This window comes from Somniosus microcephalus, chromosome 17 (assembly GCF_052327205.1).
Source record: "Somniosus microcephalus isolate GS21.2 chromosome 17, FLI_Smic_1.0, whole genome shotgun sequence".
NCBI lineage: Eukaryota > Metazoa > Chordata > Chondrichthyes > Squaliformes > Somniosidae > Somniosus > Somniosus microcephalus.
In genome coordinates, this window is record NC_141003.1 from 23,465,157 (window position 1) to 23,536,742 (window position 71,586).

The following is a 71,586-nucleotide window of genomic DNA, read 5'->3' on the forward strand; positions in this document are numbered from 1 at the left end:
CCTCCTCACTGTTCACTATACTTCCAAGTTTTGTCTCATCTGCAAATTTTGAAATTGTGCCCTGTACACCCATGTCCAAGTCATTAATATGTATCAAGAAAAGCAGTGGTCCTAGAACCGACCCCTTAGGAACACCACTGTATACCTTCCTCCAGTCCAAAAAACAACCGTTCACCACTACTCTCTGTTCCCTGTCACTCAGCCAATTCCGTATCCATGTCCACTGTCCCTTTAATTCCATGGGCTTCAACTTTGCTGGCAAACATATTATGTGGCACTTTTTCGAACGACTTTTTGAAATCCATGTTCACTACGTCAACTGCATTATCCTCATCAATCCTGCCTGTTACCTCATCAAAAAACTCAAACAAGTTAGTTAAACATGATTTGCCTTTAACAAATCCATGCTGGCTTTCCTTAATTAAACCACACTTTCCAAGCGACTGTTAATTTTGTCCCTGATTACTGTTTCTAAAAGCTTCCCCACTACCGAGGTCAAACTGAATGGGCTGTAGTTGCTGGGTTTATCTTTGCACACTTTTTTGAACAAGGGAATAATATTTGCAGTTCTCCAGTCCTCTGGCACCGCCCCCGTATCTAAGGAGGATTGGAAGATTATGGCCAGTATCACCGCGATTTCTTCCCTAAATTCCCGCAGCATCCTAGGATGCATCCCATCCGCTCCTGGTGATTTATCTACTTTAAATACAGCCAGCCTTTCTAATGCCACTTTTTATCAATTTATATCCTATCAAGTATCTCCACTGCCTCCTCCTTTACAATGTCTATGGCAGCATCCTCTTCCTTGGTGAAGACTGATGCATAGTACTCATTTAAGAACATAAGAACATAAGAAATAGGAGCAGGAGTAGGCCAATTGGCCCCTCGAGCCTGCTCCGCCATTCAATAAGATCATGGCTGATCTGATCCTAACCGCCAATCCACTATGACAGGACTATCTCCTGAATCTAACAGCATTAGACACATGAAAACAGGAGCAGGATCAGGCTACACGGCCCCTGGGCCCACTCCGCTACCCACAGGGCCATGACCTATCCGAACCTAGACTCATGTCCAAATTCCTGCCCGCTCCCCGTAACCCTTAATTCCCTTTTCTACTCGGAAACTGTCTATTTCTGTTTTAAATTTATGTAATGATGTAGCTTCGACAGCTTTTTGGGGCAGCATATTCCATGGACCTACCACCCTCTGAGTGAAGTAGTTCCTCCTCATCTCAGTTTTGAAAGAGCAGCCCCTTATTCTAAGACTATGCCCCCTAGTTCTAGTTTCACCCATCATCTGGAACATCCTCCCTGCATCCACCCGATCCAACCCCTTCATAATCTTATATGTTTCAATAAGATCGCCTCTCATTCTTCTGAACTCCAATGAGTAGAGTCCCAATCTACTCAACCTCTCCTCATATGTCCATCCCCTCATCCCCGGGATTAATCGAGTGAACCTTCTTTGTACTGACTCGAGAGCAAGTATGTCCTTTCTTAAGTATGGACACCAAAACTGTATGCAGTATTCCAGGTGCGGTCTCACCAATACCTTGTACAACTGAAGCAATACCTCCCTATTTTTATATTCCATCCCCCTAGCAATGAAAGCCAACATTCCATTGGCCTTCTTAATCACTTGCTGCACCTGCATACTAACCTTTTGAGTTTCGTGCACCAGGACCCCCAGATCCCTTTGTACTTCAGTACTTTCAAGTTTCTTGCCATTAAGATAATAACTTGCTCTACGATTTTTCCTGCCAAAGTGCATAACCTCACACTTTCCAGTATTGTATTCCATCTGCCAAATCTCTGCCCACTTACTTAGCCTGTCTATGTCCCCTTGCAGGTTTTTTATGTCCTCCTCACTCACTACTTTCCCTCCCATCTTAGTATCATCTGCAAACTTTGACGTGTTACACTCGGTCCCCTCCTCCAAATCGTTAATATAGATTGTAAAGAGTTGGGGACCCAGCACTGACCCCTGCGGAACACCACTGTTTACTGATTGCCAGTCTGAATATGAACCATTTATCCCAACTCTCTGCCTTCTGTTAGATAGCCAATCCTCTATCCATGCCAGAATATTACCTCCAATCCCGTGATTTTTTATCTTAAGCAATAATCTTTTGTGTGGCACCTTGTCAAATGCCTTTTGGAAGTCTAAATACACTACGTCCACTGGTTCACCTTTATCCACCCTATATGTTACTTCCTCAAAGAACTCCAGCAAATTTGTCAAACATGACTTCCCCTTCATAAAACCATGCTGACTTTGTCTTATTAAATTATGATTATCCAAATGTCCTGTTACTGTCTCCTTAATAATGGACTCCAAAATTTTACCTACCACAGATGTTAGGCTAACCGGTCTATAGTTTCCAGCCTTCTGTCTACTGCCCTTTTTAAATAAGGGTGTTACATTAGCAGTTTTCCAGTCTGCCGGGACCTTTGCTGAGTCCAGGGAGTTTTGGAAGATTATTACTAATGCATCCACAATCCCTACAGCCACTTCCCTCAAAACCCTGGGATGTAAGCCATCAGGTCCAGGTGATTTATCCGCCTTGAGTCCCATTATTTTACCAAGTACTACTTCCTTAGTGATTTTAATCGTATTTAGCTCCTCCCCCCCTATAGCCCCCTGCTTGTCAAGTGTTGGGATATTCTTGGTGTCCTCTACTGTAAAGACTGATGTAAAATATTCATTCAGTGTTTTTGCCATCTCCATATTTCCCACCATTAATTTCCCGGTCTCATCCTCTAAGGGACCAACATTTACTTTAGCCACCCTTTTTCTTTTTATATAACTATAAAAACTCTTACTATCTGTCTTTATATTTTTGCTAATTTACTTTCATAATGTATCTTCCCTTTCTTAATCAATCTTTTTGTTATTTTTTGCTGTCTTTTAAAGTTTTCCCAATCCTCTATCCTACCACTAGATTTGGCTACCTTATATGCCCTTGTTTTTAGTCGAATACTATCCTTAATTTCTTTACTTAGCCGCGGATGGCTGTCTTTTCTTTTACACCCTTTTTTTCTCAGTGGTATATACTTTTTTTGGAATTTGTAAAATAACTCCTTAAATGTACACCACTGATCATGTATCGTCTTATCCTTTAACCTATTTTCCCAATCCACTTTACTCAATTCTGCTCTCATACCTTCATAGTCTCCTTTATTCAAGCTTAGCACGCTTGTTTGAGATACAGCCTCCTCACCCTCTAACTGAATATGGAATTCAACCATGTTATGGTCACTCATTCCAAGGGGATCCTTTACTAGGACATTTTTAATTAATCCTGTCTCGTTACACAGGACCAGATCTAAGGTTGCTTGCCCCCTGGTTGGTTCAGTTACATACTGCTCAAGAAACCCATCCCTAATACACTTAGTACCTCAACCATACCCTCTGCCTCCATGAATAGGTCTCCTTTTTGGTCCCTAATCATCCCCATCCCTCCTCTTACTACCCTTTTACTATTTATATGCCTATAGAAGACTTTTGGATTACCTTTTATGTTGGCTGCAATTCTATTCTCATACCCTCTCTTTGCCCGTCTTATTTGATTTTTCACTTCTCCTCTGAACTTTCTATATAGAGCCTGATTCTCAGATGCATTTGCAACTTGACATCTGTCATATTCGCTCTTTTTCTGCTTCATCATATTCTCTATCTCTTTCATCATCCAGCGAGCCCTGACTTTAGTTGTCCTGCCTTTCCCCCTCGTTGGAAAGTACCTCAACTGCACCTGAACTATTTCCTCTTTAAAGGCAGCCTATTGTTTATTACAGTTTTGCCTGCCAATCTTTGATTCCAGTTTACCCGGGCCAGATCCGTTCTCATCCCACTGAAATTGCATTTCCCCCTGTTAAACATTTTTACTCTAGATTGCTCCCTGTCCTTTTTCATAGCTAACCAAAACCTTCTGATACTGTGATTACTGTTCCCTAAATGTTCACCTATTGAAACTTGCTCCACCTGACCAACCTCATTCCCCAGTCTGGAGTACAGTTATGTTGAAAGACTGAAGAAGCTGGCGTTGTTCTCCTTGGAGCAGAGAAAATTGAGAGGAGATTTGATAGAGGTGTTCAAATCCATGAGGGGTGTGGACAGAGTAGATAGAGAGAAACTGTTCCCATTGGCAGAAGGGTGGAGAACCAGAGGACAGAGATTTAAGGTGATTGGCAAAAGAACCAAAGGCCACGTAAGAAAGACTTTTATACGCAGCGAGCGGTTAAGATTTGGAATGTTCTCCCTGAAAGGGCGGTGGAGGCAGATTCAATCACAGCTTTGAAAAGGGAGTTGGATAAGTATCTGAAGGGAAGAAATGTGCAGGGCTACGGGGAAAGGGCGGGGGAGTGGGACTGGCTGAAGTGCTCTTGCAGAGAGCCGGCACGGGCTCGACGGGCCGAATGGCCTCCTTTCCTGCTGTAACCATTCTATGATTCGATGATTCTATGACCATGCGCTGTAACTTTAAAAAAGGTTAAAAGGAAATTGAACAAATTAAATTAAAGTACTGTTCCTTATGGTGATGCAGCACTCCAGTGCCTGCGGTGCCCACCGGTCTCGGAAGGCCTCGAGCGTGCCGGCAGACACCGCGTGCTCCATCTCCAGGGCCACCCAGGGGTGAACGTGGCCGCGGAAGAGAGGTGGGCCGAATGACCCCCTGGACCGCCTGCTGCCTGGACCAGTTAATGGCCACTTTGGCCAGGCCCAGGAGCAGTCCCACGAGGAGGTCCCTGACCCGCCCGCTCCCCTCCGCACTGGGTGGCCGTAGATCAGGAGAGTGGGACTGAAGTGCAGCCAAAAATCGAGGATCAGCCCCTTCAAATAATGGAAGAGGGACTGCAACCTCTCACACTCCGTATAAACATGGACAATCTGGGTCTATGGGAACGAGACAAGTTCAGCCTTTCTTTATTGATGAACTGAAACAGAATATAAGGAAAGAAACAGACATTGTATTCAACCGATGTAAATTTAATCATACTTTACAACTTCAAATAAAGACACATCTATATTTTGTTAAAAAACACAGTTCCCTCTACTCAAGGAGCAGAAAACACAAGGCCCCAATATCTCCGTGTGCCCCGTGGGAATGCGGGTTCACATGGGGAGCCCGTGGGCCAATGAGACCATTCATTTACTGCGGGTTAAACAGGGGATAAAAAGGGGGAGTCGGGTCTACAGCCTCACTTATCTGGGAGCCTTGCTTGTTAGAATGGAGGGGCTGCGGGTTCTGGGCTTGTTCTTTGTTACAATCTGTTCATCTCAGCCGCCCTCTCTCCTCCTCCCCGCCGATCAATGTTGGCTGTCTCCCAAATTCCGCCAAGACTGCGGGTTTGGGGGAATTGAAGGCAGTGAGTGTGTGCGGAGAGGCTGCTGCTTTGATGCCGGGAGCCGGGATGTGCCGCCGTGTTTCTATTCACTCCACAATCTGCCAGGTGGGTGTATTCTCGGCTCGCCTATATTCTGGGCCAGGGCTTCCCAGGACCAGCCGCAATCCAACTGCACTGGGGATTCCCTGGACAGTATCCTCTCTCCTCCTGTCCTGAAACATCAGCTGGAGTCTCCAACCTCTCCAGTCCGGGAGCTGGCGGGGTTAGGAACCGTGTTCAGTTCTACAGTTTGAAAGTCTGATCATTGAGATCCTGACCCAGGATCTCTCCTTCCTTCTCTATGCGACTTGGGACTTCTGATGGTTGAATTGCGCCCCAGGATAGGAGGGCAGAGTGAAGATCAGTCCCTGGCTGGCACTGACCGGACAGGGTGTGGATTTGATGCCGGTCTTGTGTAACCAGTCCAGTAGGGATGGAGTTGGTGACCCGTCTCCATTAGATGGAGAATTGGGGTGTGGACGGGGAGAGAAGGAAACTAGAAGCTGGTGCTGCGCTGGGCGGAGTTTCTCCCCCTCCCGGTAACGGTTCCCTTGCCATTCCCCGTGCAGCAACTAACCGCCTTTCATTGACTCTCTCTCTTGCAGTGTGCACCAAGGATGGCCGGGTCCTGATCGCCATCTCCAAGGATTTGACGCTGCCTCCTGTAGACCTGACAACGGTCCATCTGAAGGATGGACACGGAGCGGAGTGCAGTCCGACCGTGGCCTCTGCAGACACTGTGCTCTTTCAGTTCGCAGTCACTGAGTGTGGCACTACTCAGCGGGTAGGTATTGTGGGCTGGGAGCCCCATCAATGGCTGTCAGTCGGGTGGGAAAGAGGGGGTCTAAAGGGCAATGGGGGCCCTTAAAGACACTACATGTGATAAGGCAATGGCAGACTTGCTCAATTTCTCTGTAATGATGGTCTTCTGTCTCTTGTAGCTGGACGGGGTGAACGCCGTCTATGAAACGGATGTGTTGGGTCAGTTTGAGATCTTGGATGGAGCTTTGGGATCGGTGACCCGGGACAGCCCCTTCAGGTGAGACTGGGAGCACATGGAGCGGGTAGAGAAGGTGAGGAGCTGAATTCTCCAGCCGTGTCCGTTCTCTTGCAGGCTCCATGTCCAGTGCAGTTACAAGGGGAGCCAGGAGTCTGAATTGCAGGTGAAGCCCAGAGTTTACAGCCTTTCTCCGCCACTGCCTGCCACTGAGGCCGGGATCCTGGTTCTGGAGCTGAGAATAGCGAGAGGTAGCGAGTGCTGCTGATGGTTAGTGTCCAACTTCAGGCTCTCTCTCCAAATAGTGGCCGTCCTTCATCGTCTTCTCTTTCCAGATGGTGGCTACCGGAGCTGGTACGTGGCCAGTGACTACCCGATCCTGAGTGTGCTCCGGGACCCCGTGTTTGTGGAGGTTCGAGTCCTGAACCGGAACGATCCGTCCCTTGTGCTGGTGCTCAATGACTGCTGGGCGACCCCCACCCCCGAGCCGCATTCGGGGCTCCGATGGGACCTCCTGGTGGGCAGGTAAGGCAGCGAGTGAGGGACCTTGGGGCAGGCTGGTGATTGGGGAGGGGGGCGACATGGACTGGGTGAAGGAACGGCCAATAATCAAACCAATCTGAGCTCCAGGTTGATGACTTGAATGGACTGGTTTCTTTATCTCGTCTAATCTCGGGACTTTGCTTTGATGTGCCGCTGTAACTCTGTAGTTGGGAGTTCCAGGTGCCCTCTCCATATAACCCGCTCTTTCTCTGTTCCAGGTGCCCCTTTACTGGAGACAATTACAAAACCCGCCTCCTCCCGGTAGACGCCGCTTCCCATTCGCCGTTCCCAACTCACCAGAATCGGTTTGTAGTCAGCACTTTCGCTTTCTGGGACCGAGTTTCGGGCCGGGCTCTGAGCGGGGAGGTGAGTTTCCTTCAGTCTTGGTTGAACTTGTTCCCTGGGTCTTGCTCACAGTGAGGAGGCCCCTGTTGACCCTTTGACTGTAGAAGCATGAATCTCCTGACTGGGAGCTGTGGCACTGACCAGACCGCACTGTCTCTTTCCAGGTTCACTTCCACTGCAGTGCTGAGGTTTGCTTCCCTTCCACCCGAGAGAACTGCACGGCTCCCTGCAGCCCCAGTAAGTAGCTGGGATCTGACTAGAAACTGAAGCCTGATGGGGAAGGGTGGGTGTGGGGCATCTGGACACTGGGCTCACTCAGCAAGGGCCCAACAGTGGGCACAGGAGCAGTGTCCTCAATCTGCCTGCTCAACTCTATCCCAGTTAGTCTACAGCAGAATAGCAATCTGGCTCAGGGGCTCTGAGCACATCTTGCACTGGTTCTGAATGGAATCCACCTCTGGCCTTGAACATTGATCCAGCATCCTGCTGTCGCCAGGAGTTCCAGGGTGGAACTGAACCGATATCTGGGGGCGGGGAGACCTGGGCAATGTGTGTATGTCCAGTGTAACCGCTCGTCAAACTAGTGCTTAAAACGGGTCTCTTTCCCCAGGAGACCAGCCTGGCCATTGGACCCGTCAACGACTGCAAACTTTGCTGGGTTGATGCGGGTCCTTCTGAGAATCAGGAGTGAATCTTAGTCTGACAGTGAGGGAACAATGTTTAACTACAGTCCAATCTCTCCGGTACTCTCTGCCCGAGGGTTTTTGCATTGGGCCATCGGATTGTACACCTGATTCAGCGCTTCAGACAGCTGCACATTGAATTGCCCACCTTGAACTCTTGCCTCTTGTCTCCCCCAGAGAGGCGAAGAAGCGCCGATGACCGGGCTGGGTCCTTGGTGACCGCTGATGGAGCCATCATTTTCCTGGAAGATGAGAGATTGGCTGCTGGGATCCACCAGGAAGAGAAAGGTAAAGGAGGCCCCTGCCACTGTTTAGTGATGGAGTAACTGGTGCCCATCTAACCCTCCCTTCTCCCCACAGATGCTGCTGCTGATTCCCCCTCCCGTGTTCTTCCTGGAGCAGCGGTTGGGGTAGCTCTGCTCTCCGTGGCCCTGTTGGTCGGGACTGTTGCCATGTGGAAAATGGACCATCGCCGCAGGGTGGGCTCCGAGTGCAGCTCCATGGAACTGTAGATGTCTGTTGAACAATAAAACCCTGTTATACATGAACCCTGATCTTGTGTTCATAGAATCAGAGAATGGCCTCCTTCTGTGCTGTCACCATTGAGCCCGTGCCTGCTGTTTGCAAGAGCACTTCAGCTAGTCCCACTCCTCGGCCCTTTCCCTGTAGCCCTGCAATTTTTTTTTTTATTTGTTGCTTATCCAATTCCCTTTTGAAAGCCACGATTTAATCGGCCTCCTCCAACCTTTCGGGCAGTGCATTCCAGTTATTAACCACTCCGAGTAAAAAAAACAAAATGGTTTTTCTTCATGTCCCATTTGGTTCTTTTACAACTAACGTTCAATCTGTGTCCTCTGTCTCTGGCCCGTTCTGCCAATGGCGACAGTTCCCCTCTATCTACTGTCTCGACGCCTCATGCTTTTGAAAACCTCTCCAATCTGCTCTCAACCTTCTCTGCTCTCTGAAACTCCTCTGCTCTAAGAACCCCAGCTTCTCTCGCCATCCATGTAACTGACATCCTCATCCCTGGAATCATTCTTCCATGCACCCTCTCCTAGGGCCATCACATCATTCCCAAAGAGCGGTGCCCAGAATTGACACAATACTCCAGTTGAGGCCAACTGATGTTTTATAAAGGTTCATCATAACTTCCTTGATTTTGTACTCCATGCCACTGCTTGTAAAGCCCAGTATCCCATATGCTTTTTAATTGCTTTGTCAACCTGCCCTGCCGCCTTCAATGATTTGTGCACACATACTCCCAGGTCTCTCTGTTCATGCAGCCACTTTAGGATTGTACCCTTTAGTTTATATTGCCTGTCCTCGTTCTTCCCACCAAATGTTTCACTTTGCACGTTTGTTAAATTTCATCTGTCTGCCCATTGCACCAGCCTGGCTGTCTTGAAATCTATCACACACCTTTCCCTGCCCCTGTACTTGCTTAAACTTTGTTACATCACTAACTTTTACCCATTCCCATGAAGGTCATCGACCTGAAACATTAACTCTGTTTCTCTCCACAGAGGCTGCCTGACCGGAGTATTTCCTGCTTTTATTAAACCACTAGTTGGGTTGTTTTGGGCCTCGCTAGACCAGTAGTGGAAAGCTCACTCCTGGTCTTCAACAGCTGCTGTGAACAACCTTCCAGCATCGGTTTGGAATCCAGTTCCAGTATCGATCAAAACTCCAGTCAATTCAATAAAGCAGTAGGGGAGTATCAGCACATCAATTGAGGGTGGAGACGTCGTGGCCTTTCTTATCCTTACTGATCTGGAACTGTAGGAAGCACTAATCCAGTCACCCCACTCCATGTGGGGTGTGATGCTCACAGTGCGGAGTGGAACTCCTGCACAAGAGGCTTTCCTCAATCACTGGTGTCTGCAGGAGCCTTTATTGTGGGGACAACCTCTACAGGAAGTCTGGGATTGAGGGAATAAATAGGATATTTCTCCACCTGAAGAAAGCCTGTGGCCCAGACAACATCAAAAATAAAATGCTCAAGTTCAGCAATATGGAGATGCAGGGTGCGGTACTCAAATTATTCAACATCATATTACGTTCAGGCTGTTTTCCCGATATCTGGTGCCAAGGACTAATCTCCCCCATATATAAAAGTGGAAACAAGTCAGACCCAAATAACTACCGTGGCATCTGTGTCAACAGTTGTCTAGGGAAGTTATTCTGCAGTATTCTAAATAGTAGATTACTTGATTTTCTTAACAAACATAATATCCTCAGAAAAAACCAAATAGGCTTTCTTCCAAACACCGCACCGCCGACCATATCTATACCCTTCACACCCTCATTGAAAAACATATACACCAAACAAAAAATGGGAAAATATTCGCCTGTTTCATCGACTTCAAGAAAGCCTTTGACTCTATATGGCAGGAAGGGCTCTATTATAAACTTCTTCAGTGTGGAATAGGGGGCAAAGTCTATGACCTTATTAAATCAATGTATCTGAAAAACAAATGCGGGGTCAAAATTGGAGACAAACGCACCGATTTCTTCACCCAGAGAAGAGGCGTCCGGCAGGGCTGCAATTTGAGCCCGACCCTGTTCAACATATACATAAATGAATTAGCAGACATGCTGGAGCAAAGCGAGTCACCAGGTCTCCGTCTCCTGGATGGGGAAGTGAAATCCCTGTTCTATGCGGATGACCTGGTTCTGCTGTCTCCCACAGAACAGGGATTACAGCAACAACTAGACCTACTCGACAAATACTGCCAAAATTGGGCTCTAACAGTAAATCTAAAGAAAACCAACATCATGATTTTTCAAACAAGGCCCAGATGTCAGGAAAACAAATACCAGTTTACCCTCAGTGATACCACTATAGGACACACTATGAGCTACACCTACCTTGGTCGAACTATTACAGCATCAGGGAGCTTCAGCATAGCAGTGAATGCACTAAAAGAAAAAGCCCGAAGAGCCCTATATGCAAGAAAAAGAAAATTCTACAACATCCAAATCCCAATCAAAATCTGGCTCAAAATATTTGACAGCATAATCCTGCCCATTGCACTGTACGGTAGTGAAGTATGGGGCCCGCTAAATCACCAAAGCTACACTAAATGGGAAAAACACACAATAGAAGCCCTACATGCAGAATTCTGCCGAAGCATCCTTCGCACCCAAAGAAAAACGCCAACAAATGCATGCAGAGCCGAACTAGGCAGATACCCACTGATAATAAACATCCAAAAATGAGCACTAAACTTCCTAAATCACCTCAAATCTAGCTCCCCAGACACCCTTCATTTCAAAGCCTTTCAGACCCAAGAGCTAAACCCAGAAAAGAGTCCCCTGAGTCAGCTGCTACTGAAACTAAGTACTCAGCCAGACCCTGACCAGCCCCAGACCAACACAGCCGTCCAAACACCAATCCGAGTGAACCAAATCATTAAAAAATGCAAAGAAACCTACCTGGAACATTGGAACAAAATAACTGAAAGCCAAAGCAGATTAGAATGTTACCGGGCCCTAAAAAGAGAATATAAACTGGCAGACTACCTCACGACCATCAGAGACACAAAACAGAGACAGACCCTCACCAGGTACAGACTAAGCGACCACCAACTGGAAATTGAAAAAGGCAGATACAAGAAATCCTGGCAGCCTAGAGAGAATAGAATATGCGATCAATGTCTGGCCGGCGAGGTTGAAACAGAGATGCATTTCCTCCTAAAATGTGAAAAATTCAACACATCAAGAAACATATTATTCAACAAGCTAAGCCAAACAACCCCAAATTTCAAGGAATTGGATGACCTGTCAAAATTGAGATTAGTCCTAGGAGAAGGAGACAGACCATACCTTGGGGCCAAATATGTAACAACATGTCACCACCTGAGGACTGTTTAAAATTAAGACTGTTTAAAATTAATATTGAACGTACCAAATGAAGTACAAAGACTGTTTAAAATTAATATTGTTTAAAAGTAATATTGTATGTAACCAACAAATGTCAAATCGATTGACACCCACAGAATGTTGGAAAACTGTACCTTTTTGCTATGTAAGCTTTGGCAATATGGTTCTCTGTAAACTTTCATGCCAATAAAGCATTTGAATTGGAATTGGAATTGGAATTGGATAAGGTAGGTCACTATCAATTGTCTAGTTTCAGTTGCTGAGAAACTAGTTTAGACAATACAGGATACTTTGAGTTTGACTTTGGAGAATCTGGAGTTAACAATGATCAGTCAGCAGAGATTTCCCAAAGCCAGGTGGTGCTTGAGCTGCTGCACAGAACTCTGACAGGAGTATTGATGAAAGAAATGCTCTGCTTTTCATTGATCTAGTTTCAAGATGTGACCTGAATTATGGGAAAGATGATGGTAACGGAACCAAAGCCACTGTGGCCCATGGTTAGTGGTAATGGGGCAGGGCCCATGTTTCACCCACTGACCGGTGCCGGTAGATCCATAGTGGGGACTGTGGGGCTTCTGCAAGACCCACAGCAATGATGCAGATTGAAAAATTTCAATCCAAGCCCCCCAAACTGGGACTGTGGGTAGAGGATGTTCTGGGCCATGGATTGTCCAGGATCATGGGTCAGCGGCACATTGGGTTCAATGTAGGGAAAGGTGACGTCTTGCATCTTCAATACATGGAAGGAGTGGAGAGCAGCTCCATGGGTCAGTAAATGTGGTCGAGCAAGAATCATGTTGGTGTCAAATACAAAGTTAGAATGTAATTCAGCTGCCTTGGTCCTTGGTCCCTCTTCATTGAACTCAACATGCCACTTAGAAAATAACAGGATTGTGCAGAGTCAATAGATCTGCGAAAGGGAAATCGTGTTTGACAAATCTGTTGGAGATTTTTGAGTTTGTAACGAGCAGCACAGTTAAGGGGGAATCTGTGGATGTGGTGCATTTGGTTTTTCAGCAGACATCTGATAGAGTGCCACACAAGGTTATTAAACATAAATAGGGTCCTTGGGATTGGGGGTAGTATACTAGCATGGATTGAGGATTGGTTAACACGAAACAGTAGGACTAAATGTGTCATTCTTGGGCTGGCAGGCTATAACTAGTGGGGTACCGCAGGGATCAGTGCTTGGGCCTCGGCCATTCACAATCTACATCAATGATTTGGATGAGGCGACCAAATATAATATATCCAAGTTTGCTGATCCAAAGCTTGGTGGGAATTGAAGTTGAGGGGATATAGACAGGCTAAGTGAGTGGGTGAGAACATGGCAAATGGAATATAATGTAGAGAAATGTGAAGTTAACCACTTTGGTAGGGGAAGAATAGAAAAGCAGAGCATTTTTTAAATGGTGAGAGATTGGGGAAATGTTGGTGTTCAGAGGGACCTGGGTGTCCTTTTAAACAAATCACTGAAAGTTAACATGCAGGAACAGCAAGCAATTAGGAAAGCAAATGGTATGTTGGCCTTTATTACAAGAGGATTTGAATATAAGAGTAAAGATGGCTTACTGCAATTATATAGGTCCCTGGTGAGACCACAGCTAGAGTATTGTGTACAGTTTTGGTCTCCTTTCCTAAAGAAGGATATACTTGCTATAGAGGGAGTGCAAGGAAGGTTCACCGGACTGGTTCCTGGGCTGGGGGTTGGTCATATGAGGAGAGTGAGTAGACTGGGACTATATTCCCTAGAGTTTAGAAGAATGAGGTGATCTCATTGAAACATATGAAATTCTTAGATTGACAGGCTAGATGCAGGGAGGATGTTTCCCCTGGCTGGGGCGTCTCGAACCAGTGGTCACAGTCTCGGAACAAGGGGTTGGCTATTTAGGACTGAGGAGGAGAAATGTCTTCACTCGGAGGGCGGTGAATCTTTGGCATTCTCCACCGCAGTGGGCTGTGGAGGCTCAGTCGGTGAGTGTATTCAAGACCGAGATCGCTGGATTTTTGACTAAGGGATATGGGGATAGTGCCGGAAAGTGGAGATGAGGTAGAAGATCAGCCGTGATCTTATTGAATGGCAGAGCAGGCTTGATGGGCCAAATGGCCTGCTCCTGCTACTATTATGTTCTGTTTTAAGAAAGGAAAATCGTGTTTGACAAATGTATAAGAATTCTTTGAGTATGTAACGAGCAGGCTGGATCAAGGGGATCCAGTAGATGTAGTGTATTTGGATTTCCAAAAGTCATTCAGTAAGGTGCCACATAAAAGGTTACTGCACAAGATAAGAGCTCACGGTGTTGAGGGTAATACTTTAGCATGGATAGAGGATTGGCTAACAGAAAAGGGTCAGGATAAATGGGTCATTTGCCAATTGGCAAACTAGCTAGTGGGGTGCCACACCATGAACGTGCTTTGCAAGGATAGTGGGCGGTGCAGGGCGCCATTGACTGCACGCATGTGGCACTGCGGGCACCGCAGAAGAATGCAGAGGTTTTCTGAAACCGCAAGGGGTTCTACTGCTTAATGTCCAGTTGGTGTGTGACTATAGACAGCTGGTACTTGCTGTCAATGACTGCTATCCTGGCAGCAGCCACGATGCTTCTATCCTGCGGCAGAGTGGTGTGCCAGAGCTTTTCCAGGCAGTGTAACAGCCAGGTGGTTGGCTCTGCGGAGACCAGGATTATCCACTGCACCTGGCTGATTACATCGCTCCATTACCCCAACACCCGTACTGAGCTGTGGTACAATGAGAGCCTTCTCGCCACCAGGAACATCATTGAGCAGACGATCGGCGTCCTCAAGCAACGGTTCTGCTGTCTGGACAACTCTGGAGGAGCCCTGCAGTACTCGCCTGAGCGAGTGTCTCCCTCTTCATAGTTGTTTGCTGCATTCTTCATAACCTGGCAATCCTCAGGACCCAGCCAATGCCATCAGGGATTGGTACACCACCGGAAGAGGAGGATGATCAGCAACAATGTTGAAACTGCAAGGGCCGTCCATCAACGGCTGATAACAAGACGCCGCTAGGCCCCTACTCAGGAAATGGTTTCTGGCATGGAGAACAACATGATCAAAAGCAACCCGCAATCCCTATAGCTGGCCAAGGCAGCAATGATTCCAAAGGCCAAACATGTACATTTTGAATACAACAACTTTTTGTTTTACAAACTGTGTCATTTATTCATGACAAACTAATAGAAACAAACACAACAAATCATTAATTAACATAACTGGTTCTCACAACCTGGAGGTAATGGCCAAAACACTAAACAAAAGTAATTACATGAACCTCGGCCTTTAATAAAAACATTACTAACATTTTGTCAGACCTCCTACTGTTTGCCCTTCGAGGGTGATCTCCTTCCCTTGGCCACTTGCCCCCTTCCCAACCTACTGCTCCTCCAGAATGGGGCCCCAGTGGCTGCAGCACGCTGGTGGAAGGCTGCTGCTTGTCAGATCCTGAGACTTCAGATGCCCTTGAAGGACGGCCTCGACCAGCTCTGGGCCTGGGGGGCTCGGCTGCAGACTGCACCAACTCTGCATAGGCAGCAGCAGTCTGGGCTACAGCTGGTGGCAAGTGCAATGGGGAAGTGCCAGTGGTGGGAGCAGGAATGCTGTCATCCTGAGAGAGGACAGCACCTCCCTGCTTGACCAACACACTGGCACTCCCACGGGGCAGCACTTCAGCATCTGGAGCAATCTGCTGGAGCACAGAATGCTGGCCTGCTGCGGTACCGTGAGAGCCCCGGGTCAATGTGTCCGAACCAGCGATGATGGCAGCAGTCAGTGCTTGCGTGGCCTCAATCTGAGACTGCAGGAGAGCAGTCCGAGATTGGATCACGGCGGCCAGTGACTGAATTGCAGCACTAAGCAGAACTTGTGTTTGCCTGTGCTGTAGCGGAGTGCTCCACACTCCTTGCCAGTGCATCAATGCTTTGGGGCACCCTTCCCACTGCACCCATGAGCTGAGTGTGCCTGTCCACCGCCTGGGGGTTCATTTCAATGATGAGCCGCTCCTCCTCTGCGTCCAGTGCAGCAGGACTCGCTGGCCTACACTCCCTCTGGGGAGAAGGACACCGAGCTTCCCTACCCCCATTGCATTGCTGCAGCCTGCTGGGTCCCAGAGCTTCACCTTCATCAGACCCTTCACCCCTGCTCCCCTCCAGGGAAGATGTGGTCCCAGTGTGGACATGGGCTTCCTTGGGAGAGGGTGGCGCTGAGGCTCCGGCTTCCTCTTCCTCCTCGCCTATGGCTTCACTCCCACTAGCAGCTTGAGGGCCCGTCTCCTCAGCTGGTGAATCACCATCTGAAAACAGGGAGGTACAAGAGTGGCTTTAGCGTCAGGACAGGGGGGCAGTAAGGGAGGAAGGAGTGCAGCGATTTAGTAAGTTGGATTGAAAGTGTCAAAGGCTGGTGTTGTGAGGGACAAGTGGAATGAGAGAGGAGAGAAAGCTGATGACCTTACCATTGCTGTCCCGAACGGGGTCAACCTCTCCATGGGTGATGGGACTGATCACCTGGATTGCCACAATCCTGTGGACGCACACCTCAAGATCGCTGAGTGGTTGCAGCTGAGGTGGCCCTCCACCTGTCTGTTGCTGCTGTGGCCTGTTAGGACATAGCTTGGCCTGCAAGAAAAATGACGGTGTCTGAGTAAATGTGCAGCCATGGTCTTGCCTGTTGTGCCTCCCATAGTTGAATAGCCCTCAATGTGTGCAAGGTGTGGAATGTGCGTGTGTGTTTTATGAAATGGCCATAGGTCTTGGTTGAGTGTTGGACATTGGGGTTTTAAGACCCTCTGGCCATAGAGTGAGGTTGAGATGGAGGGATGGAGAGGTATTGAACAACAGCCACTCACCCTGAACACCCGAGTGAGGTCGTTGAACTTTTTGCGACATTGGATGTGGGTCCTGGTCACCATGCTCCTGGAGGAGACGTGATGAGCCACCTCCCTCCAGACTCTTCTGTAGTCACGCGGCAATAGCCTCCTCCCACTCTCAGGCTGCAGTATAGCTCTTCTGCACTCCACCGCACCAATCAGAGCCTCCAATCACTGAAGCGCTGAGCTCGTTCTCTTACCCTCTCCATAGTCCTTGGCTGAAAAGTTTAGGCACAGGTCTGTCCAGGCCGAGATTCAAGCCTGCAATGAGCAGCGTGTGGCTGGAGAGTGTGGTGTATGTGCCTTTAAGAGCAATTATGGTGTATGTGCCTTTAAGAGCGCCAGGTGTGGGTAATGCCGGTAATTGCCACTTGGGCTATATAAGCCTGTGTATTGTGTATATCCTTTAGAAACCCCCCCCCAGACTTGCTTAGTAAATACCTATGAACCAACTCCTGTCTTCAGTGTCTTTATCTACACACGGACACTACAGTGGCGACGAAGTGGAAACGGACTTACCTGCAATTCGGCAGCACCTCAAGGACATCGATTCCTCCAGCGTCTAGAAGACTCAAGGAAGTAAAAGAAACTGTGGTTTCACCAGCTGGCCAAGCTGGTGACAGGTACTGCGCTAATCCTTCCTGGGCGTCAGGCTGGAGCTCCAGCGGCGGGCTCTACAGCTGAGACAGGCAGCGAAATCAGAGGCAAGCAATAACGGACTGGGAGGGTGCACTCGAGAGACGGCCGGCGCGGCAAGCAGGTCAGCGTTTAGCCCTCCATTGGGAACGAGTCTCCAACAGTGAATAAACGGAAACCACAGTAAAACAGCGTTGTTATCGGTGGCAGCGGCGGGAAAGCGCGGGAAGCGCCATATCGTTGCTACAGCGAGAAGAAAAAAGCGCGGGAAGCACCATATCTTTTCTGAAATGCCTAAATCTGGTAATATTGAGGCTTTTGATGGCGAAATAGAAGATTGGACCACATACGTGGAAAGAGTAGAGGTTTATTGCACTGCAAATGGAATAACAGATGAAAAAAAAGCTTCAGTACTTCTGAACTTAATGGGCGCGAAGACATACAGACTGTTACGAAATTTAATCACTCCAGCCAAACCAAAGGACAAGACTTTTAAAGAAATTGTTGATACCCTGCAGGAGCATTTAAACCCAACACCGCTGCTGATAGCGGAACGATTCAAGTTCTTCAAGACAAATCAACACGAGAATGAAAGTAACGCTAATTACCTAAACGAATTAAGAAAGCTATCAAAGTACTGCCAATTCGGAGCAGGACTATCGGATTATCTTCGAGACAAATTTGTTTGCGGTCTCTTAAGTGAAGGAACACAAAAAAGACTGCTTTCTGAAAAAGATTTAACATTGGACAAAGCTTTCAGTATGACTGTATCATACGAAGCAGCAGCAAAAGGAGCTGCAGAGATACAACAAGAGACACAGGACTTCGGCACCCATAAAATGACACAGGAGTTCGGAAGATGTTATCGCTGCGGCAGATCCACCCATAACCAGAGGGACTGCTGGTTCAAGGGCAAAGCATGCAGGCAATGTGGTAAGATTGGACACATTGCACGGGTATGCCAATCTGGACAAAATAAATCCACTGACAGAAAACAAAAAATCAATAAAGAAAAGTACAGGAAGGTACAAATGATGACGGACAATAGCTCCGAAGACCAGAATAGTGATAGCGACTCCGGAAACAAGAGACTAAGCTGTCTCAAATTACATAATGTACTTGCCAAAGAGGATTACCAAACCATTTGGGTTACCCTCACAATAGCAGGGTCCCCAGTTAAAATGGAGCTAGATACAGGATCAGCTCTAACCGTAATAAATCGACGAGATTACGAGAGGCTATTTTCGCATATACCTCTAAAAGACACATCCATTATCTTAAAAACATATACGGGGCAGAAAGTCTACCCCAAAGGAAAAATAAGGGTGCCTGTGGTATACAACGGCAAAGAAATACAAAAGTTGTATTTATACATTCTACAAGATGGTGGTCCACCGTTGTTGGGACGTGAATGGATAAGGAAGATACGTTTAGACTGGCACTCCATTCAGGCACTGACGGTGACCAGTAAGGAAAAAAACAATGATGACATCATACCTGAACGATTAAAAGACATCTTGGCCAACGCCAAAGAAGTGTTTCAAGAGAAACTAGGAACCTTGAAAGGCATCACCGCCTCAATAAAAGTGGAAGATACAGCAATTCCAAACTTTTTTAAGGCAAGACCGGTGCCATACGCAATACGTCCGGCAGTCGAGGCAGAGCTGGAGAATTTGGAAAAGGCAGGCGTATTATCCAAAATAGATTGGAGCGAATGGGCAACACCCATTGTTCCAGTCATGAAAAAAACATTGAAAAATAACTCTGAGGAACAGAAAAAAATTCACATCTGTGGGGACTATAAGGCGACTGTAAACCCGGTCCTTCACACGGTACAGTATCCTCTTCCGAGGATAGAAGATATTTTCGCCTCACTATCCGGAGGGAAACGTTTCACAAAAATTGACTTGGCACAGGCATATCTACAGATGGAGGTTGAGGAGACCTCTAAAAAGTATCTCACAATAAACACACACAAAGGCCTGTACCAGTACAATCGACTGGTTTTTGGAATAGCATCAGCTCCAGCTATCTGGCAAAGAGCTATGGAGCAAGTCCTGCAAGGGATTCCGGGGACTCAATGCTACCTAGACGACATCCTTATAACAGGAGAAAATGACAACGAGCACCTTGCCAATTTGGAGCAGGTGCTCACTAGGCTGAAAGAACGGGGCCTACGAGCAAATCGCCCCAAGTGCGAATTTTTCCAAAATCAGATATCATATTGTGGCCACATAATTAATAAGGAAGGGTTGCATAAGTCACCTGAAAAAATTGAAGCAGTTATAAAAGCCCCAGCACCTGAAAATGTTTCACAATTAAGGTCATTCCTGGGATTAATAAATTACTATCATAAATTTTTACTGAACTTATCAACTATTCTACACCCTCTTAATGATCTTCTACAGACAGGAGTGATTTGGAAATGGAACGAAGACTGTAAACGTGCCTTCCATAAATGTAAAGACTTAATCACATCCGAGAAAATTTTGGCTCATTACAACCCATCACTACCAATCAGACTGGCGTGCGATGCATCCCCTTACGGCATAGGAGCGGTATTGTCCCATAGATTCCCTGATGGCTCGGAACGGCCGATAGCTTTTGCGTCACGCTCATTGAACTCAGCTGAGCGTAACTATGCCCAGATAGACAGGGAAGCACTCAGCCTGGTATGGGGAGTGAAGAAATTCAACCATTACCTACACGGACAAAAATTTACCTTGCTGACTGACCATCAACCCCTCATCTCCATATTCAACCCTAAAAAAGGTGTCCCCATTATGACGGCACAAAGACTACAGAGGTGGTCCCTTTTTCTAGGGGCACACCAATACAACATTGAATACAAAGGGTCAAAACAGCATGGGAATGCTGACGGTTTATCACGCCTACCGTTGCCAACGATAGAAGAGGCACCTACAGTAGACCCAGTAGAGATATTCCACTCTACCATAGTGGAATGTCTACCGGTGACAAATTCTGCCATTGAAAGGGAGACAAGAAATGACCCTACTCTCTCACGGGTCTACGATTTAACAGTGAAGGGATGGCCAGCACATGGCGAACCACTGTTGCCAGCATTCTCGCAAAGAAGAGAACAGCTGTCAGTGTGCCGAGGAACCTTGATGTGTGGATCCAGAGTGGTGATACCACCCAACCTCCAGGATAAAGTGCTAAAGGAGCTTCACGAGGGGCATCTGGGTGGAGTGAAAATGAAGAACCTAGCTAGGGCGTTTGTATGGTGGCCAGGTATCGATGGAGACATCGAAGACATGACCAAGAGCTGCCTAGGATGCCAGAAGGTCCAAAATGCTCCGCCACAGGCCCCTCTACATCCATGGGAGTGGCCCTCATCTCCCTGGCAAAGGGTGCACATCGACTTTGCTGGTCCATTTATGGACTCAATGTTCTTAATCGCAGTTGATGCACACTCCAAGTGGCCGGAGGTAATAAAGATGTCCTCCACCACCACGGAAAAAACCATCACAGTATTAAGGACCATATTTGCCAGGAATGGGCTGCCGGAGCAGATACGTTCTGATAATGGACCGCAATTTGTGTCCGAAGAATTCAGAAAGTTCTTAAAGAACAATGGGGTAAAGCACTACACGTCCGCCCCATACCATCCCGCCACCAATGGATTGGCTGAAATGTTTGTCCAGACCTTCAAGAAGGCCATCAAGGCCATGGGTAATGAAGACATAAAACTTCAGCACAAGGTGGATAACTTCTTATTTGCATATAGGAATGCAACACATATGGTTACTAACCAAACTCCCGCCATGATGTTCTACAATAGAAACCTAAGATGCCGGCTGGATTTGGTCAAGCCCAACATCCGAAGGGACGTGGAGAACCGGCAGTTTCAGGGCATGAATGAAAGGCCAACTAGGGCCTTCCAGATAGGCCAAACGGTTTTGGCCCGGGACTACCGTACCGAGAAATGGCAGCCTGGAACTATCTGCACACGATTAGGACCACTGATGTATACCGTGGACATCGGAGACAGCATAATAAGGCGCCATGCTGACCAAATCATCAAGTCATCCGAAAAGGGACAACCTACACCACCACTCTATACATCTAACGATGAAGTAGAGATACCCATATCTACCTCCGATCCGGTGATACTGGAGCCCGATGAACCCGACACTGGCCTTCAAGCCGAATCAGCCTTGCCAGAAGAACCTACTACACCACCAGAAACTACTACACCCCCGAGGCGTTATCCGGACCGAGTCAGGAAGCCTCCTGAGAGACTAACTTATAATTAATTAATACAGCAATGTATATTATTTTGCATATAACATGTAATTAATAATTACTTAAAATATGATGTACTAGTTAGCTAGAAGGGGAGGAATTGTGGTGTATGTGCCTTTAAGAGCAATTATGGTGTATGTGCCTTTAAGAGCCCCAGGTGTGCGTAATGCCGGTAATTGCCACTTGGGCTATATAAGCCTGTGTATTGTGTATATCCTTTAGAAACCCCCCGCCCCCACCGCCCCCCGCCCCCGCCCCCCCCGCCCCGCCGCCCCCGCCCCCCCCGCCCCGCCCCCGCCCCCGCCCCCGCCCCGCCCCGCCCCGCCCAGACTTGCTTAGTAAATACCTATGAAACAGCTCCTGTCTTCAGTGTCTTTATCTACACACGGACACTACAGAGAGCAAGATCCACCCTCCCCTTTAAGAACTGGCCGGTGCCAGTGTGTCTGTGTTCCATTGCTACCTGACATCACCTGCGCTTCACCCGCGCTCTGAGTTAGCGCCTCGCTCCTCGGCCTTTGCGCCTTAAGACAGGTGTGTAGCACCTGATTTAGCGCTCCAATCACCTCCAGGGGTGATAAACACCAAGTTTCCAGTCGGTGGCGATAATTAGCGCCAGGCGCTAAACTTTGGGCCCGGCCGATAATTGAGCCCCAAACGGGGCGACACCGAATTTCTCCCCCTAAATCTATCAGGTGACAATGAGCACCCTTATCTCACCCCAACTGTTGATCCAAACCATTCCGCTAGTTCCCTGTCCACTCCAGCGCACACAGGGACTTCTGGGAGATGTTCTCTCGCAGTCTGACAAGTTTCTCAGGAACACCGAACATCCACAAGGCATGCCAGAGACCTTATCGCCACACACGGTCAAAGGCCTGCCGTGTGATAACTTTGGGAAGGGCCTTGGGACGTGTTGCTGCGTTAAGGCGCTATATAAATGCAAGTTGTTGTTGTAAAGTGGATATTGTGTTCTGTAAATTTCTCCGAACCATGTCTCTTGTACAGTGGACATCACTCACAATCTACGGACACAAATGACTGTAAACCGTATAATAGGTTATTGGGAGGTGGCAGTAAACCCAGGGGCCCCGCCGTGCTCTGTTACATTTTCCGGGGTCTACAAGTTTCAGTCCTACATTTCAGAATGAACATTGCATCAACCAGATTCTGGCCACGGCTGGAATTCCATTCAGCCACGGGCCAGGGCTTGTACCATGGCAGGTGTTGCTGACATTGTCATTTCCATTTGGACTAGTGATGCACCCTCTGATTCTCAGAGCCTTTAACAGGAGGAGTTTGAACAGGGATCTGTCCACTACAGGGATCACACCGAGACCATTCCAGGAGATGGGATCTCTGGGGGAGTTTGAAAAGATATCCTTCCACTACACTGGGGTTATAAGGAGACAGCAGGATTAAAGGGGCAGTGACAGCTTGGAAACTAAATTGGCTATGAGACAGAAAGCAGAGAGTAGTGGTGAAGGGATATTTATCAGACTGGAGGGAGGTTTACAGTGGTGTCCCCCAGGGGGCGGTATTGGGACCACTGCTCTTCTTGAGATCTATTACTGACCTGGACTTGGGTAAAGGAGGCATCATTTCAGAGTTTGCAGATGACACCAAACTCAGAAATGTAGTAAACAGTGAGGAGGATAGTAACAGATTTCAGGAGGACAGAGAGAGATTGGTGAAATGGGCAGACACATGGCAGATGACATTTAATGCAGAGAAGTGTGAAGTGTTTCATTTTAGGAGGAAAAATGAGCAGAGGCAATATGGACTAAATGGTATCGTTTTAAAGGAATGCAGGAACAGAGAGATCTGGGGGTGTACGTACACGAATCTTTGAAGTTCATATGGCTCTTAAAAATCCTTTGCTTTATAAATAAAGGGACAAAGTAAAGGAAGTAATGGTAAAGCTTCAAAAATCACTGGTTAGGCCTTAGCTGTAGTATTGCATCCAGTAATGGGCACCGCACTTTAGGAAGGATGTCCAGGCCTTCGAGAGGGTGCAGAGGAGATTTACTGGAATGGTTCCAGGGATGAAAGTCTTCCGTTATGTGGAGAGACTGCAGAAACTGAGGGTTTTTCTCCTTAGAGCAGAGAAGGTTAATGGAAGATTTAATAGAGATGTTCAAAATTATGAGGGGTTTTCATAGAGATTATATGAAGAGACTGTTCCCACTGGCAGTAGGGTCAGCAACAAGAGGACGCTGATTTCAAACAATTGCCAAAGACCAGGGGGGAGATGAGGAGAATTTGTTTACACAGCGAGTTGTTGTGATCTGGAATGCGCTGCCTGAAAGGATGACGGAAGCAGATTCAGAAATACCACTCCCAAGGTAATTGGATATGTGCTTGAACAGGAGCAATTAGCAGGGCCATGGGGAAAGAGCAGGGACTGGGATTTATTGGATAGCTCTTTCAAAGGCCGACACAAACACGATGGGCCGAACAGCCTCCTTCGGTGCTGTATCACTCTGATTCCAGGAGATGGGGTCTCTGAGAGGGGTTAGGTGTGGTGCTGAATCAATGTTCCCCAATGTACACGGGATGGAAGCTGCCTCTCTGCACCGCAAGGTACCGAGTCTCTCATTGACACAAACAACACGATTATCATTTAAAATGATAGGTTTCTCGAGTTAATGAGACTCGGTGTCTAAATTCTATTAGTGCTGCCTCCTTAAGAGGGACACTTGTGGAGCTGACTCTTTTTATTACCGGCAATTGCCAATTTCAAGTCAACTACAATTTCCACACTTTTGTACTCTATACCGCTATTTATGAAGCCCAGAATCCCGTAAGCCTTTTTAACTGCTTTCTCAACCTGTCCTTCCACCTTCAACGATTTGTGCACACATACCCCCAGGTCTCTCTGTTCCTGCACCCCCTTCAGGATTGGACCATTTAGTTTATATGTCCTCTCCTCATTCTTTCTACCAAAATCTATCACTTCACAATTTTCCGTGCTAAATTTCATCTGTCACGTGTCCGCCCATTTCACCTGCCTGTCTGTCTTCCTGACTTCTGTCACTCTCCTCCTCACTGTTCACTATACTTCCAAGTTTTGTCTCATCTGCAAATTTTGAAATTGTGCCCTGGACACCCATGTCCAAGTCATTAATATGTATCAAGAAAAGCAGTGGTCCTAGAACCGACCCCTTAGGAACACCACTGTATACCTTCCTCCAGTCCAAAAAACAACCGTTCACCACTACTCTCTGTTTCCTGTCACTCAGCCAATTCCGTATCCATGTCCACTGTCCCTTTTATTCCATGGGCTTCAACTTTGCTGGCAAGCATATTATGTGGCACTTTTTCGAACGACTTTTTGAAATCCATGTTCACTACGTCAACTGCATTATCCTCATCAATCCTGCCTGTTACCTCATCAAAAAACTCAAACAAGTTAGTTGAACATGATTTGCCTTTAACAAATCCATGCTGGCTTTCCTTAATTAAACCACACTTTCCAAGCGACTGTTAATTTTGTCCCTGATTACTGTTTCTAAAAGCTTCCCCACTACCGAGGTCAAACTGAATGGGCTGTAGTTGCTGGGTTTATCTTTACACACTTTTTTGAACAAGGGAATAATACTTGCAGTTCTCCAGTCCTCTGGCACCGCCCCCGTATCTAAGGAGGATTGGAAGATTATGGCCAGTATCACCGCGATTTCTTCCCTAAATTCCCGCAGCATCCTAGGATGCATCCCATCCGCTCCTGGTGATTTATCTACTTTAAATACAGCCAGCCTTTCTAATGCCACTTTTTATCAATTTATATCCTATCAAGTATCTCCACTGCCTCCTCCTTTACAATGTCTATGGCAGCATCCTCTTCCTTGGTGAAGACTGATGCATAGTACTCAGTTAGTACCTCAACCAAACCCTCTGCCTCCATGAATAGGTCTCCTTTTTGGTCCCTAATCATCCCCATCCCTCCTCTTACTACCCTTTTACTATTTATATGCCTATAGAAGACTTTTGGATTACCTTTTATGTTGGCTGCAATTCTATTCTCATACCCTCTCTTTGCCCGTCTTATTTGATTTTTCACTTCTCCTCTGAACTTTCTATATAGAGCCTGATTCTCAGATGCATTTGCAACTTGACATCTGTCATATTCGCTCTTTTTCTGCTTCATCATATTCTCTATCTCTTTCATCATCCAGCGAGCCCTGACTTTAGTTGTCCTGCCTTTCCCCCTCGTTGGAAAGTACCTCAACTGCACCTGAACTATTTCCTCTTTAAAGGCAGCCTATTGTTTATTACAGTTTTGCCTGCCAATCTTTGATTCCAGTTTACCCGGGCCAGATCCGTTCTCATCCCACTGAAATTGCATTTCCCCCTGTTAAACATTTTTACTCTAGATTGCTCCCTGTCCTTTTTCATAGCTAACCAAAAACTTCTGATACTATGATTACTGTTCCCTAAATGTTCACCTATTGAAACTTGCTCCACCTGACCAACCTCATTCCCCAGTCTGGAGTACAGTTATGTTGAAAGACTGAAGAAGCTGGCGTTGTTCTCCTTGGAGCAGAGAAAATTGAGAGGAGATTTGATAGAGGTGTTCAAATCCATGAGGGGTGTGGACAGAGTAGATAGAGAGAAACTGTTCCCATTGGCAGAAGGGTGGAGAACCGGAGGACAGAGATTTAAGGTGATTGGCAAAAGAACCAAAGGCCACGTAAGAAAGACTTTTTTACGCAGCGAGCGGTTAAGATTTGGAATGTTCTCCCTGAAAGGGCGGTGGAGGCAGATTCAATCACAGCTTTGAAAAGGGAGTTGGATAAGTATCTGAAGGGAAGAAATGTGCAGGGCTACGGGGAAAGGGCGGGGGAGTGGGACTGGCTGAAGTGCTCTTGCAGAGAGCGGCACGGGCTCGACGGGCCGAATGGCCTCCTTTCCTGCTGTAACCATTCTATGATTCGATGATTCTATGACCATGCGCTGTAACTTTAAAAAAGGTTAAAAGGAAATTGAACAAATTAAATTAAAGTACTGTTCCTTATGGTGATGCAGCACTCCAGTGCCTGCGGTGCCCACCGGTCTCGGAAGGCCTCGAGCGTGCCGGCAGACACCGCGTGCTCCATCTCCAGGGCCACCCAGGGGTGAACGTGGCCGCGGAAGAGAGGTGGGCCGAATGACCCCCTGGACCGCCTGCTGCCTGGACCAGTTAATGGCCACTTTGGCCAGGCCCAGGAGCAGTCCCACGAGGAGGTCCCTGACCCGCCCGCTCCCCTCCGCACTGGGTGGCCGTAGATCAGGAGAGTGGGACTGAAGTGCAGCCAAAAATCGAGGATCAGCCCCTTCAAATAATGGAAGAGGGACTGCAACCTCTCACACTCCGTATAAACATGGACAATCTGGGTCTATGGGAACGAGACAAGTTCAGCCTTTCTTTATTGATGAACTGAAACAGAATATAAGGAAAGAAACAGACATTGTATTCAACCGATGTAAATTTAATCATACTTTACAACTTCAAATAAAGACACATCTATATTTTGTTAAAAAACACAGTTCCCTCTACTCAAGGAGCAGAAAACACAAGGCCCCAATATCTCCGTGTGCCCCGTGGGAATGCGGGTTCACATGGGGAGCCCGTGGGCCAATGAGACCATTCATTTACTGCGGGTTAAACAGGGGATAAAAAGGGGGAGTCGGGTCTACAGCCTCACTTATCTGGGAGCCTTGCTTGTTAGAATGGAGGGGCTGCGGGTTCTGGGCTTGTTCTTTGTTACAATCTGTTCATCTCAGCCGCCCTCTCTCCTCCTCCCCGCCGATCAATGTTGGCTGTCTCCCAAATTCCGCCAAGACTGCGGGTTTGGGGGAATTGAAGGCAGTGAGTGTGTGCGGAGAGGCTGCTGCTTTGATGCCGGGAGCCGGGATGTGCCGCCGTGTTTCTATTCACTCCACAATCTGCCAGGTGGGTGTATTCTCGGCTCGCCTATATTCTGGGCCAGGGCTTCCCAGGACCAGCCGCAATCCAACTGCACTGGGGATTCCCTGGACAGTATCCTCTCTCCTCCTGTCCTGAAACATCAGCTGGAGTCTCCAACCTCTCCAGTCCGGGAGCTGGCGGGTTTAGGAACCGTGTTCAGTTCTACAGTTTGAAAGTCTGATCATTGAGATCCTGACCCAGGATCTCTCCTTCCTTCTCTATGCGACTTGGGACTTCTGATGGTTGAATTGCGCCCCAGGATAGGAGGGCAGAGTGAAGATCAGTCCCTGGCTGGCACTGACCGGACAGGGTGTGGATTTGATGCCGGTCTTGTGTAACCAGTCCAGTAGGGATGGAGTTGGTGACCCGTCTCCATTAGATGGAGAATTGGGGTGTGGACGGGGAGAGAAGGAAACTAGAAGCTGGTGCTGCGCTGGGCGGAGTTTCTCCCCCTCCCGGTAACGGTTCCCTTGCCATTCCCCGTGCAGCAACTAACCGCCTTTCATTGACTCTCTCTCTTGCAGTGTGCACCAAGGATGGCCGGGTCCTGATCGCCATCTCCAAGGATTTGACGCTGCCTCCTGTAGACCTGACAACGGTCCATCTGAAGGATGGACACGGAGCGGAGTGCAGTCCGACCGTGGCCTCTGCAGACACTGTGCTCTTTCAGTTCGCAGTCACTGAGTGTGGCACTACTCAGCGGGTAGGTATTGTGGGCTGGGAGCCCCATCAATGGCTGCCAGTCGGGTGGGAAAGAGGGGGTCTAAAGGGCAATGGGGGCCCTTAAAGACACTACATGTGATAAGGCAATGGCAGACTTGCTCAATTTCTCTGTAATGATGGTCTTCTGTCTCTTGTAGCTGGACGGGGTGAACGCCGTCTATGAAACGGATGTGTTGGGTCAGTTTGAGATCTTGGATGGAGCTTTGGGATCGGTGACCCGGGACAGCCCCTTCAGGTGAGACTGGGAGCACATGGAGCGGGTAGAGAAGGTGAGGAGCTGAATTCTCCAGCCGTGTCCGTTCTCTTGCAGGCTCCATGTCCAGTGCAGTTACAAGGGGAGCCAGGAGTCTGAATTGCAGGTGAAGCCCAGAGTTTACAGCCTTTCTCCGCCACTGCCTGCCACTGAGGCCGGGATCCTGGTTCTGGAGCTGAGAATAGCGAGAGGTAGCGAGTGCTGCTGATGGTTAGTGTCCAACTTCAGGCTCTCTCTCCAAATAGTGGCCGTCCTTCATCGTCTTCTCTTTCCAGATGGTGGCTACCGGAGCTGGTACGTGGCCAGTGACTACCCGATCCTGAGTGTGCTCCGGGACCCCGTGTTTGTGGAGGTTCGAGTCCTGAACCGGAACGATCCGTCCCTTGTGCTGGTGCTCAATGACTGCTGGGCGACCCCCACCCCCGAGCCGCATTCGGGGCTCCGATGGGACCTCCTGGTGGGCAGGTAAGGCAGCGAGTGAGGGACCTTGGGGCAGGCTGGTGATTTGGGGAGGGGGGCGACATGGACTGGGTGAAGGAACGGCCAATAATCAAACCAATCTGAGCTCCAGGTTGATGACTTGAATGGACTGGTTTCTTTATCTCGTCTAATCTCGGGACTTTGCTTTGATGTGCCGCTGTAACTCTGTAGTTGGGAGTTCCAGGTGCCCTCTCCATATAACCCGCTCTTTCTCTGTTCCAGGTGCCCCTTTACTGGAGACAATTACAAAACCCGCCTCCTCCCGGTAGACGCCGCTTCCCATTCGCCGTTCCCAACTCACCAGAATCGGTTTGTAGTCAGCACTTTCGCTTTCTGGGACCGAGTTTCGGGCCGGGCTCTGAGCGGGGAGGTGAGTTTCCTTCAGTCTTGGTTGAACTTGTTCCCTGGGTCTTGCTCACAGTGAGGAGGCCCCTGTTGACCCTTTGACTGTAGAAGCATGAATCTCCTGACTGGGAGCTGTGGCACTGACCAGACCGCACTGTCTCTTTCCAGGTTCACTTCCACTGCAGTGCTGAGGTTTGCTTCCCTTCCACCCGAGAGAACTGCACGGCTCCCTGCAGCCCCAGTAAGTAGCTGGGATCTGACTAGAAACTGAAGCCTGATGAGGAAGGGTGGGTGTGGGGCATCTGGACACTGGGCTCACTCAGCAAGGGCCCAACAGTGGGCACAGGAGCAGTGTCCTCAATCTGCCCGCTCAACTCTATCCCAGTTAGTCTACAGCAGAATAGCAATCTGGCTCAGGGGCTCTGAGCACATCTTGCACTGGTTCTGAATGGAATCCACCTCTGGCCTTGAACATTGATCCAGCATCCTGCTGTCACCAGGAGTTCCAGGGTGGAACTGAACCGATATCTGGGGGCGGGGAGACCTGGGCAATGTGTGTATGTCCAGTGTAACCGCTCGTCAAATTAGTGCTTAAAACGGGTCTCTTTCCCCAGGAGACCAGCCTGGCCATTGGACCCGTCAACGACTGCAAACTTTGCTGGGTTGATGTGGGTCCTTCTGAGAATCAGGAGTGAATCTTAGTCTGACAGTGAGGGAACAGTGTTTAACTACAGTCCAATCTCTCCGGTACTCACTGCCTGAGGGTTTTTGCATTGGGCCATCGGATTGGACACCTGATTCAGCGCTTCAGACAGCTGCACATTGAATTGCCCACCTTGAACTCTTGCCTCTTGTCTCCCCCAGAGAGGCGAAGAAGCGCCGATGACCGGGCTGGGTCCTTGGTGACCGCTGATGGAGCCATCATTTTCCTGGAAGATGAGAGATTGGCTGCTGGGATCCACCAGGAAGAGAAAGGTAAAGGAGGCCCCTGCCACTGTTTAGTGATGGAGTAACTGGTGCCCATCTAACCCTCCCTTCTCCCCACAGATGCTGCTGCTGATTCCCCCTCCCGTGTTCTTCCTGGAGCAGCGGTTGGGGTAGCTCTGCTCTCCGTGGCCCTGTTGGTCGGGACTGTTGCCATGTGGAAAATGGACCATCGCCGCAGGGTGGGCTCCGAGTGCAGCTCCATGGAACTGTAGATGTCTGTTGGACAATAAAACCCTGTTATACATGAACCCTGATCTTGTGTTCATAGAATCAGAGAATGGCCTCCTTCTGTGCTGTCACCATTGAGCCCGTGCCTGCTGTTTGCAAGAGCACTTCAGCTAGTCCCACTCCTCGGCCCTTTCCCTGTAGCCCTGCAATTTTTTATTTTTATTTGTTGCTTATCCAATTCCCTTTTTGAAAGCCACGATTTAATCGGCCTCCTCCAACCTTTCGGGCAGTGCATTCCAGTTATTAACCACTCCGAGTAAAAAAACAAAAAAAGGATTTTCCTCATGTCTCCTTTGGATCTTTTACAACTAACGTTCAATCTGTGTCCTCTGGCTCTGGCCCGTTCTGCCAATGGCGACAGTTCCCCTCTATCTATCTACAGTCTCGACGCCTCATGCTTTTGAAAACCTCTCAAATCTGCTCTCTGAACCTTCTCTGGTCTAAGAACCCCAGCTTCTCTCGCCATCCATGTAACTGACATCCTCATCCCTGGAATCATTCTTCCATGCACCCTCTCTAGGGCCGTCACATCATTCCCAAAGAGCGCTGCCCAGAATTGGACACAATACTCCAGTTGAGGCCAAACCAGTGTTTTCTAAAAGTTCATTTCCTTGATTTTTGTACTCCATGCCTCTACTTGTAAAGCCCAGTATCCCATATGCTTTTTTAATTGCTTTGTCAAACTGCCCTGCCACCTTCAATGATTTGTGCACACATACTCCCAGGTCTCTCTGTTCATGCAGCCACTTTAGGATTGTACCCTTTAGTTTATATTGCCTGTCCTCGTTCTTCCTACCAAATGTTTCACTTTGCACGTTTGTTAAATTTCATCTGTCTGCCCATTCCACCAGCCTGGCTGTCTTGAAGTCTATCACACTCCTTTCCCTGCCCCTGTACTTGCTTAAACTCTGTTACATCACTAACTTTTACCCATTCTGATGAAAGGTCATTGACCTGAAACATTAACTCTGTTTCTCTCCACGGAGGCTGCCTGACCTGCCTATTTCCTGCTTTTATTAAACCACTAGTTGGGTTGTTTTGGGCCTCGCTAGACCGGCAGTGGGAAGCTCCCTCCTGGTCTTCAGCAGCTGCTCTGAACAGCCTTCCAGCATCCGTCTGGAATCCAGTTCCAGTATCGATCAAAGCTCCAGTCAATTCAATAAAGCAGTAGGGGGGAGTATTAGCACATCAATTGAGGGTGGAGGTGTCGTGGACTTTCTTATCCTTACTGATCTGGAACTGTAGGAAGCACTAATCCAGTCACCCCACTCAATGTGGGGTGTGATGCCCACAGTGCGGAGTGGAACTCCTGCACAAGAGGCTTTCCCCAGAATCACTGGTGTCTGAAGGAGCCTTTATTGTGGGGACAACCTCTACAGGAAGTCAGGGATTGAGGGTAGGTCATTATCAGTTGGCTAGTCTAGTTTCAGTTGCTGAGAAACTAGTTTTGACAATACAGGATACTTTGAGTTTGACTTTGGAGAATCCTGAGTTAACAATGATCAGTCGGCAGAGATTTCCCAAAGCCAGGTGGTGCTTGAGCTGCTGCACAGAACTCTGACAGGAGTATTGATGAAAGAAATGCTCTGCTTTTCATTGATCTAGTTTCAAGATGTGACCTGAATTATGGGAAAGATGATGGTAACGGAACCAAAGCCACTGTGGCACATGGTTAGTGGTAATGGGGCAGGGCCCATGTTTCACCCACTGACCGGTGCCGGTAGATCCATAGTGGGGACTGTGGGGCTTCTGCAAGACCCACAGCAATGATGCAGATTGAAAAATTTCAATCCAAGCCCCCCAAACTGGGACTGTGGGTAGTGTGTTCTGGGCCATGGATTGTCCAGGATCATGGGTTAGTGGCACATTGGGTTCAATGTAGGGAAAGGTGAAGTATTGCATCTTCAATACATGGCAGGAGTGCACTAAATGTGGTTGAGCAAGAATAATGTTGGTGTCAAATACAAAGTTAGAATGTAATTCAGCTGCCTTGGTCCTTGGTCCCTCTTCATTGAACTCAACATGGCACTTGGAAAATAATAACAGGATTGGGCAGAGTCAACACAGATTTGAAGGAAATCATGTTTGACAAATCTGTTGGAGATTTTTGAGGTTGTAACTAGCAGAATAGTTAAGGGGGAACCAGTGGATGTGGTGTATTTGGCTTTTCAGCAGACATTTGATAAGGTGCCACAGTAGGTTATTAAACAAAATTAGAGCTCATGGGATTGGGGGTAATATACTAGCATAGATTGAGGCTTGGTTAATGGACAGAAAACAACAGCAATAAACAGGTCATTTTTGGGATGGCAGGTTGTAACTAGTGGGGTACCGCAAGGATCGGTGCTTGGGCCTCAGCTATTCACAATCTAATCAATGATTTGGATGAGGAACCAAATATAATATATCCAGGTTTGCTGATCTAAAGCTGGGTGAGAACTTGAGGAGGATGCAAGGAGGCTTCAAGGGGATTTAGACAGGCTTAGTGAGTGGGCGAGAGCATAGCAAATGGAATATAATGTAGAGAAATGTGAAGTTAACCAATGGAGCAATTGGGGATATGTTTGTTCAGGGGGACCTGGGTGTCCTTATACACAAATCAGTTAACGTGCTGGAACTGCAAGCAATTAGGAAAGCAAATGGTATGTTGGCCTTTATTACAAGAGGATTTGAGTATGAGTGAAGATGGCTTACTGCAATTAAATAGGGCCCTGGTGAGACCACACCTGGAGTATTGTGTACAGCTTTGGTCATCTTGCCTAAGGAAGGATGTACTTGCCATAGAGGGAGTGCAATGAACGTTCAGCAGATGGGTTCCTAGGATATGGGTTTGTCATGAGTAGACTGGGAATATATACCCTAGAGTTTAGTAGAATGAGGGGATTGACAGACTAGATGCAAGGAGGATGTTTCTTCTGGCTGGGGAGTCCAAAACCAGGGTCACAGTCTAAAGATAAGGGGTTGGCCATTTTAGGACTGAGGAGGAGAAATGTCTTCACTGAGGGTGGTGAATCTTTGGCATTCTCCACCCCAGTGGGCTGTGGAGGCTGTCGGTCAGTGTATTCAAGACTGAGATCGATGGATTTTTGACTATCAAGGGATATGGGGATAGTGGAGATGAGGTAGAAGATCAGCCATGATCTTATTGAATGGCAAAGCAGGCTCAAAGGGCCAAATGGCTTGCTCTTGCTCCTATTATGTTCTGTTTTATGAAAGGGAAATAGTGTTTGACAAATGTATATGAATTCTTTGCGTATGTAACGAGCAGGGTGATTTGGATTTCCAAAAGTCATTTGCTAAGGTGCCACGTTAAAGGTTACTGCACAAAATAAGAGCTCAGTGTTGATGGTAATATTAGCATGGATAGAGGATTGGCTAACAGAGAAGAGTTGAGATAAATGGACTTTCAGGAGGCTTTTAATAAGGTCCTCCATAAGATTAGTGTATACAGTTAAGGCACATGGGATTGGGGGCAAGGTATTGACTTGGATAGCAAACTGGTTGGCAGACAGAAAGCAAAGAGTTGGAATAAACGGCTTTTTCTGAGTGGCAGGCAGTGACTAGTGGGGTACCGGTGGGATCGGTCCTTGGACCCCAGCTATTCACAATATATATTAATGATCTAGATATATATTAATCTAGACAAGGGAACTAGATGTAATATCTCCAAATTTGCAGATGCCACAAAGCTGGGTGTGTGCTGTGAGGAGGATGCTGAGAAATACCTGGTTGGGTGATTGGGCAAGTGCATGGCAGATGCAATATAATGTGGATAAATGTGAGGTTATCCACTTTGGTGGCAAAAACAAAGGCAGATTATAATCTGAATGGCAATAGATGGGGAAGTGCAACAAGACCTGGGTGTCCTTGTGCACCAGTCGCTGAAGGTAAGCATGCAGGTGCAGCAGGCGGTTAAGAAGGCAAATGGTATGTTGGCCTTCGTAGCAAGAGGGTATGAGTACAGGAACAAGGACGTCTTACTGCAGTTGTACAGGGCCTTGGTGAGACCACACCTTGAGTATTGTGTGCAGCTTTGGTTGCCTTATCTGAGGAAGGATGTTCTTGCCATGCAAGGAGTTCAGCAAAGAGTCACCAGGCTGATACCTGGGATGGCAGGAATGACTTCTGAGGAGAGATTGGGCTTGTACTCGCTGGAGTTTAGAAGAATGAGAGGGGATCTCATTGAAACTTATAAAATTCTGACCGGACTGGACAGACTAGATGCAGGCAGGATGTTCCTGATGGTCAGGGAGACCAGAACCAGGGGTCACAGTCTAAGGATAAGGGGTAGGCCATTTAGGATGGAAATGAGGAGGAATTTCTTCACCCAGAGAGTGGTGAACCTGTGGAATTCTCTACCACAAGGCAGTAGACGCCAATACACTAAACATATTCAAGAAGGAGTTGGATATATTTCTTATGGCTCAAGGGATATGGGGAGAAAGCAGGAACCAGGTACTGAATTTGGATGATCAGCCATGATCGCATTGAGTGGTGGAGCAGGCTCGAGGGGCCGAATGGCCTACTCCTGCTCCTATCTTCTGTGTTTCTATGGGTCATTTGGCAATTGGCAAACTGTAACTGGTGGGGTGCCACAGCATCAGTGCTGGGGTCTCAACTATTTACAATCTATATTAATGACTTGGATGAGGGACAGTACTGTAGTCAACTTTGTAATGCTATAAAGATAGGTGGGAAAGCAAGTTGAAGATGACAGCCTGCAAAGGGATATAGATGGGTAAGTGAGTGGGCAAAGATTTGGCAGCTGGAGTATAATGTGGGAAACTGAGGTTATCCACTTTAGTAGGAAGAATAGAAAAGTAAAATATTATTTAAATGGAGATAGACTGCATCCTGCTGCATTACAGAAGGATCTGGGAGTCCTCGTACATGAAAGTTAGCCAGCAGGTACAGCAAGTAAATAGAAAGGCAAATGGAATGTTGGCCTTTATTTGAAGGGGATGGAGTATACAAGTAGGGAAGTCTTGCTACAACTGTACAGGGCACTGGTGAGACCACACCTAGGGCACTGCATACAGTTTTGGTCAGCTTATTTAAGGAGGGACATGCTTGCATTGGAGGCTGTTCAGAGAAGGTTCACTAGGTTGATTCCTGAGATGAAAGGGTTGCCTTATGAGGAAAGGTTGAGTAGGTTGGGCCTGTATTCATTGGCGTTTAGAAGAATGAGACGTCATCTTATTGAAACGTAAGATTCTGAGGGGGCTTGACAGGGTAGATGCTGAGAGGATGTTTCCCCTCGTGGGGCATTCAGAACTAGGGGGCCTAGTTTTAGGATAAGGGGTTGCCCATTAAGTCTGATGAGGAGGAATTTCCTGAGTTGTGAATCTTTGTAATTCTGTATCCGAGTGCTGTGGAGGCTGAGTCAGTGAATATATTCAAGGTGGAGATACAGATATTTGAGCTACAGGAAGTCGAGGGTTATGGGAACAGGCAGGAAAATGGAGTTGAGGCCAAGATCAGAGCAGCCATGATCTTGGCGAATGGCGGAGTGGGCTCAAGGGGCCACATGGACGACTCTTGCTCCTAATTCTTATGTAACTCTTGCCCTAAAGCACTGAGGCGCTCCCCTGGTGATTCCATTTCTCACCCAACTGATTTTGACCATGGTTTTGATCACTGCCTTAATCTCTGCTCATAGTTTCTGTGAGGAAAATGCCCCAAGAATTGCAGGACGGGTCATCGCAATGAACTAAATCCGCCAGCATTCAGGGAAGTTAAGATGATAATTTTAGTGCAGGCCCGTGTATGCAAAGTATTCCTTGCCAGTAGTGGCCGGCTCAAGCCACCAAGGCTGCACACATAACCTGAGCATTCTGGACTGTAATTCTTCATTAGCTTGAGGTCTTCTGTAGTACCAACATAACTGCTTCAGTGAGGGACACCTGAAGCAGGTGGCTCCGATTGGTTATTGGTGAAATGGAGCAGGACATTTCCAAACGGGAGTTGGTGTTTTCACACTACAGTATGTTTACAGCAGGTGCATGGGTGTATTGTAGTGACATGAACCTGTTACCTGTAGGGGTCCTTTAGAGTAGGTAGAGGGTGGTGTTTATTTCCAGGCAAATCGCCCCTTGTGCTGTGAGAGCTTCCGTTAGCTAAATCTTTATAATGACACCAGTTAGTCAGTGAGTTTCCTGAAGAGCAAGTGAAGTGCGATTGAAGACAGCTTATCCAGGTACAGGTAATGGTGTAGATGGTGAATGGTCCCAGCAGCAGAGCATTGAAGAATAGACCGAGCCTTCAGCTGAATGTCCATCACTGACCTGTCGAGGCTACACCATCCTTACACTTCACCTGAGATCACAAGTGTGGCTTTATAATCTCGATTCTATCCAATAGACTAGCTCTCCAATATCAAAGGATGTTAACGTGTCAGCTATCTGAGGAGTCTGATAGTAAACTAGTTGTCCCAATTTATTAAGATGAAATTACTAATCCCAACTGGAAATTGATAATCAAACTGGATTCTGCTGAATTACTGTGCTGTAGTCGAATGGCTTTGCTCTCTGGATTTAATTAAGTGCTGCTTATGTAATTAATAAACAATTCCTCAGTTGTGTGGTTTCTTGTGCAAGAGTAAATCCAGTCAGTCAGTGTATCGTAATGAGGGGGTGGCAGTGGAAATACTCAATTAATCTAAGCCAGTTAATGTGGGACAGTTTGGCAAACCAAATAACCATCGTTCTTTCTCCCCCCCCCCCCCCCCCCCCCCCCCCCCCCCCTCCAGGCACTGCCTGTAGTGGGGGACAGGGGTGAAAGTTGATTAGGATCTGTCTATCCTTGATTAATATTCTGATCAAGCTACCAATCCCTTTGTTGTCTGCTTCCCCCTACATATTGCTGTTTCAAGTGCCTGGATAGCTTGTCAAGGTGCTGTGTTGTAAACAATATGCCCCTTAAATGCAACTAATGATCACCTGGAGTAAGAAAGCACAGCAAACTATCTCTGTCCTTCAATAGTACCACTCTCAGCAGGACCCCAGCCAGCAGGAATTCTCCAGTATTGTTACTGGGCCAATCATAGTAACTCTGGATTGCAGGGCCCAGGCTGGCTACTCTGACGATTGGCTGACCTACTGACCGATCAAAGTCTCTCCAGGTATAACGCTCACAGCAGGAGTGTGATGGAACACTCGCCTGGGTTGATAAAGCTGCAGCTAAAAACCATTATCCAGTTCCACACCATCCAGCACAGGTCGGTTTGCTTCACAGCCACTGGGTTTAATCTTCAGCCCTCCATTACCAATGCACTGTGGCTGCAGTATCCATGGCCCATACAATGCACTGCAGCAACTCGCCAATGTTACTTCAACAGCACCTCCCTCCACTGCTACCTCCATCATTGGAAAGGACAAGAGCAGCAATGGTGTGGGAACACCATCACCTCCGTGTTCCACGCCATGTCACGCACCACCCCGCCTAAACTATATAGAACAGTTCCTTCATTGTCCCTGGGTCAAAGTCTTGGAATTATCTGCTGAGCTTTAATACGGCAGCACCATCGCCACAAGGACTGCAGTGGGTCAAGGAGAAGACCCATCACCACCACCGTCTCAGGGCAACGAGGGATGGACAATAAATGTAACTGCTTCATCAATCAATGCTGAGACCACAGCAATCTCCAGAGAAGGGCAGGATACGCTGGAGCAGGCACTACCTGGGCCGTACTACACTGAGCCACTCCACAGGTACCGATCGCTAAGAAGGACATATGGTTCCAGATAGATTTGTAAAAACTCAAATGATCTAACAGCAGCTGACATCCGCCCCATTCATATGAACATAAGAAATAAGAGCAGGAGTAGGCCACACAGCCCCTCGAGCCTGCTCCACCATTCAATAAGATCACAGCTGATCATCGACCTCAACTCCACTTTCCCGCCCGATCTCCATATCCCTTGCTTCCCCATGGGTCCAAAATCTGAATACACTCAAAGACTCAGCATGTACAGCCCTCTGGGGCAGAGAATTCCAAAGATTCACAACCCTCTGAGTGAAGAAATTCCTCCTCATCTCAGTTTAAAATGGCCTACCTCTTATCCTGCGACTATGCCCTCTAGTTCTAGACACTCCAGCCAGGGGAACCAACCTCTCAGCATTTACCCTGTCCATCCCTGTCAGAATCTTGTATGTTTCAATGAGATCACCTCTCATTCTTCTAAACTCCAGAGAGTATCGGCCCATTCTACACAATCTCTCCTCATAGGACAGCCCTCTCATCCCAGGAATCAATCTAGTGAAACTTTGTTGCCTCCAAGGCAAGTATATCCTTCCTTAGATAAGGAGACCAAACCTGTGCACAGTACTCCAGGTGTGGTCTCACTCATGCCCTGTACAATTGTAGCAATACCTCCTTACTCCTATACTCCAATCCCCTTGAAATAAAGGCCAACATGCCATTTGCCTTCCTTATTGCTTGCTGTACCTGCATGCCAGCTTTCTGTGTTTCTTGCACGAGGATATTCAAATCTCTCTGAGCACCAACATTTGAAAGTTTCTCACCATTTAAAAACATATTCAGTTTCTCTATTCTTCCTACCAAAGTGAATAACCTCACATTTCCCTACATTATACTTCATCTGCCGCCTTACTACCCACTCACTCAGTCTACCAATATCCCTTTGCAGACTCTTTGTGTTCTCCTCACAGCTTACTGTCCCACATAGCTTGGTATCATCAGCAAACTTGGATATATTACACTCGGTCCCTTCATCTAGGTCATTAATATAGATTGTAAATAGCTGAGGCCCCAACGCTGATCCTTGCGGCACCCCACTAGTTACAGCCTGCCAACCTGAAAAAGTTCAGTTTATTCCTCACACACAGGATATAATTGAGAAACTACGGGGCACCAAATGAATCTAAACCTTATAAAAGGTTACTGGGAGTTGCCACCATGCCCAAGGGCTCAGTCCTGCTCTGCGTTTATAACATTGTTGCTGTACAAGTTTAATATTATTACTAAATCCTCGTCCATCAGCTCAGTAGCGACAATGGGGCTGAATTTATTGACACCAATGTTGTGGGTTCTAAATTAGACTGACCACTCCACTCACCTGTATCCCTTTCTGTGATAAGTCACTCCTGACATTGTCTATCCAGCACCTCCTTGGTCTTCCTTGGTCTTCCTCGGCTTCTTGTTCCAGGTGCCTCTGTGTGCAACATTCTGATTTTTGCATCCCGGAAACTCCCGTTATTCCTCTCCAACTAGTCATCTCTGCTCCTGGTGTCTTTTGCTCATCAACTTTTCTCATGTTCCAGCTCTCTGATCTGAACAATAATATGGGGATAATATTGCTTCATAAACTCTCGTCTTTGTTTCACCAAAATATCTTCAGCCTTCCGTATCCCACTACGTCTGCCAAAAGCTGCTGATCCAAGTCCAATCCTTCTTTGTTGTCTTCTTCACAACAACAAAGCCAACAACTTGTATTTATATAGCACCTTTAATGTAGTAAATCGTCCCAGAGCGCCTCACAGGAGTGTTAGCAAACAAGATTTGCCACCCAGCCACATATTGGGGCAGATGACCAAAGGCTTGGTGAAAGAGGTAGATTTAAGGAGCGTCTTAAAGGAGGGGCGAGGTAGAGAGGCGGAGAGGTTTAGGAAGGGAATTCCAGAGCTTAGGGCCCAGACAGCTGAAAGCACGGCCAGCAATGGTGGAAGGATTAAAATCGGGGATGTGCCATGGTCAGAATTAAAGGAACGCAGTTCTCTATCCAAGTCAGTAGCTTGCCCCCAATCCCCTGTGCCATAACTTTACACGGTAATCTCTTATGCAGGACTTTATCAAAAGCCTTCTGAAAGTCCAAATACACCACATCCACTGGTTCTCCCTTATCTATTTTACCAGTAATATCCTCAAAAAATTCCAGTAGATTAGGCAAGCACGATTTACCTTTTGTAAATCCATGTTGACTTTGTCCGATCCTGTCACTGTTTTCCACGTGCTCTGCTATTACATCTTTTATAATGGACTCTAGCATTTTCCCCACTTCCGATGTCAGGCTTACCGGTCTATAATTCCCTGTTTTCTCTCTACCAACTTTTTTGAACCGTGGGGTAATATTAGCTACCCTCCAATCCATGGGAACTGTGCCAGAGTCTATTGAATATTGGAAGATGACCAGCAATGCATCTACTATTTCTAGGGCCACTTCCTTAAGTACCCTAGGATGTAGATTATCAGGCCCTGGGGATTTATCGGCCTCCAATCCCATCAATTTCCCTATCACCATTTCCCTACAAATACTGATTTCTTTCAGTTCCTCACTCTCATTAGACCCTATGTTCCCCGACAACTCTGGAAGGTTATTTGTGTCCTCCTTTGTGAAGACAGACCAAAGTATGTATTTAATTGGTCTGCCATTTCTTTGTTCCCCATTATAAATTCCCCTGATTCTGCCTGCAAGGGACCTATGCTTGACTTCACCAATCTTTTTCTCTTCACATATCTATAGAAGCTGTTCCTGTCAGCTTTTATGTTCCAAGCAAGCTTACTCTCATACTCTATTTCCCCCCTCTTAATTAATCCCTTTGTCCTCTTTTGTTGAATCCTAAACTGCTCCCAATCCTCAGGTTTACTGCTTTTTCTGGCCAATTTATATGTCCTCTCCTTGGATCTTATGCTATCCCTAATTTCCCTTGTTAGCCACGGTTGAGTCACCTTTTTTGTTTTATTTTTATGCCAAACGGGGATGAACAAATTCTGTAGTTCATCCATGTGATCTTTAAATGTTTGCCATTGCCTATCCACTGTCAACCCTTTGAGTAACATTCCCCAATCGATCCTACCCAACTCACGCCTCATACCATCGTAGTTTCCTTTATTTAATTTCAGGACCCTAGTCTCTGAGTCAAATTCTTCACTCTCCATCTTAATAAAGAATTCAATCATATTATGATCGCTCCGCCCTAAGGGGCCTCGCACAAAAAGATTGCTAATAAATCCTTTCTCATTACTTAATACCCAGCCTAAGATGGCCTGATCTCTAATTGGTTCCTCGACATATTGGTCCAGGAAACCATCCCGTATACACTCCAGGAATTCCTCCTCCACAGTATTGTTACTAATTTGGTTAGCCCAATCTATATGTAGATTATAGTCACCCATGATAACTGCTGTGCCCTTATTGCACACGTCTCTATTTTCCCATTTGTTGCCATCCCCAACCTCCGCATTACTGTTTGGGGGTCTGTATACATCTCCTAGTAACGTTTTCTATCCCTTGGTATTCCTCAGCTCTACCCATACAGATTCTACATCATCAGAGCTAATATCCTTCCTTACAATTGTGTTAATCTCCTCTTTAACCAGAAATGCTACCCCACCTCCTTTTCCTTTTTGCCTATCTTTCCTGAATATTGAATACTCCTGGATGTTGAGTTCCCAGCCTTGGTCAGCCTGGAGCCATGTTTCTGTAATCCCAATCATAACATATCTGTTTACATCTATTTGCACAACTAATTCATCCACCTTATTATGAATGCTCCTCGCATTAAGACACAAAGACTTCAGGCTTGTTTTTTTAACACTCTTAGACATTTTAGAATTATTATTTACTCTGGCCATGTTAGATTTAAACCCTTGATTATTCTGACTGCCACTTTTGCTTTTCTCCTTCCTGTCTTTTGCTTCTATCCTTGTATCCCTTTCTTCTGTCTCCCTGCACAGGTTCCCAACCCCCTGCCATTTTAGCGTAAACCCTCCCCCACAGCACTAGCAAACACTCCCCCTAGGACATCGGTCCCAGTCCTGCCCAGGTGCAAACCGTCCATTTTGTTCTGGTCCCACCTCCCCCAGAACCGGTTCCAATGTCCCAGGAATTGGAATGCCTCCCCCTTGCACCATTCCTCTAGCCACGTATTCATCTGAAATATCCTTCTATTTCTACTCTGACCAGCACGTGGCACTGGTAACAATCCTGAGATTACTACCTTTGAGGTCCTATTTTTTAATTTACCTCCTAACTCCCTTAGTTGACGATGGTTTGGAGTTTGACCTCCGAGGGTGCACCAGAATTAGAGGAGCACACTAACCCACCAAGGTGTACAACCTTTTCCACCTGTTCAACTGCTCCCCCTCCAATTGTAATCTCAGTATCTTCCCGATGCCTCCCAAATGACATCACCTTTGTCTTTTTGTGAATCGGTAATCCATATATTCTACTCTCCACAAACACCTTATCAGTCAATCTCTGCTAATCTGTCTTAGATGTTGCATCAAGTCAATGATTAACGAATTTGAGATTGTTTAAAATCTTGCCCCATAATGAGCCTCCTCCAATATTATCTTTTAGTGAAAGTGTCATTACTGCTTCCAGTAATAGATAAAGGGGGAACAATTCAGTTGCTTAGCGCCTCCCGTTAGCACCCTAAGAGTGCACAAATGGGGCGCAACGCAACTAGTGCTCGGGCACGGCGATGTTTGCGCCGCTCGCGAAATTGACCTGAGTTTTTGCGGCAGCGCTAAACTCTACCGCCCCGATCTCCTGCGCCCGCAGATCCTGACGTCAGTCCAGCGTGCAACGCCCCGGTGGCGCCCCGGACCGGATATTGCGTGGCTCCCCCCTCCTTTCCGCCTGCTGCAAGCATCGACAGGGAGACTGGAACGTTTTCCAGTCGGTAAGGGACTGGGGGAGCAGTATTTAAAAGCACCCTCTTCCTGCCTTTTTTTGTGGGAGACATTTTTGCACCACTCCTTCTGACAGAGAGAGAGAGATTCTGAGAGAGAGAGAAACTTCTGCAGAGAGTCAACGCTGGGTGAAGTAGTTTCGGCTACTGAGCAGCACTTTACAGGTTCTTTTGAATTTGACCTTCATTACTTCAACTGTCAAGAGACTTTGGGGGCTGCACTGATTCGGGGCGTCGTCCTGCACCTGCAGATTCGGAGGCATCAGAGACACAGAGAGAGGGTGGCAATCATGGCCAGAGGGAGGAGGGCCAACAGGCCTGTGCACAGGAGACCTTACCCTCCCAGGATATTCCGGGAACAATTCTCCTACATTCATTTGTCTGAGGAGCAGTGCATGTGCAGGCTGCGCTTCAGCAAGGAGGTGGTCACTGAGCTCTGCCACCTGCTGCAGCCAGATCTGCAGCCTCAACTGAGGACCAGGACGTCTCTGTCGGTGGCAGTGAAGGTCTCAGTGGCTCTGAATTTTTATGCCACCGGCTTCTTTGAAGCTGCTACTGGGGACATTGCCAATATCTCCCAGTTCGCGGTCCATTGCTGTATCCGGCAGGTCAGAAATACCATCTATAAAAGGAGACGCCAGTACATCTCTTTCCCGATGAACCAGGTGAAACAGCATGAACCCGCATTGTGCTTTGCGAGGATAGCGGGCTTCCCCATGGTGCAGGGCGCGATTGACTGCACGCATATGGCATTGGGGGCACCGCATGAAAATGCAGAGGTTTTCTGAAACCGCAAGGGGTTCAACTCCTTAAATGTCCAGTTGGTGTGTGACCACAGTAAGCTGATACTCGCTGTCAATGCCCGCTATCCTGGCAGCAGCCACGATGCTTCCATCCTGCGCCAGACTGGTGTGCCAGAGCTTTTCCAGGCAATGCAACAGCCAGCTGGTTGGCTCCTCGGGGACAAGGGTTATCCACTCTGCACCTGGCTGATGACACGGCTCCATTACCACAACACCCTTACTGAGCTGCAGTACAATGAGAGCCATCTCGCCACCAGGAACATCATTGAGCAGACGATCGGCATCCTTAAGCAACGGTTCCGCTGTCTGGACCACACAGGCGGAGCCCTGCAGTACTCGCCTGAGTGAGTCTCCCTCTTCATAGTTGTGTGCTGCATTCTTCATAACCTGGCAATCCTCAGGACCCAGCCAATGCCACCGGGCCTTGGTGCACCAGCAGATGAGGAGGAGGAAGAGGAGGAAGAAGAGGCAGCAATGATTCCAAAGGCCAAACATGTACATTTTGAATACAACATCTTTTTTATTTTACAAACTCTGTGTGTGTCATTTATTCATGACAAACTAATAGAAACAAACACAACAAATCATCAATTAACATAACTGGTTCTCACAACCTGGAGATAATGGCCAAAACACTAAACAAAAGGAATTACACAAACCTCGGCCTTTAATAAAAACATTCCCAACATTTTGTCAGACCTCCTACCTTTTGCCCTTCGAGGGTGATCTCCTTCCCTTGGCCACTTGCCCCCTTCCCACTCTACTGCTCCTCCATAATGGGGCCCCAGTGGCTGCAGCACGCTGGTGGAAGGCTGCTGAATGTCAGATCCTGTGACTACAGATGCACTTGAAGGACGCCCTTGACCAGCTCTGGGCCTGGAGGGCCCGGCTGCAGACTGCACCAACTCTGCATGGGCAGCAGCAGTCTGGGCTACAGATGGTGGCAAGTGCAATGGGGAAGTGCCAGTGGTGAGAGCAGGAATGCTGTCATCTTGAGAGTGGAAAGCACCTCTCTGCTCGACCGACACACTGGCACTCCCACGGGGCAGTACCTCAGCTTCTGGAGCAATCTGCTGGAGCACAGATTGCTGGCCTGGGTACCGTGAGAGCCCCGGGGCAATGTGGCCAAAGCAGTGATGATGGCAGCAGTCAGTGCTTGCGTTGCCTCAATCTGGGACTGCACGAGAGCAGTCCGAGATTGGATCACGGCAGCCAGTGACTGAATTGCAGCACTAAGCATTTACGTGGTGTCCACCTGTGCTGCAGCTTTGTGCTCCACACTCCTTGCCAGTGCATCAATGCTTTCGGGCACCCTTCCCACAGCACCCATGAGCTGAGTGTGCCTGTCCACCGCCTGGGTGTTCATTTCAGAGATGAGCCGCTCCTCCTCTGTGTCCAGTGCAGCAGGACTCACTGGCCTACTCTCCCTCTGGGGAGAGGGCCCGCGAGCTTCCCTACCCCCATCGCGTTGCTGCAACCCGCTGGGTCCCGGAGCTTCACCTTCATCAGGCCATTCCCCCCTGCTCCCCTCCAGGGAAGATGTGGCCCCAGTGTGGACATGGGCTTCCTCGGGAGAGGGTTCGCTGAAGCTCCGGCTTCCTCTTCCTCCTCGCCCGTGGCTTCACTCCCACTGGCAGATTGAGGGCTCGTCTCCTCAGCTGGTGAATCAGCAGCTGAAAGCAGGGAGGTACAAGAGTGGCTTTAGCGTGCGGACAGGGGGGCAGTAAAGGAGGAAGGAGTGCAGCGATTTAGTAAGTTGGATTGAAAGTGTAAAAGGCTGGTGTTGTGAGGGACAAGTGGAATGAGAGAGGAGAGAAAGCTGATGACCATACCATTGCTGTCCCGAACGTGGTCGACCTCTCCAGGGGCGACGGGACCGATCACCTGGATTGCCACAATCCTGTGGACGCGCGCCTCAAGATCGCTGAGGGGTTGCAGCTGAGGCGGCCCTCCACCCGTCTGTTGCTGCTGTCTCCTGTTATGAGATAGCTTGGCCTGCAAGAAAAAGGATGGTGTCTGAGTAAATGTGCAGCCATGGTCTTTCCTGATGTGCCTCCCATAGTTGAATAGCCCTTAATGTATGCAAGGTGTGAAATGTGCGTGTGTGTTTTATTAAATGGCCATAGGTGTTGGATGAGTGTTGGGCATTGGGGTTTTAAGACCCTCTGGCCATAAAGTGAGGTTGAGATGGAGGGATGGAGAGGTATTGAACAACAGCCGCTCACCCTGACCACCCGAGTGAAGTCGTTGAACTTTTTGCGACATTGGTTGTGGGTCCTGGGCACCATGCTCCCGGAGGAGACGTGATGAGCCACCTCCCTCCAGACTCTTCTGCAGTCACGTGGCAATGGCCTCCTGCCACTCTCAGGCTGCAGTATAGCTCTTCTGCGCTCCACCGTGCCAACCAGAGCCTCCAAGGCCCGGTCACTGAAGTGCTGAGCTCGTTCTCTCACCCTTTCCATAGTCCTTGGCTGGAAAATTTAGGCACAGGTCTGTCCAGGCCGAGATTCAAGCCTGCAATGAGCAGGGTGTGGCTGGAGAGCAAGATCCACCCTTCCCTTTAAGAACTGGCCGGTGCCAGTGTGTCTGTGTTCCATTGCTACCTGACATCACCTGCGCTTCACCCGCACTCTGAGTTAGCGCCTCGCTCCTCGGCCTTTGCGCCTTAAGACAGGTGTGTAGCACCTGATTTAGCGCTCCAATCACCTCCAGGGATGATAAACGCCAAGTTTGCAGTCGGCGGTGATAATCAGCGCCAGGCGCTAAACTTTGGGCCCGGCCGCTAATTGAGCCCCAAACCGGGCGACACCAAATTTCTCCCCCTAAATCTATCAGGTGACAATGTGCATCCTTATCTCACTCCAACTGTTGATCCAAACCATTCCGCTAGTTCCCTGTCCACTCCAGCGCACACAGGGACTTCTGGGAAATGTTCTCCAGCAGTCTGACAAGTTTCTCAGGAACACCGAACATCCACAAGACATGCCATAGACCTTCTCACCACACACGGTCAAAGGCCTGCTGTGTGATAACTTTGGGAAGGGCCTTGGGACGTGTTGCTGCGTTAAGGTGCTATATAAATGCAAGTTGTTGTTGTAAAGTGGATGTTGTGTTCTGTAAATTTCTCCAAACCAGGTCTCTTGTACAGAGGACATCACTCAAAATCTACGGACACAAATGACTGTAAACCGTATAATAGGTTATTGGGAGGTGGCAGTAAACCCAGGGTCCCCGCCGTGCTCTGTTACATTTTCCGGGGTCTACAAGTTTCAGTCCTACATTTCAGAATGAACATTGCATCGACCACATTCTGGCCACGGCTGGAATCCCATTCAGCCAAGGGCCAGGGCTTGTGCCATGGCAGGTGTTGCTGACATTGTCATTTCGATTTGGACAAGTGATGCACCCTCTGATTCTCAGAGCCTTTAACAGGAGGAGTTCGACCAGGGATCTGTCCACTACAGGGATCACTCCGAGACCATTCCAGGAGATGGGATCTCTGGGGGAGTTTGAAAAGATATCCTTCCACTACACTGGGGTTGTTTTGATTTCTTTTTGGGTTCAATAAAGACTCATTTCTGAAAGAGAATGTTGTTTAATCTAAAGTCTTGTTCAAGACTTGCTACAGCTTTTTACAGAACACACTATGCTGTGATGCATCTAGAATGAAACTGAAAGTAAAACTCCTCTGGACTGCTTGTCTCTCACATGACCTCTGCTGGTCAGGCTCAAGTAATCAAAAACACAGACAAATATGCTGTAAGGCATAAGTAATCAAACACAGACAAATATCATCACTATTTGCTGATATCATTACAGGGGTTATAAGGAGACAGCGGGATTAAAGGGGCAGTGACAGCTTGGAAACTAAATTGGCTATGAGACAGAAAGCAGAGAGTAGTGGTGAAGGGATATTTATCAGACTGGAGGGAGGTTTACAGTGGTGTCCCCCAGGGGGCGGTATTGGGACCACTGCTCTTCTTGAGATCTATTACTGACCTGGACTTGGGTAAAGGAGGCATCATTTCAGAGTTTGCAGATGACACCAAACTCAGAAATGTAGCAAACTGTGAGGAGGATAGTGACAGACTTCAGGAGGACAGAGAGAGATTGGTGAAATGGGCAGACACATGGCAGATGACATTTAATGCAGAGAAGTGTGAAGTGTTTCATTTTAGGAGGAAAAATGAGCAGAGGCAATATGGACTAAATGGTATCGTTTTAAAGGAATGCAGGAACAGAGAGATCTGGGGGTGTACGTACACGAATCTTTGAAGTTCATATGGCTCTTAAAAATCCTTTGCTTTATAAATAAAAGGGACAAAGTAAAGGAAGTAATGGTAAAGCTTCAAAAATCACTGGTTAGGCCTTAGCTGTAGTATTGCATCCAGTAATGGGCACCGCACTTTAGGAAGGATGTCCAGGCCTTCGAGAGGGTGCAGAGGAGACTTACTGGAATGGTTCCAGGGATGAAAGTCTTCCGTTATGTGGAGAGACTGCAGAAACTGAGGGTTTTTCTCCTTAGAGCAGAGAAGGTTAATGGAAGATTTAATAGAGATGTTCAAAATTATGAGGGGTTTTCATAGAGATTATATGAAGAGACTGTTCCCACTGGCAGTAGGGTCAGCAACAAGAGGACGCTGATTTCAAACAATTGCCAAAGACCAGGGGGGAGATGAGGAGAATTTGTTTACACAGCGAGTTGTTGTGATCTGGAATGCGCTGCCTGAAAGGATGACGGAAGCAGATTCAGAAATACCACTCCCAAGGTAATTGGATATGTGCTTGAACAGGAGCAATTAGCAGGGCCATGGGGAAAGAGCAGGGACTGGGATTTATTGGATAGCTCTTTCAAAGGCCGACACAAACACGATGGGCCGAACAGCCTCCTTCGGTGCTGTATCACTCTGATTCCAGGAGATGGGGTCTCTGAGAGGGGTTAGGTGTGGTGCTGAATCAATGTTCCCCAATGTCCACGGGATGGAAGCTGCCTCTCTGCACCGCAAGGTACCGAGTCTCTCATTGACACAAACAACACGATTATCATTTAAAATTATAGGTTTCTCGAGTTAATGAGACTCGGTGTCTAAATTCTATTAGTGCTGCCTCCTTAAGAGGGACACTTGTGGAGCTGACTCTGTTTATTACCGGCAATTGCCAATTTCAAGTCAACTACAATTTCCACACTTTTGTACTCTATACCGCTATTTATGAAGCCCAGAATCCCGTAAGCCTTTTTAACTGCTTTCTCAACCTGTCCTTCCACCTTCAACGATTTGTGCACACATACCCCCAGGTCTCTCTGTTCCTGCACCCCCTTCAGGATTGGACCATTTAGTTTATATGTCCTCTCCTCATTCTTTCTACCAAAATCTATCACTTCACAATTTTCCGTGCTAAATTTCATCTGTCACGTGTCCGCCCATTTCACCTGCCTGTCTGTCTTCCTGACTTCTGCCACTCTCCTCCTCACTGTTCACTATACTTCCAAGTTTTGTCTCATCTGCAAATTTTGAAATTGTGCCCTGTCCAAGTCATTAATATGTATCAAGAAAAGCAGTGGTCCTAGAACCGACCCCTTAGGAACACCACTGTATACCTTCCTCCAGTCCAAAAAACAACCGTTCACCACTACTCTCTGTTCCCTGTCACTCAGCCAATTCCGTATCCATGTCCACTGTCCCTTTAATTCCATGGGCTTCAACTTTGCTGGCAAACATATTATGTGGCACTTTTTCGAACGACTTTTTGAAATCCATGTTCACTACGTCAACTGCATTATCCTCATCAATCCTGCCTGTTACCTCATCAAAAAACTCAAACAAGTTAGTTAAACATGATTTGCCTTTAACAAATCCATGCTGGCTTTCCTTAATTAAACCACACTTTCCAAGCGACTATTAATTTTGTCCCTGATTACTGTTTCTAAAAGCTTCCCCACTACCGAGGTCAAACTGAATGGGCTGTAGTTGCTGGGTTTATCTTTACACACTTTTTTGAACAAGGGAATAATATTTGCAGTTCTCCAGTCCTCTGGCACCACCCCCGTATCTAAGGAGGATTGGAAGATTATGGCCAGTATCACCGCGATTTCTTCCCTAAATTCCCGCAGCATCCTAGGATGCATCCCATCCGCTCCTGGTGATTTATCTACTTTAAATACAGCCAGCCTTTCTAATGCCACTTTTTATCAATTTATATCCTATCAAGTATCTCCACTGCCTCCTCCTTTACAATGTCTATGGCAGCATCCTCTTCCTTGGTGAAGACTGATGCATAGTACTCATTTAGTACCTCAACCATACCCTCTGCCTCCATGAATAGGTCTCCTTTATGGTCCCTAATCATCCCCATCCCTCCTCTTACTACCCTTTTACTATTTATATGCCTATAGAAGACTTTTGGATTACCTTTTATGTTGGCTGCAATTCTATTCTCATACCCTCTCTTTGCCCGTCTTATTTGATTTTTCTCTTCTCCTCTGAACTTTCTATATAGAGCCTGATTCTCAGATGCATTTGCAACTTGACATCTGTCATATTCGCTCTTTTTCTGCTTCATCATATTCTCTATCTCTTTCATCATCCAGCGAGCCCTGACTTTAGTTGTCCTGCCTTTCCCCCTCGTTGGAAAGTACCTCAACTGCACCTGAACTATTTCCTCTTTAAAGGCAGCCTATTGTTTATTACAGTTTTGCCTGCCAATCTTTGATTCCAGTTTACCCGGGCCAGATCCGTTCTCATCCCACTGAAATTGCATTTCCCCCTGTTAAACATTTTTACTCTAGATTGCTCCCTGTCCTTTTTCATAGCTAACCAAAAACTTCTGATACTATGATTACTGTTCCCTAAATGTTCACCTATTGAAACTTGCTCCACCTGACCAACCTCATTCCCCAGTCTGGAGTACAGTTATGTTGAAAGACTGAAGAAGCTGGCGTTGTTCTCCTTGGAGCAGAGAAAATTGAGAGGAGATTTGATAGAGGTGTTCAAATCCATGAGGGGTGTGGACAGAGTAGATAGAGAGAAACTGTTCCCATTGGCAGAAGGGTGGAGAACCGGAGGACAGAGATTTAAGGTGATTGGCAAAAGAACCAAAGGCCACGTAAGAAAGACTTTTTTACGCAGCGAGCGGTTAAGATTTGGAATGTTCTCCCTGAAAGGGCGGTGGAGGCAGATTCAATCACAGCTTTGAAAAGGGAGTTGGATAAGTATCTGAAGGGAAGAAATGTGCAGGGCTACGGGGAAAGGGCGGGGGAGTGGGACTGGCTGAAGTGCTCTTGCAGAGAGCCGGCACGGGCTCGACGGGCCGAATGGCCTCCTTTCCTGCTGTAACCATTCTATGATTCGATGATTCTATGACCATGCGCTGTAACTTTAAAAAAGGTTAAAAGGAAATTGAACAAATTAAATTAAAGTACTGTTCCTTATGGTGATGCAGCACTCCAGTGCCTGCGGTGCCCACCGGTCTCGGAAGGCCTCGAGCGTGCCGGCAGACACCGCGTGCTCCATCTCCAGGGCCACCCAGGGGTGAACGTGGCCGCGGAAGAGAGGTGGGCCGAATGACCCCCTGGACCGCCTGCTGCCTGGACCAGTTAATGGCCACTTTGGCCAGGCCCAGGAGCAGTCCCACGAGGAGGTCCCTGACCCGCCCGCTCCCCTCCGCACTGGGTGGCCGTAGATCAGGAGAGTGGGACTGAAGTGCAGCCAAAAATCGAGGATCAGCCCCTTCAAATAATGGAAGAGGGACTGCAACCTCTCACACTCCGTATAAACATGGACAATCTGGGTCTATGGGAACGAGACAAGTTCAGCCTTTCTTTATTGATGAACTGAAACAGAATATAAGGAAAGAAACATGTACCGCCTCTTAAAGAACAGACATTGTATTCAACCGATGTAAATTTAATCATACTTTACAACTTCAAATAAAGACACATCTATATTTTGTTAAAAAACACAGTTCCCTCTACTCAAGGAGCAGAAAACACAAGGCCCCAATATCTCCGTGTGCCCCGTGGGAATGCGGGTTCACATGGGGAGCCCGTGGGCCAATGAGACCATTCATTTACTGCGGGTTAAACAGGGGATAAAAAGGGGGAGTCGGGTCTACAGCCTCACTTATCTGGGAGCCTCGCTTGTTAGAATGGAGGGGCTGCGGGTTCTGGGCTTGTTCTTTGTTACAATCTGTTCATCTCAGCCGCCCTCTCTCCTCCTCCCCGCCGATCAATGTTGGCTGTCTCCCAAATTCCGCCAAGACTGCGGGTTTGGGGGAATTGAAGGCAGTGAGTGTGTGCGGAGAGGCTGCTGCTTTGATGCCGGGAGCCGGGATGTGCCGCCGTGTTTCTATTCACTCCACAATCTGCCAGGTGGGTGTATTCTCGGCTCGCCTATATTCTGGGCCAGGGCTTCCCAGGACCAGCCGCAATCCAACTGCACTGGGGATTCCCTGGACAGTATCCTCTCTCCTCCTGTCCTGAAACATCAGCTGGAGTCTCCAACCTCTCCAGTCCGGGAGCTGGCGGGTTTAGGAACCGTGTTCAGTTCTACAGTTTGAAAGTCTGATCATTGAGATCCTGACCCAGGATCTCTCCTTCCTTCTCTATGCGACTTGGGACTTCTGATGGTTGAATTGCGCCCCAGGATAGGAGGGCAGAGTGAAGATCAGTCCCTGGCTGGCACTGACCGGACAGGGTGTGGATTTGATGCCGGTCTTGTGTAACCAGTCCAGTAGGGATGGAGTTGGTGACCCGTCTCCATTAGATGGAGAATTGGGGTGTGGACGGGGAGAGAAGGAAACTAGAAGCTGGTGCTGCGCTGGGCGGAGTTTCTCCCCCTCCCGGTAACGGTTCCCTTGCCATTCCCCGTGCAGCAACTAACCGCCTTTCATTGACTCTCTCTCTTGCAGTGTGCACCAAGGATGGCCGGGTCCTGATCGCCATCTCCAAGGATTTGACGCTGCCTCCTGTAGACCTGACAACGCTCCATCTGAAGGATGGACACGGAGCGGAGTGCAGTCCGACCGTGGCCTCTGCAGACACTGTGCTCTTTCAGTTCGCAGTCACTGAGTGTGGCACTACTCAGCGGGTAGGTATTGTGGGCTGGGAGCCCCATCAATGGCTGTCAGTCGGGTGGGAAAGAGGGGGTCTAAAGGGCAATGGGGGCCCTTAAAGACACTACATGTGATAAGGCAATGGCAGACTTGCTCAATTTCTCTGTAATGATGGTCTTCTGTCTCTTGTAGCTGGACGGGGTGAACGCCGTCTATGAAACGGATGTGTTGGGTCAGTTTGAGATCTTGGATGGAGCTTTGGGATCGGTGACCCGGGACAGCCCCTTCAGGTGAGACTGGGAGCACATGGAGCGGGTAGAGAAGGTGAGGAGCTGAATTCTCCAGCCGTGTCCGTTCTCTTGCAGGCTCCATGTCCAGTGCAGTTACAAGGGGAGCCAGGAGTCTGAATTGCAGGTGAAGCCCAGAGTTTACAGCCTTTCTCCGCCACTGCCTGCCACTGAGGCCGGGATCCTGGTTCTGGAGCTGAGAATAGCGAGAGGTAGCGAGTGCTGCTGATGGTTAGTGTCCAACTTCAGGCTCTCTCTCTCCAAATAGTGGCCGTCCTTCATCGTCTTCTCTTTCCAGATGGTGGCTACCGGAGCTGGTACGTGGCCAGTGACTACCCGATCCTGAGTGTGCTCCGGGACCCCGTGTTTGTGGAGGTTCGAGTCCTGAACCGGAACGATCCGTCCCTTGTGCTGGTGCTCAATGACTGCTGGGCGACCCCCACCCCCGAGCCGCATTCGGGGCTCCGATGGGACCTCCTGGTGGGCAGGTAAGGCAGCGAGTGAGGGACCTTGGGGCAGGCTGGTGATTTGGGGAGGGGGGCGACATGGACTGGGTGAAGGAACGGCCAATAATCAAACCAATCTGAGCTCCAGGTTGATGACTTGAATGGACTGGTTTCTTTATCTCGTCTAATCTCGGGACTTTGCTTTGATGTGCCGCTGTAACTCTGTAGTTGGGAGTTCCAGGTGCCCTCTCCATATAACCCGCTCTTTCTCTGTTCCAGGTGCCCCTTTACTGGAGACAATTACAAAACCCGCCTCCTCCCGGTAGACGCCGCTTCCCATTCGCCGTTCCCAACTCACCAGAATCGGTTTGTAGTCAGCACTTTCGCTTTCTGGGACCGAGTTTCGGGCCGGGCTCTGAGCGGGGAGGTGAGTTTCCTTCAGTCTTGCTCTCTTGGTTGAACTTGTTCCCTGGGTCTTGCTCACAGTGAGGAGGCCCCTGTTGACCCTTTGACTGTAGAAGCATGAATCTCCTGACTGGGAGCTGTGGCACTGACCAGACCGCACTGTCTCTTTCCAGGTTCACTTCCACTGCAGTGCTGAGGTTTGCTTCCCTTCCACCCGAGAGAACTGCACGGCTCCCTGCAGCCCCAGTAAGTAGCTGGGATCTGACTAGAAACTGAAGCCTGATGGGGAAGGGTGGGTGTGGGGCATCTGGACACTGGGCTCACTCAGCAAGGGCCCAACAGTGGGCACAGGAGCAGTGTCCTCAATCTGCCCGCTCAACTCTATCCCAGTTAGTCTACAGCAGAATAGCAATCTGGCTCAGGGGCTCTGAGCACATCTTGCACTGGTTCTGAATGGAATCCACCTCTGGCCTTGAACATTGATCCAGCATCCTGCTGTCGCCAGGAGTTCCAGGGTGGAACTGAACCGATATCTGGGGGCGGGGAGACCTGGGCAATGTGTGTATGTCCAGTGTAACCGCTCGTCAAACTAGTGCTTAAAACGGGTCTCTTTCCCCAGGAGACCAGCCTGGCCATTGGACCCGTCAACGACTGCAAACTTTGCTGGGTTGATGCGGGTCCTTCTGAGAATCAGGAGTGAATCTTAGTCTGACAGTGAGGGAACAGTGTTTAACTACAGTCCAATCTCTCCGGTACTCACTGCCCGAGGGTTTTTGCATTGGGCCATCGGATTGTACACCTGATTCAGCGCTTCAGACAGCTGCACATTGAATTGCCCACCTTGAACTCTTGCCTCTTGTCTCCCCCAGAGAGGCGAAGAAGCGCCGATGACCGGGCTGGGTCCTTGGTGACCGCTGATGGAGCCATCATTTTCCTGGAAGATGAGAGATTGGCTGCTGGGATCCACCAGGAAGAGAAAGGTAAAGGAGGCCCCTGCCACTGTTTAGTGATGGAGTAACTGGTGCCCATCTAACCCTCCCTTCTCCCCACAGATGCTGCTGCTGATTCCCCCTCCCGTGTTCTTCCTGGAGCAGCGGTTGGGGTAGCTCTGCTCTCCGTGGCCCTGTTGGTCGGGACTGTTGCCATGTGGAAAATGGACCATTGCCGCAGGGTGGGCTCCGAGTGCAGCTCCATGGAACTGTAGATGTCTGTTGGACAATAAAACCCTGTTATACATGAACCCTGATCTTGTGTTCAGAGAATGGCCTCCTTCTGTGCTGTCACCATTGAGCCCGTGCCTGCTGTTTGCAAGAGCACTTCAGCTAGTCCCAATCCTCGGCCCTTTCCCTGTAGCCCTGCAATTTTTTTTTTATTTGTTGCTTATCCAATTCCCTTTTGAAAGCCACGATTTAATCGGCCTCCACCAACCTTTCGGACCGTGCATTCCAGTTATTAACCACTCCGAGTAATAAAAAAAAAAAAAAAAAAAGGATTTTCCTCATGTCTCTCCTTTGGATCTTTTACAACTAACATTCAATCTGTGTCCTCTGGCTCTGGCCCGTTCTGCCAATGGCGACAGTTCCCCTCTATCTACTGTCTCGACACCTCATGCTTTTGAAAACCTCAAATCTGCTCTCTGAACCTTCTCTGCTCTAAGAACCCCAGCTTCTCTCGCCATCCATGTAACTGACATCCTCATCCCTGGAATCATTCTTCCATGCACCCTCTCTAGGGCCGTCACATCATTCCCAAAGAGCGCTGCCCAGAATTGGACACAATACTCCAGTTGAGGCCAAACCAGTGTTTTCTAAAAGTTCATTTCCTTGATTTTTGTACTCCATGCCTCTACTTGTAAAACCCAGTATCCCATATGCTTTTTTAATTGCTTTGTCAACCTGCCCTGCCACCTTCAATGATTTGTGCACACATACTCCCAGGTCTCTCTGTTCATGCAGCCACTTTAGGATTGTACCCTTTAGTTTATATTGCCTGTCCTCGTTCTTCCTACCAAATGTTTCACTTTGCACGTTTGTTAAATTTCATCTGTCTGCCCATTCCACCAGCCTGGCTGTCTTGAAGTCTATCACACTCCTTTCCCTGCCCCTGTACTTGCTTAAACTCTGTTACATCACTAACTTTTTTACCCATTCTGATGAAAGGTCATTGACCTGAAACATTAACTCTGTTTCTCTCCACAGAGGCTGCCTGACCTGCCTATTTCCTGCTTTTATTAAACCACTAGTTGGGTTGTTTTGGGCCTCGCTAGACCGGCAGTGGGAAGCTCCCTCCTGGTCTTCAGCAGCTGCTCTGAACAGCCTTCCAGCATCCGTCTGGAATCCAGTTCCAGTATCGATCAAATCTCCAGTCAATTCAATAAAGCAGTAGGGGGAGTAATAGCACATCAATTGAGGGTGGAGGTGTCATGGCCTTTCTTATCCTTACTGATCTGGAACTGTAGGAAGCACTAATCCAGTCACCCCACTCAATGTGGGGTGTGATGCCCACAGTGCGGAGTGGAACTCCTGCACCAGAGGCTTTCCCCAGAATCACTGGTGTCTGAAGGAGCCTTTATTGTGGGGACAACCTCTACAGGAAGTCGGGGATTGAGGGTAGGTCATTATCAGTTGGCTAGTCTAGTTTCAGTTGCTGAGAAACTAGTTTAGACAATACAGGATACTTTGAGTTTGACTTTGGAGAATGTGGAGTTAACAATGATCAGTCGGCAGAGATTTCCCAAAGCCAGGTGGTGCTTGAGCTGCTGCACAGAACTCTGACAGGAGTATTGATGAAAGAAATGCTCTGCTTTTCATTGATCTAGTTTCAAATTGTGACCTGAATTATGGAAAGATGATGGTTACAGAACCAAAGCCACTGTGGCACATGGTTAGTGGTAATGGGGCAGAGGCCCCATGTTTCACCCACTGACAGGCGCCGGTAATCCATAGTGGGGACTGTGGGGCTTCTGCAAGACCCACAGCAATGATGCAGATTGAAAAATTTCAATCCAAGCCCCCCAAACTGGGACTGTGGGTAGTGTGTTCTGGGCCATGGATTGTCCAGGATCATGGGTCAGTGGCACATTGGGTTCAATGTAGGGAAAGGTGAAGTATTGCATCTTCAATACATGGCAGGAGTGCACTAAATGTGGTTGAGCAAGAATAATGTTGGTGTCAAATACAAAGTTAGAATGTAATTCAGCTGCCTTGGTCCTTGGTCCCTCTTCATTGAACTCAACATGGCACTTGGAAAATAATAACAGGATTGGGCAGAGTCAACACAGATTTGAAGGAAATCATGTTTGACAAATCTGTTGGAGATTTTTGAGGTTGTAACTAGCAGAATAGTTAAGGGGGAACCAGTGGATGTGGTGTATTTGGCTTTTCAGCAGACATTTGATAAGGTGCCACAGTAGGTTATTAAACAAAATTAGAGCTCATGGGATTGGGGGTAATATACTAGCATGGATTGAGGCTTGGTTAATGGACAGAAAACAACAGCAATAAACAGGTCATTTTTGGGATGGCAGGTTGTAACTAGTGGGGTACCGCAAGGATCGGTGCTTGGGCCTCAGCTATTCACAATCTAATCAATGATTTGGATGAGGAACCAAGTATAATATATCCAGGTTTGCTGATCTAAAGCTGGGTGAGAACTTGAGGAGGATGCAAGGAGGCTTCAAGGGGATTTAGACAGGCTTAGTGAGTGGGCGAGAGCATGGCAAATGGAATATAATGTAGAGAAATGTGAAGTTAACCAATGGAGCAATTGGGGATATGTTTGTTCAGAGGGACCTGGGTGTCCTTATACACAAATCAGTTAACGTGCTGGAACTGCAAGCAATTAGGAAAGCAAATGGTATGTTGGCCTTTATTAACCCGGTGCCACGTGCTAGTGAGTATAGGAGTAGGAAGATAGAACAGATGAATGCGTGGCTAAAGGGATGGTGCAAGGGGGAGGGCTTTAGTTTCCTGGATCACTGGGTCTGCTTCTGGGAAAGGTGGGACTTGTACAAGTCGGACGGTTTACACCTGAACCAGGGGGGAACCAATATCCTTGCGGGGAGGTTTGCTAGCACTGCTGGGGAGGGTTTAAACTAACTTGGCAGGGGGTTGGGGTACAGAGTGGAGCTATAGTAGGGGGTGATTTACGGCCAAATACAGAGGGGAAAAACAAGTCAGCTGGGAAGGCAGAGCAAATATGTGAAGGCAAAAGAGAATATGGCAGGGCTGGAAGGCATTTATTTTAATGCAAGGAGTCTTGCAAATAAGGTGGATGAACTGAAGTTGTTGTTGAACACATGGGAGTACGATATTGTTGCTATCACGGAGACATGGTTGAGGGAGGGTCAGGACTGGCAGCTCAATATTCTGGGGTATAGAATCTTCAGGCGAGACAGAGGGGGGTGTAAAAGGGGAGGGGGTGTTGCAATATTAATTAAGGAGTCAATTACTGCTGTAAGGAGGGATGATATATTAGCGGGTTCCTCTAATGAGGCCATATGGGTAGAACTTAAAAACAAAAAGGGGGCAAGCACTTTGCTGGGAGTGTACTATAGGCCCCCAAACAGTCGGGGGGAGATAGAGGAAAAGATATGTAGGCAAATCTCAGAAGTGCGAAAATAATAGGGTAATAATAGTGGGGGATTTCAACTTCCCCAATATAAATTGGGACAGTCAGAGGGTGAAAGGCTTAGGGTGCAGAATTCTTAAAGTGCATCCAGGAGAGCTTTTTGAGCCAGCATGTAGAAAGTCCTACGAGAGGGGGCGGTACTGGACCTAATTCTGGGGAATGTAGCCGGGCAAGTGGTGGAAGTGTCAGTAGGAGAGCATTTTGGCGACAGTGACCATAATTCGGTGAGATTTAAGGTGGTCATGGAAAAAGACAGACGGCCCGGAAATAAGGGTTCTAAATTGGGGGAAGGCCGATTTTAATATGATAAGGCAGGATCTGGCCAAAGTGGACTGGGAGCAGCTGCTTATAGGAAAATGCACATCAAAACCGTGGGAGACTTTCAGAAGGGAAATAGAGAGAGTACAACGCCAACATGTTCCTGTAAAGGTCAAGGGTGGGACCAACAAGCAAAGGGAACCTTGGATGACAAGGGATATACAAAAATGCATTAGAAATAAAAGGGGGGCTTTTGGCAGTTACAAAAGACTAAAGACAGAGGAAGCCCTAGAGGAGTATAAAAAGTGCAGGGGCATACTTAAAAAAGAAATTAGGAGGGCGAGGAGGGGCCATGAAATAACACTGGCGAGCAAAATAAAGGAAAATCCTAAGATGTTTTATAAGTATATTAAGGGCAAGAGGATAACCAGGGAAAGGGTAGGGCCCATTAGGGACCAAAGTGGCAATCTGTGTGTAGAGCCAGAGGATGTAGGCGGGGTTTTAAATGAATTTTTTGCATCTGTGTTCACTATGGAGAAAGACGATGCAGACATAGAAATCGGGCAAGGGGACTGTGACATACTTGAACATATTAGCATCGAGAGGGAGGAGGTGCTAGCGGTTTTAGCGGGCCAAAAAGTGGATAAATCCCCAGGCCCGGACGAGATGTATCCCAGGCTGCTGTGGGAGGCAAGGGAGGAGATTGCAGGGGCTCTGACACTAATTTTCAGAACCTCTCTGGCCACAGGGGATGTACCAGAGGACTGGAGAACAGCTAATGTAGTACCATTATTCAAGAAGGGTATCAGGGATAAACCAGGGAATTACAGGCCAGTGAGTAACATCTGTGGTGGGGAAATTATTGGAAAAAATTCTGAGGGACAAAATTAATCTCCACTTGGAGAGGCAAGGATTAATCGGGAATAGTCAGCATAGCTTTGTCAAGGGTAAATCATGTCTAACAAATCTGATCGAATTTTTCGAGGGGGTGACTAGTGGGGTGGATGAGGGAAATGCTGTGGATGTGGTGTACATGGACTTCAGTAAAGCTTTTGACAAAGTCCCGCATAGGAGACTGGTCAAGAAGGTAAGAGCCCATGGGATCCAGGGTGCCTTGGTGCGTTGGATCCTAAACTGGCTGAGTGGCAGGAGGCAGAGGGTGATGGTCGAAGGTTGCTTTTGTGACTGGAAGCCTGTGTCCAGTGGGGTACCTCAGGGATCGGTGCTGGGTCCCTTATTGTTTCTGATCTACATAAATGATTTGGATGAAAATGTAAAAGGTATGATCAGTAAGTTTGCAGATGACATGAAAATTGGTGGGGTGGTAAATTGCGAGGAGGAAAGCCTCCGGCTACAGGACGATATAAACGGGTTGGTCAGATGGGCGGAAAAGTGGCAAATGGAATTTAACCCTGAAAAGTGCGAGGTGATGCATTTTGGACGGACAAATAAGGCAAGGGAATACACAATGAGTGGTAGGACCCTAGGAAGTACAGAGGGTCAGAGGGACCTTGGTGTACATGTACATAGATCCCTGAAGGCAGCGGAGCAGGTAGATAAGGTGGTTAAAAAGGCATATGGGATACTTGCCTTCATTAGCCGAGGCATAGAATATAAGAGCAGGGAGGTTATGATGGAGCTGTACAAAACGCTGGTGAGGCCACAGCTGGAGTACTGTGTGCGGTTCTGGTCGCCTCACTATAGGAAGGATGTGATTGCTTTGGAGAGGGTGCAGAGAAGATTCACCAGGATGTTACCTGGGATGGAGCGCCTCAGCTATGAAGAGAGGCTGGACAGGCTGGAGTTGTTTTCCTTGGAGCAGAGAAGGCTGAGGGGGGACCTGATTGAGGTGTACAAAATAATGAGGGGCATAGATAGGGTAGATAAAGAGGAACTTTTCCCCTTAGTGGGGGGGTTATTAACAAGGGGGCATAGATTCAGGGTAAGGGGCAGGAGATTTAGAGGGGATTTGAGGAGGAACTTTTTCACCCAGAGGGTGGTTGGAATGTGGAACTCCATGCCTGAAAGGGTGGTGGAGGCAGGAACCCTCACAACATTCAAGAAGCATTTGGATGAGCACTTGAAATGCCATTGCATACAAGGCTATGGACCAAATGCTGGAAAATGGGATTAGACTGGACAGGGATGGATGGGCGGCACAGACACGATGGGCCGAAGGGCCTCTTTCTGTGCTGTAAAACTCTGACAAGAGGATTTGAGTATGAGTGAAGATGGCTTACTGCAATTAAATAGGGCCCTGGTGAGGCCACACCTGGAGTATTGTGTACAGCTTTGGTCATCTTGCCTAAGGAAGGATGTACTTGCCATAGAGGGAGTGCAATGAACGTTCAGCAGATGGGTTCCTAGGATATGGGTTTGTCATGAGTAGACTGGGAATATATACCCTAGAGTTTAGTAGAATGAGGGGATTGACAGACTAGATGCAAGGAGGATGTTTCTTCTGGCTGGGGAGTCCAAAACCAGGGTCACAGTCTAAAGATAAGGGGTTGGCCATTTTAGGACTGAGGAGGAGAAATGTCTTCACTGAGGGTGGTGAATCTTTGGCATTCTCCACCCCAGTGGGCTGTGGAGGCTGTCGGTCAGTGTATTCAAGACTGAGATCGATGGATTTTTGACTATCAATGGAATCAAGGGATATGGGGATAGTGGAGATGAGGTAGAAGATCAGCCATGATCTTATTGAATGGCAAAGCAGGCTCAAAGGGCCAAATGGCTTGCTCCTGCTCCTATTATGTTCTGTTTTATGAAAGGGAAATAGTGTTTGACAAATGTATATGAATTCTTTGCGTATGTAACGAGAAGGGTGATTTGGATTTCCAAAAGTCATTCGCTAAGGTGCCACGTTAAAGGTTACTGCACAAAATAAGAGCTCAGTGTTGATGGTAATATTAGCATGGATAGAGGATTGGCTAACAGAAAAGAGTTGGGATAAATGGACTTTCAGGAGGCTTTTAATAAGGTCCTGCATAAGATTAGTGTATACAGTTAAGGCACATGGGATTGGGGGCAAGGTATTGACTTGGATAGCAAACTGGTTGGCAGACAAAGCAAAGAGTTGGAATAAACGGCTCTTTTTCTGAGTGGCAGGCAGTGACTAGTGGGGTACTGGAGGGATCGGTCCTTGGACCCCAGCTATTCACAATATATGTTAATGATCTAGATATATATATTAATCTAGACAAGGGAACTAGATGTAATATCTCCAAATTTGCAGATGCCACAAAGCTGGGTGTGTGCTGTGAGGAGGATGCTGAGAAATACCTGGTTGGGTGATTGGGCAAGTGCATGGCAGATGCAATATAACGTGGATAAATGTGAGGTTATCCACTTTGGTGGCAAAAACAAAGGCAGATTATAATCTGAATGGCAATAGATGGGGAAGTGCAACAAGACCTGGGTGTCCTTGTGCACCAGTCGCTGAAGGTAAGCATGCAGGTGCAGCAGGCGGTTAAGAAGGCAAATGGTATGTTGGCCTTTGTAGCAAGAGGGTATGAGTACAGGAACAAGGACGTCTTACTGCAGTTGTACAGGGCCTTGGTGAGACCACACCTTGAGTATTGTGTGCAGCTTTGGTTGCCTTATCTGAGGAAGGATGTTCTTGCCATGCAAGGAGTTCAGCAGAGTCACCAGGCTGATACCTGGGATGGCAGGAATGACTTCTGAGGAGAGATTGGGCTTGTACTCGCTGGAGTTTAGAAGAATGAGAGGGGATCTCATTGAAACTTATAAAATTCTGACAGGACTGGACAGACTAGATGCAGGCAGGATGTTCCTGATGGTCAGGGAGACCAGAACCAGGGGTCACAGTCTAAGGATAAGGGGTAGGCCATTTAGGACGGAAATGAGGAGGAATTTCTTCACCCAGAGAGTGGTGAACCTGTGGAATTCTCTACCACAAGGCAGTAGACGCCAATACACTAAATATATTCAAGAAGGAGTTGGATATATTTCTAAGGGATCAAGGGATATGGGGAGAAAGCAGGGACCAGGTACTGAATTTGGATGATCAGCCATGATCGCATTGAGTGGTGGAGCAGGCTCGAGGGGCCGAATGGCCTACTCCTGCTCCTATCTTCTGTGTTTCTATGGGTCATTTGGCAATTGGCAAACTAACTGGTGGGGTGCCACAGCATCAGTGCTGGGGTCTCAACTATTTACAATCTATATTAATGACTTGGATGAGGGACAGTACTGTAGTCAACTTTGTAATGCTATAAAGATAGGTGGGAAAGCAAGTTGAAGATGACAGTCTGCAAAGGGATATAGATAGGTAAGTGAGTGGGCAAAGATTTGGCAGCTGGAGTATAATGTGGGAAACTGAGGTTATCCACTTTAGTAGGAAGAATAGAAAAGTAAAATATTATTTAAATGTAGATAGACTGCATCATGCTGCATTACAGAAGGATCTGGGAGTCCTCGTACATGAAAGTTAGCCAGCAGGTACAGCAAGTAAATAGGAAGGCAAATGGAATGTTGGCCTTTATTTGAAGGGGATGGAGTATACAAGTAGGGAAGTCTTGCTACAACTGTACAGGGCACTGGTGAGACCACACCTAGGGCACTGCATACAGTTTTGGTCAGCTTATTTAAGGAGGGACATGCTTGCATTGGAGGCTGTTCAGAGAAGGTTCACTAGGTTGATTCCTGAGATGAAAGGGTTGCCTTATGAGGAAAGGTTGAGTAGGTTGGGCCTGTATTCATTGGCGTTTAGAAGAATGAGACGTCATCTTATTGAAACATAAGATTCTGAGGGGGCTTGACAGGGTAGATGCTGAGAGGATGTTTCTCCTCGTGGGGAATTCAGAACTAGGGGGCATAGTTTTAGGATAAGGGGTCGCCCATTAAGTCTGATGAGGAGGAATTTCCTGAGTTGTGAATCTTTGTAATTCTGTATCCCAGAGTGCTGTGGAGGCTGAGTCAGTGAATATATTCAAGGTGGAGATACAGATATTTGAGCTACAGGGGAGTCGAGGGTTATGGGAACAGGCAGGAAAATGGAGTTGAGGCCAAGATCAGAGCGGCCAAGATCAGAGCAGCCATGATCATGGCGGAGTGGGCTCGCGGGGCCACATGGACGACTCTTGCTCCTAATTCTTTTGTAACTCTTGCCCTAAAGCACTGAGGCGCTCCCCTGGTGATTCCATTTCTCACCCAACTGATTTTGACCATGGTTTTGATCACTGCCTTAATCTCTGCTCATAGTTTCTGTGAGGAAAATGCCCCAGAATTGCAGGACGGGTCATCGCAATGAACTAAATCCGCCAGCATTCAGGGAAGTTAAGATAATTTTAGTGCAGGCCCGTGTATGCAAAGTATTCCTTGCCAGTAGTGGCCGGCTCAAGCCACCAAGGCTGCACACATAACCTGAGCATTCTGGACTGTAATTCTTCATTAGCTTGAGGTCTTCTGTCGTACCAACATAACTGCTTCAGTGAGGGACACCTGAAGCAGGTGGCTCCGATTGGTTATTGGTGAAATGGAGCAGGACCTTTACAAACGTGAGTTGGTGTTTTCACACTACAGTATGTTTACAGCAGGTGCATGGGTGTATTGTAGTGACATGAACCTGTTACCTGTAGGGGTCCTTTAGAGTAGGTAGAGGGTGGTGTTTATTTCCAGGCAAATCGCCCCTTGTGCTGAGAGCTTCCGTTAGCTAAATCTTTATAATGACACCAGTTAGTCAGTGAGTTTCCTGAAGAGCAAGTGAAGTGAGATTGAAGACAGCTTATCCAGGTACAGGTAATGGTGTAGATGGTGAATGGTCCCAGCAGCAGAGCATTGAAGAATAGACCGAGCCTTCAGCTGAATGTCCATCACTGACCTGTCGAGGCTACACCATCCTCACACTTCACCTGAGATCACAAGTGTGGCTTTATAATCTCGATTCTATCCAATAGACTAGCTCTCCAATATCAAAGGATGTTAACGTGTCAGCTATCTGAGGAGTCTGATAGTAAACTAGTTGTCCCAATTTATTAAGATGAAATTACTAATCCCAACTGGAAATTGATAATCCAACTGGATTCTGCTGAATTACTGTGCTGTAGTCGAATGGCTTTGCTCTCTGGATTTAATTAAGTGCTGCTTATGTAATTAATAAACAATTCCTCAGTTGTGTGGTTTCTTGTGCAAGAGTAAATCCAGTCAGTCAGTGTATCGTAATGAGGGGGTGGCAGTGGAAATACTCAATTAATCTAAGCCAGTTAATGTGGGACAGTTTGGCAAACCAAATAACCATCGTTCTTCCCCCCCAGGCACTGCCTGTAGTGGGGGACGGGGGTGAAAGTTGATTAGGATCTGTCTATCCTTGATTAATATTCTGATCAAGCTACCAATCCCTTTGTTGTCTGCTTCCCCCTACATATTGCTGTTTCAAGTGCCTGGATAGCTTGTCAAGGTGCTGTGTTGTAAACAGTATGCCCCTTAAATGCAACTAATGATCACCTGGAGTAAGAAAGCACAGCAAACTATCTCTGTCCTTCAATAGTACCACTCAGCAGGACCCCAGCCAGCAGGAATTCTCCAGTATTGTTACTGGGCCAATCATAGTAACTCTGGATTGCAGGGCCCAGGCTGGCTACTCTGACGATTGGCTGACCTACTGACCGATCAAAGTCTCTCCAGGTATAACGCTCACAGCAGGAGTGTGATGGAACACTCGCCTGGGTTGATAAAGCTGCAGCTAAAAACCATTATCCAGTTCCACACCATCCAGCACAGGTCGGTTTGCTTCACAGCCACTGGGTTTAATCTTCAGCCCTCCATTACCAATGCACTGTGGCTGCAGTATCCATGGCCCATACAATGCACTGCAGCAACTCGCCAATGTTACTTCAACAGCACCTCCCTCCACTGCTACCTCCATCATTGGAAAGGACGAGCAGCAATGGTGTAGGAACACCATCACCTCCGTGTTCCACGCCATGTCACACACCACCCCGCCTAAACTATATAGAACAGTTCCTTCATTGTCCCTGGGTCAAAGTCTTGGAATTATCTGCTGAGCTTCAATACGGCAGCACCATCACCACAAGGACTGCAGTGGGTCAAGTAGAAGACCCATCACCACCACCGTCTCAGGGCAACGAGGGATGGACAATAAATGTAACTGCTTCATCAATCAATGCTGAGACCACAGCAATCTCCAGAGAAGGGCAGGATACGCTGGAGCAGGCACTATCTGGGCCGTACTACACTGAGCCACTCCACAGGTACCGATCGCTAAGAAGGACATATGGTTCCAGATAGATTTGTAAAAACTCAAATGATCTAACAGCAGCTGACATCCGCCCCATTCATATGAACATAAGAAATAAGAGCAGGAGTAGGCCACACAGCCCCTCGAGCCTGCTCCGCCATTCAATAAGATCACAGCTGATCATCGACCTCAACTCCACTTTTCCGCCCGATCTCCATATCCCTTGCTTCCCCATGGGTCCAAAATCTGAATACACTCAAAGACTCAGCATGTACAGCCCTCTGGGGCAGAGAATTCCAAAGATTCACAACCCTCTGAGTGAAGAAGTTCCTCCTCATCTCAGTTTAAAATGGCCTACCTCTTATCCTGCGACTATGCCCCCTAGTTCTAGACACTCCAGCCAGGGGAACCAACCTCTCAGCATTTACCCTGTCCATCCCTGTCAGAATCTTGTATGTTTCAATGAGATCAGCTCTCATTCTTCTAAACTCCAGAGAGTATCGGCCCATTCTACACAATCTCTCCTCATAGGACAGCCCTCTCATCCCAGGAATCAATCTAGTGAAACTTTGTTGCCTCCAAGGCAAGTATATCCTTCCTTAGATAAGGAGACCAAACCTGTGCACAGTACTCCAGGTGTGGTCTCACCCATGCCCTGTACAATTGTAGCAATACCTCCTTACTCCTATACTCCAATCCCCTTGAAATAAAGGCCAACATGCCATTTGCCTTCCTTATTGCTTGCTGTACCTGCATGCCAGCTTTCTGTGTTTCTTGCACGAGGATATTCAAATCTCTATGAGCACCAACATTTGAAAGTTTCTCACCATTTAAAAACATATTCAGTTTCTCTATTCTTCCTACCAAAGTGAATAACCTCACATTTCCCTACGTTATACTTCATCTGCCGCCTTACTACCCACTCACTCAGTCTACCTATATCCCTTTGCAGACTCTTTGTGTTCTCCTCACAGCTTACTGTCCCACATAGCTTGGTATCATCAGCAAGCTTGGATATATTACACTCGGTCCCTTCATCTAGGTCATTAATATAGATTGTAAATAGCTGAGGCCCCAACGCTGATCCTTGCGGCACCCCACTAGTTACAGCCTGCCAACCTGAAAAAGTTCAGTTTATTCCTCACACACAGGATATAATTGAGAAACTACGGGGCACCAAATGAATCTAAACCTTATAAAAGGTTACTGGGAGTTGCCACCATGCCCAAGGGCTCAGTCCTGCTCTGCGTTTATAACATTGTTGCTGTACAAGTTTAATATTATTACTAAATCCTCGTCCATCAGCTCAGTAGCGACAATGGGGCTGAATTTATTGACACCAATGTTGTGGGTTCTAAATTAGACTGACCACTCCACTCACCTGTATCCCTTTCTGTGATAAGTCACTCCTGACATTGTCTATCCAGCACCTCCTTGGTCTTCCTCGGCTTCTTGTTCCAGGTGCCTCTGTGTGCAACATTCTGATTTTTGCATCCCGGAAACTCCCGTTATTCCTCTCCAACTATTCATCTCTGCTCCTGGTGTCTTTTGCTCATCAACTTTTCTCATGTTCCAGCTCTCTGATCTGAACAATAATATGGGGATAATATTGCTTCATAAACTCTCGTCTTTGTTTCACCAAAATATCTTCAGCCCTCCGTATCCCACTACGTCTGCCAAAAGCTGCTGATCCAAGTCCAATCCTTCTTTGTTGTCTTCTTCACAACAGCAAAGCCAACAACTTGTATTTATATAGCACCTTTAATGTAGTAAATCGTCCCAGAGCGCCTCACAGGAGTGTTAGCAAACAAGATTTGCCACCCAGCCACATATTGGGGCAGATGACCAAAGGCTTGGTGAAAGAGGTAGATTTAAGGAGCGTCTTAAAGGAGGGGCGAGGTAGAGAGGCGGAGAGGTTTAGGAAGGGAATTCCAGAGCTTAGGGCCCAGACAGCTGAAAGCACGGCCAGCAATGGTGGAAGGATTAAAATCGGGGATGTGCCATGGTCAGAATTAAAGGAACGCAGTTCTCTATCCAAGTCAGTAGCTTGCCCCCAATCCCCTGTGCCATAACTTTACACGATAATCTCTTATGCGGGACTTTATCAAAAGCCTTCTGAAAGTCCAAATACACCACATCCACTGGTTCTCCCTTATCTATTTTACCAGTAATATCCTCAAAAAATTCCAGTAGATTAGGCAAGCACGATTTACCTTTTGTCAATCCATGTTGACTTTGTCCGATCCTGTCACTGTTTTCCACGTGCTCTGCTATTACATCTTTTATAATGGACTCTAGCATTTTCCCCACTTCCGATGTCAGGCTTACCGGTCTATAATTCCCTGTTTTCTCTCTACCAACTTTTTTGAACCGTGGGGTAATATTAGCTACCCTCCAATCCATGGGAACTGTGCCAGAGTCTATTGAATATTGGAAGATGACCAGCAATGCATCTACTATTTCTAGGGCCACTTCCTTAAGTACCCTAGGATGTAGATTATCAGGCCCTGGGGATTTATCGGCCTCCAATCCCATCAATTTCCCTATCAGCATTTCCCTACAAATACTGATTTCTTTCAGTTCCTCACTCTCATTAGACCCTATGTTCCCCGACAACTCTGGGAGGTTATTTGTGTCCTCCTTTGTGAAGACAGACCAAAGTATGTATTTAATTGGTCTGCCATTTCTTTGTTCCCCATTATAAATTCCCCTGATTCTGCCTGCAAGGGACCTATGCTTGACTTCACCAATCTTTTTCTCTTCACATATCTATAGAAGCTGTTCCTGTCAGCTTTTATGTTCCAAGCAAGCTTACTCTCATACTCTATTTCCCCCCTCTTAATTAATCCCTTTGTCCTCTTTTGTTGAATCCTAAACTGCTCCCAATCCTCAGGTTTACTGCTTTTTCTGGCCAATTTATATGTCCTCTCCTTGGATCTTATGCTATCCCTAATTTCCCTTGTTATCCACGGTTGAGTCACCTTTTTTGTTTTATTTTTATGCCAAACAGGGATGAACAAATTCTGTAGTTCATCCATGTGATCTTTAAATGTTTGCCATTGCCTATCCACTGTCAACCCTTTGAGTAACATTCCCCAATCGACCCTACCCAACTCACGCCTCATACCATCGTAGTTTCCTTTATTTAATTTCAGGACCCTAGTCTCTGAGTCAAATTCTTCACTCTCCATCTTAATAAAGAATTCAATCATATTATGATCGCTCCGCCCTAAGGGGCCTCGCACAAAAAGATTGCTAATAAATCCTTTCTCATTACTTAATACCCAGCCTAAGATGGCCTGATCTCTAATTGGTTCCTCGACATATTGGTCCAGGAAACCATCCCGTATACACTCCAGGAATTCCTCCTCCACAGTATTGTTACTAATTTGGTTAGCCCAATCTATATGTAGATTATAGTCACCCATGATAACTGCTGTGCCCTTATTGCACACGTCTCTATTTTCCCATTTGTTGCCATCCCCAACCTCCGCATTACTGTTTGGGGGTCTGTATACATCTCCTAGTAACGTTTTCTATCCCTTGGTATTCCTCAGCTCTACCCATACAGATTCTACATCATCAGAGCTAATATCCTTCCTTACAATTGTGTTAATCTCCTCTTTAACCAGAAATGCTACCCCACCTCCTTTTCCTTTTTGCCTATCTTTCCTGAATATTGAATACTCCTGGATGTTGAGTTCCCAGCCTTGGTCAGCCTGGAGCCATGTTTCTGTAATCCCAATCATAACATATCTGTTTACATCTATTTGCACAACGAATTCATCCACCTTATTATGAATGCTCCTCGCATTAAGACACAAAGCCTTCAGGCTTGTTTTTTTAACACTCTTAGACATTTTAGAATTATTATTTACTCTGGCCATGTTAGATTTAAACCCTTGATTATTCTGACTGCCACTTTTGCTTTTCTCCTTCCTGTCTTTTGCTTCTATCCTTGTATCCCTTTCTTCTGTCTCCCTGCACAGGTTCCCAACCCCCTGCCATTTTAGCGTAAACCCTCCCCCACAGCACTAGCAAACACTCCCCCTAGGACATCGGTCCCAGTCCTGCCCAGGTGCAAACCGTCCATTTTGTTCTGGTCCCACCTCCCCCAGAACCGGTTCCAATGTCCCAGGAATTGGAATGCCTCCCCCTTGCACCATTCCTCTAGCCACGTATTCATCTGAAGTATCCTTCTATTTCTACTCTGACCAGCACGTGGCACTGGTAACAATCCTGAGATTACTACCTTTGAGGTCCTATTTTTTAATTTACCTCCTAACTCCCTTAGTTGACGATGGTTTGGAGTTTGACCTCCGAGGGTGCACCAGAATTAGAGGAGCACACTAACCCACCAAGGTGTACAACCTTTTCCACCTGTTCAACTGCTCCCCCTCCAATTGTAATCTCAGTATCTTCCCGATGCCTCCCAAATGACATCACCTTTGTCTTTTTGTGAATCGGTAATCCATATATTCTACTCTCCACAAACACCTTATCAGTCAATCTCTGCTAATCTGTCTTAGATGTTGCATCAAGTCAATGATTAGCGAATTTGAGATTGTTTAAAATCTTGCCCCATAATGAGCCTCCTCCAATATTATCTTTTAGTGAAAGTGTCATTACTGCTTCCAGTAATAGATAAAGGGGGAACAATTCAGTTGCTTAGCGCCTCCCGTTAGCACCCTAAGAGTGCACAAATGGGGCGCAACGCAACTAGTGCTCGGGCACGGCGATGTTTGCGCCGCTCGCGAAATTGACCTGAGTTTTTGGGGCAGCGCTAAACTCTACCGCCCCGATCTCCTGCGCCCGCAGATCCTGACGTCAGTCCAGCGTGCAACGCCCCGGTGGCGCCCCGGACCGGATATTGCGTGGCTCCCCCCTCCTTTCCGCCTGCTGCAAGCATCGACAGGGAGACTGGAACGTTTTCCAGTCGGTAAGGGACTGGGGGAGCAGTATTTAAAAGCACCCTCTTCCTGCCTTTTTTTGTGGGAGACATTTTTGCACCACTCCTTCTGACAGAGAGAGAGAGATTCTGAGAGAGAGAGAAACTTCTGCAGAGAGTCAACGCTGGGTGAAGTAGTTTCGGCTACTGAGCAGCACTTTACAGGTTCTTTTGAATTTGACCTTCATTACTTCAACTGTCAAGAGACTTTGGGGGCTGCACTGATTCGGGGCGTCGTCCTGCACCTGCAGATTCGGAGGCATCAGAGACACAGAGAGAGGGTGGCAATCATGGCCAGAGGG

At 47.5% G+C, this 71,586-nt stretch overlaps 2 protein-coding genes across 2 annotated transcripts; both read left to right on the forward strand.

Moving 5' to 3' along the window:
• The first annotated feature begins 5,092 nt into the window (after positions 1–5,092).
• On the forward strand, positions 5,093–9,311 carry LOC147105578 (zona pellucida sperm-binding protein 4-like). Its single transcript, XM_086010887.1, has 9 exons — positions 5,093–5,453; positions 5,993–6,171; positions 6,329–6,426; positions 6,502–6,635; positions 6,720–6,909; positions 7,146–7,293; positions 7,437–7,509; positions 8,133–8,243; positions 8,316–9,311. The coding sequence occupies exons 1-9, from the start codon at positions 5,108–5,110 to the stop codon at positions 8,465–8,467; spliced, it is 1,431 nt and encodes a 476-aa protein (XP_085867013.1). The 5' UTR covers positions 5,093–5,107; the 3' UTR covers positions 8,468–9,311.
• Positions 9,312–27,278: 17,967 nt separating this feature from the next.
• On the forward strand, positions 27,279–55,470 carry LOC147105579 (uncharacterized). The gene is made up of 16 exons (XM_086010060.1): positions 27,279–27,553; positions 28,093–28,271; positions 28,429–28,526; positions 28,602–28,735; positions 28,820–29,009; positions 29,247–29,394; positions 29,538–29,610; positions 30,234–30,344; positions 52,949–53,127; positions 53,285–53,382; positions 53,458–53,591; positions 53,678–53,867; positions 54,105–54,252; positions 54,404–54,476; positions 55,100–55,210; positions 55,283–55,470. Exons 1-16 carry the CDS (start codon positions 27,331–27,333, stop codon positions 55,432–55,434), a joined length of 2,241 nt encoding a protein of 746 aa, XP_085866186.1. The 5' UTR covers positions 27,279–27,330; the 3' UTR covers positions 55,435–55,470.
• The last annotated feature ends 16,116 nt before the right edge of the window (positions 55,471–71,586 follow it).

Coding starts and splice junctions, on each gene's coding strand:
- LOC147105578 (XM_086010887.1), top strand. CDS start 5,108: ATGCGGGTTCACATGGGGAGCCCGTGGGCCAATGAGACCATTCATTTA. Junction 6,427..6,501: donor ACCCGGGACAGCCCCTTCAG/GTGAGACTGGGA, acceptor GTTCTCTTGCAG/GCTCCATGTCCAGTGCAGTT. Junction 6,910..7,145: donor TGGGACCTCCTGGTGGGCAG/GTAAGGCAGCGA, acceptor TCTCTGTTCCAG/GTGCCCCTTTACTGGAGACA.
- LOC147105579 (XM_086010060.1), top strand. CDS start 27,331: ATGGAGGGGCTGCGGGTTCTGGGCTTGTTCTTTGTTACAATCTGTTCA. Junction 53,868..54,104: donor TGGGACCTCCTGGTGGGCAG/GTAAGGCAGCGA, acceptor TCTCTGTTCCAG/GTGCCCCTTTACTGGAGACA. Junction 54,253..54,403: donor GCCGGGCTCTGAGCGGGGAG/GTGAGTTTCCTT, acceptor GTCTCTTTCCAG/GTTCACTTCCACTGCAGTGC.